Here is a 72,089-nt window from a genome sequence, read left to right on the forward strand (position 1 = left end):
GCATATACTCATCTTCAGCATTTATGTGGGGAAGGTGATCACACAATGATGATTTTGTTCGTTGGTGTCTGCTACCTGATCCCTTCATCACCTTGTGATCACACGGGCTTGTGTGCTTCTTCTCTGTGGGCTTTGTTGCTTCCGAGCTAGATGGCCACTTGTTTGCCTCCAAGCCTTTAAGACCCCAGACACTATATCTTTTGATAGCTGGGCCCAGCTATCAATAAAGAGAGTTTTACTGCTTAGCCTGGAATCAGCTGTTGTTCTTAGGTACTGACAAGACAGCTCCCTCTCAGCCACGCATGCATGAAAGCACCCTGTGCTGCACCCACCTCATCGTCATTGCTTTGTTTGAGGCCAGTGTTGCAGCTGTCTCACTGGGGGTTTTCCCTTGACTTTCCCAAAGATGACGCGCTTCCCCGGGAATGGGTCGTACAGGATCCTGGTCCCTCCTGATACTATGTCTAAAGTGCATGAGTCAAAAGGTCCCCATTCTCACCTCTAAGAATCAATCTGGCCGTAATTTTTCCCAGGCCATGGTTTATGCAGTCCTGTCTGCCATAACTCCTACACATGGATTCTTTTTTCAGCTTCCTTATTTATTGAGCAGCTTTAGCATGCACCGGAGGTGATTGAAAAATACTATGAGTTGCATCTTGTGCACACACCTTGTCCTTATAGCATTTTCTATTTTTTATATGTTCAAAATGTGTTTTGTAGCAAAATGCTACAATGCAAGACCTTATTTTTTAAAAACTACTTCTAGGATTGTTGACAGTAGCTCCAAGTGAACCAAATCCTTGACAACTTCAAACTTGGTCACAGCGTTGTTATCCTGTTTTTATACGCTTGGATACAGTTGACTAAAACTCTGTTTACAACATTTGCATCTCGTTTCCTTTTTCACTTTCTTACATTTCCTGCTGTGCTTCCCATTGTCGTTCCTCCTACTCTCCGAGACTTTCTGAATTTTGTGCTTGGGTAAATACCATCCTTTTGATTTCAAATGGCTGACTATGATGACGCGTATCTGTCTACCTCAGTACTGTCTTTTGTTCCCACTGCACTGTCTATTGTTTGGCTGAATATTGAGCCACCCTTCTCTTTTCTGAAAGGATTGTGTTCTAGAGTTTAGTTTTCTTCTAATGGCTATCTTGTTTGGATAGTACCAAAGTCATAAAGGAGTCCTGGTGATGTAGGTATTTCCCAATGGACTATGTGCTGCAAGATCCACAGTTGGAAACCACTAGTCGCTCCTTGGGAGGAAGAGACGGCTTTCTACTCCTGTAAAGAGTTACAGTCTCTCTGGGGGGATGGACAACAGAAAAGTGGATGAAGGGAGACATTGGACAGTGTAAGACATGACAAAATAACAATAATTTATAAATGATCAAGGGTTCATGAGGGGAGGAGATGGGAAGGGAGGGAAAAATGAGGAGCTGATACCAAGGGTTCAAGTAGAAAGCAAATGTTTTGAGAATGATGATGGCAACAAATGTACAAATGTGCTTGACGCAATGGATGGATGTATGGAATGTGATGAGTTGTATGAGCCCCCAATAAAATGATTTAAAAAAAACAACAGAGTGACTGTCTCAGAAACTCAGTAAGACAGTCCTACCCTTTCCTATAAGGTCACTATGAGTCTGCATTGACTCGATGGCAGTGAGTTTTTGATGTCATAGAATGAGTTAGACACATTTCCTTCTCTTCAATTTTCTGGAACGGTGTGTATGTAATTTATATTATTACTTCCTTAAGTGCTAGGGAGAATTTACTAATGAAGTAAGTTGGGTCTGGAGCTTTTTTTGTGTGAAGGGTTTTAGCTTAACCCTCAGTTTATTCTAACTACATATATTGTTTAAAGGTATATGGTGATTTGCCTAAGCTGTCAATTTTCTTGCCATTTTAAAAAGTAATGGTTTCTGACTATTATTTAATGCCTGTAGAATCTGCAGCAACATTCCTCCTCTCATTTCTGGCATTGGTAATTTTTGTATTTTTCATGTATCCTGAACAATCTGATGAGCATTAATTTCTTTGTACACACACACAATGAACAAATAACAAAACATCTTTTGGTTTTAATTATTTTTTCGATTGTGTCTGTTTTCCATTTCTTTGATTTCTAGTTTGTGCTTTATTATTTGTGTCATCTGCTTGTGTTGGATTTATTTGCTTTTTTTTTTAAGAAAAATACACTTTTGAAAAGGGTTAGTTTGAAAGTTGTACTGCTTATTTACACATTTTAAAAAATGACACATTTTTAAAGGATTCTGTGCCACATCTTCTATGACTCCAGGTTAAATGGGGTAGGTTTTATTGAACCAGCTGTTTGGAGGAAGTTTCCATGATGGGTTGGATTGATGATACAAAGAAAGGAAGAAGAAAAAAGATTTTGCCACTTGAGATTTCTGACATCTGATGACAGAAAAATACATGTTTATTCAGTGGATGACAATTCTGTGTGCGTCAGTACACTGGCAAACCTCTTTCAAAATCAACTTGATCTGGGAAATGTTTTGCCATTAGTCCAGACATGAAAATGGCTGTTTCCAATAGACCTGTATCAGGGGAATTTTAGAAAATATTTTATCTCTTCTTCCATTGCTAGCCCCACTTCCCCTTGAGTCATAAAAGATGTTGCACAGAATCCAAGATGCTCACCTTCCTGACATGATCGCTGAAGACAAATGGGTGCATAAGCAAATGTGGTGAAGAAAGCTCATGGTCTCTGGCTATCAAAAGATGTAGCATCTTGGCTCTTAAAGGCTTGAAGGTAAACAAACGGCCATTTAGCTTAGAAACAACAAAGCCCACATGGAAGAAGCACACCAGCCTGTGTGATCATGAGGTGTTGATGGGATCAGGTATCAGCCATCAATGAACAAAAATCAAATCATTGTGAATGAGGGGGAGTGTGGAGTGTGGACCCAAAGCCCATGTGTAGGCAACTGGACACCCCCTTACAGAAACGTTGTGGATAGGAGATGAGCCAGTCAGGGTGCAGTGTAGCAACGATGAAACATACAAGTTTCCTCTAGTTCTTAAATGCTTCTTACCCCGTCATGATTATGATCCCAGTTCTACCTTACACATCTGGCTAGAGCAGAGGATGTACACTGGTACAGATAGGAACTGGAAACACAGGGAATCCAGGACAGATGAGCCCTTCAGGACCAGTGGTGAGAGTGGCAATACCTGGAGGATGGAGGGAAGGTGGGGTATAAAGGGGGAACTGATTACAAGAATCTCATATAACTACCTCTCTGGGGGACAGCTAACAGAAATGTGGGTAAAGGGAGATATCAGTGTAAGACATGACAAAATAATAATAATTTATAAATTTTCAAGGGTTCACGAGGGAGGGGGGCTCGGGAGGGAGAGGAAAAATAAGGAGCTGATACCAAGGGCTCAAGTAGAAAGCAAATGTTTTGCGAATGATGAGGGCAATAAATATACAAATTATTTTTTATTTTTGCCTGCCATTCATGACACACACCTTTATCTTGCTACCATCTTCATGTGAATGGTAGTCTTATCACTTCACTTTGATAACTGAGGACCCTTACAGTAAAATATTGTCATTTCTGCCCTCTGACTTTCAGACACTTGTCTTACAGATGTTCTAAACCCTATAATACATTGCTGTTGCTCTTGCTTTACAAAATCACCATTTAGACATTTAATATTTTTTTTAAAATCACATGTTATCCTCATTTTGATCACTTACATGATCTTCATTATGGATTTTGTAGATCCATAGTTTCATATTTTCATTCAGTTTCCTTATCCCTTTACCCGAAGGGCATCCTTTAGCATTTTCTGTGCATCCACTGGTGATTAAATCTCTTAGTTTCTGTTTTAGTATCTAAGAATGTCTTAATTTCATCTTTGTTTTTAAGAAATATTTTCACTGTGTACAGAATTCTAGGTGACCATCTTTTTCCCCTTTTAGTGCTATAAAGACCGCTCCTTTGTATTTTCACATGCAAGAATTATGCTCTCCTCCTTCTATTTTTCTTTTAGACTCATCTTTTTGCTCTTGCTTATTTATTTTCCAGCTGATTTGAAGAACCATCACTTATTTTAAGCAATGAGTACAAAGTCTCTTAGTGTAGTTTTCTTGTGCTTGGGTTTCATGGAATTTCTTGGATCTGATGTTGGAGCCATTGAGTCAACTTCTACTCATAGAGAGACTCTATGCATGCCAGAATGAAACACGGCCCAGGTTTACACCATCTTCACAATTGTTGCAATCACTTTCTCAATCCTTCTCCTTGACTGTCTTCTTTTTTCACATGGACACACCCCCGCCCCCACTCTGTTTTCGCTAAGCATAATGTTCTTTACCAGCAACTAGTCTCTTCTGACAATGTGTCCAGAAAGTGAGACGAAGTCTCACCATCCTAGCTTGTAAGGAGCATTCTGGCTATCCTTTTTCCAAGACAGATTTGTTTGTTCTTTAGGAAGCTCACTGTAAACATTCTTCACCAACATCAAAATTCAAATGCATCCAATGTATTGGCTTAGGTTTTATAAAATTTGCCACCATTTTCTAATCATTACATTTGTTTCTGTTCTTGGGTTTCCACCCCTTATTTAGAGGTTGTGGTAGTCACCTAATCTGGTGTCAATTTAAGGATTAAGAGTGTAGAGGTGGAGTCTAGGCTGTCAATCTAGAGATAGCCAATGAGACTTCTGTGTGGGCGTGGCCTTCTCCTGAGAATTCTGGGAAATCTAGTATTTCCTCCTTGGAGGCAGAAGACACTTCTCTCTCTCTCTCTCTGCTACTCCCTGGGAGACATTGCACAAGACAAGTCACATGTCCGCAACCAGACCTTGGAAGCCAGAGAAGCCACAGAGACCCCTCCCACCACTGAGATGTTTACAATGCCACTGGACCCAAAGACTTTCTACCCACTGGCTTGTGCTCATCCTGCATCTGGCTTCATTGCACGTGTTTCGTGAGTCTGAAGAGGACTTTATAGATTGGTATCAGACCTATTGGCTAATATCAGACTTATGGCCTTGGGCTGGACTGGGTTGGGGTGTTTTCTCAATGTTCAATTGGTCTTGTATATAAATCTCTTTCTTATACACATATGTGCGTCCATGGATTTGTTTCTCTAGTCTACCTGGACTAACACAGGGATCTTCAGGTATATACTGAAAAAATCCACTGACATTGAACCAGTTCAGATTCATAGTAACCTTATACAGAGTTTTGAGCCTAAATCTTTACACCTGCAGCCTTATATTTCAATTGTGGAGTGGTTGGTGATTATGAAAAACCAAACTGGCACTTAGTAGTCCATTGCCTAACACACACATACTCCCCACCATTAAGGTTTCTGTACACATAGTAAGCAATGTAAATTTTCTTGATAGTCAATAACACATTTTAAATGTCCCCTCTGTTTTCTATTTTGTAAATTTCTATTTCTATGTCATCAAATTCACTAATCCTTTTAGTGTCTAACCTGACATTAATTTCATCCAGCTTAATTTTCATCCCAGAAATTATGTTTTTTATCTTTACACGTCTGAGTATTTTAAACAATCACTTCCACCTTTCTACTTATTAAATTGGACCTTATTGCTAGCTTTGTGGATGATGGACTATAGAATGATAAGTTTTACTAATCTTGTCCCTAATTCTACAATTTGTCACAGTTCTCAATGGATGCTTTTTTGGTTCACATTGTGGATCATATTTTTATAGTTCTTTTCTGCATGACTGCAATTTGTTTAATGGATACCAATCAATGTACATCTACATGGTTGGGTGCTGGATCATTTTTTTCCTAGCCTTATTCTGGGCTATGGTTTTTTAGAAACAAGCTAATCCTTTCAGGTTTTGCTTCCAAGTTGTGTTCTCTGGGACCAAGGTAATATTCATGTGACAGGTCATCTTTTGTAACCACCAGCTGCTCCTTTAATCTTGTAGAATTACAGGCCTGTTCCGTCCTTTGTGAATTAGCAGCAGCTCGATGGCAGTGTTTTGAGTTGAAGCAGGATTTGCGTATTTTATCGGAGAATTCATTTTTGCTAGGTGCCATCGAGTAATTTCCAACTCATACTGACCTGCATACAACAAATGAAACACTAAAGGATTTATAATTTATGAGTTAGAGACAGACACTATTTCAGTCCTGTGTAAGCTGGGGGTGCTGTTCCTTCTCTATTTTCTAACCTTGGGTCTTGTGGTAGTCATATGATCTATTGTTAATTTGAGACTTAAGAGTGAATGGGGTGGACTATAGCTTGTCAACCAGGTCACAATTTGATGACCCCATTTGGAAGCACTAGGAAGATAAATAGCTCACTGGATGTAGGACACATACTCACTCCCTGTGAAACATTACTGATGATGAGTCTGATGGAGCTATGCTGATGCATCCCGAGCCCTGGGAGCTGGGGGAGCCATGTGGGGACTCCTGCCAGCACTGAGATGCTTCTACCACCACTGGATCCATAAGACCTCCCAACCACTGGCCTGTGATCTTCCTGCATCTGGCATCATTTCATGTGTTGCATGAGTCTGAAAAGGAATTTATAGGTTGGTATAGCACATATGGACTAATATCTGACATATGGACTTGATCTGGACTGAGTATTCTCAATATTCAATTGTTCTTGAATATAAGGCTCTTTCTTATACACATATGAGTCTCTCTGGATTTGTTTCTATAGTCTACCCAGACTAACATAGGTAATATTTTCTCCAACACAGCTACATGCTCAGCCTAGTGCACTAGGGGTACCCTATCCAGAACTCCAGAGTGCTCTCTCTCTCCACTTCAGGACTCTGCTTGGCAAGCTCTGTCTACCTGAGCACATCCAGATTCTCAACTGCCTCCTCAACTCCAGGAGTTTGCTGAGCTCCATCCAAGTCATATCTCCTACATCAAGACCTCAAAACTCTTTCTACACAGTATTGTTGTTGGTAGGTGCTATGGAGTAAGTTCCGGCCTATAGTGACCCTATGCAACAACAGAACGAAACACTGCTCTGTCCTGTGCCATGCTGTGTATAAGGTTGTCAGTGGGTATAGCCCCCAGAGTGGGCAGCTGATTTCTTCTTCATAGTCTGTCCTTAGTCTGGAAGCTCTGCTGAAACCCGTTCACTTTGGGGAACCCAAGTAACAGTGGCAGAGCTTCCTAAATCAGAGCAACGCACAAGCCACCATAATATGACAAACTGATAGGCAAGGGGTGGCATTATAGAGTAAACATGGATAACTGCAGTGCTTATCCTTTATTTCTCTCTCTCAAGGATCACTGACCTTTCTTGCTTAATACCCAATGTCTTGAAAGCTGCGATTTCATAGATTTTCCCTCTTCTTTTTAAAGTTATTTCATTTGAAAAGTCAGTCCTATCCCTGTTACTTCATCCTGGTTGAAAGTGGAAATCTGTGAATGGTTAAAAACCTTGCTAATTGATCCCTACTCTGATACAGGTTGGGCCTGATTTGGTTTTTAATATTTTAATATTTGGTTTTTAATATTGTCTTGAATTTTTGTTATATATATTTCTGTGTCTCCGTATGTCAAACCCAAGATTGATGAATCAATAGAGACAGAGAGTAGAATAAGAGTTTCTGGGAGGTACAGGGAGTGAGGTAAAGGGGAGTTGATGTCAAGGAGTTCAAGAAAGAAGAGAATGTGTTGAAACTGGTTGTGGTAGCAATTGCATGATACTGCTTGCTGTGAGTGAACTATGGGATGATATGATAACTATATTAGCTCCCAATAAAGTGGTTTTGAAAAAAAAGAATGTATTATACTGAGAAAAAACAAAAAAGAAAGCGATAATCTGTAGAAAGTTCCATGGCTCAAATTTCGTTAATAAATATCTACCAATCAGTTACAGTAGAACCCCGGAGCTCAGTGCTAATCCCTTCTAGAAGGAGCGTCGAGATGCGATGCAGCCGAGTTCCAAATCAATTTTTCCCCTAAGAAATAACTGAAAGCAGATTAATCAGTTCTTGACCACCAATTTTTTACCCCAACCTTACCTTCTTATACAAAACATTACACAGAAATTTCGAAGTAAATAAGTTCAGAGTTAAATAATATAATTTAAATAAGAAACACAGCATTTAAAAAGTTTTAACAGCTATACTGTGGCCCACACCTTGCGACTGATGAGGATCTTGATCTGTGGATACGGATGTGGAGAAGAGGCATGGAGAGAGAGTCAATATTTGGAAGGGGAGTCCCTTTTCCATAAAACCAACTGGTAGCTCTTTCTCAGGAGGTTTTTTTCCTCCCTTCTTTGCCTTTTTTCACTAGGACTGGCTGGTTTTCGCAAAAAAAAAAAAAATCTGTCAAATGTGGTCTGCTATTGGTGTTTCCTTAATTGTTTTCTAAAAGGGTTTACTAAATTGTCATCAACAATGTTGATAACATGGTTAACCAGTGCCTTATCATGATGATTTTTTTTAAAAAAAAACCTCTTTCTTAGGACCTGTTTTTATTTTTTAATCTAAAAGCAGTAAAAAAAAATCACAAACAAAACTAAGAAAATTACAGCAAAATGCTTGGAACACAGCCGCAAAAGTTTTAAACAATGCGCACTAATAACGCCAACTAACGGTGAGTGGGTGAAACACCAAAAAAAAAAAAAAGAAAGAAACACCAACTGCGTTTGTTTACAAAAATCACACGTGTCGGGTCAGCTTCCGATGTTTTGTTCAAGCTTCGATGCAAAATTTTCTGGGCATTTTGCGTTGAAATCCTATTATTTTGAGTAGTGATGCAGTACAGGAGTCCTGGAGTCTCCTGTACTTAGAGTAAGATGTTTGCTCTGTCTCCACAGCACCCTTTGCTTTTATAGCTCCGTCTCCCATAGCACACATTACTTTTCTTCTAGGTGCCACCCAGAACTAATAGACAATGTCATCATTTTGGAGTTTATTATGGTAGGTAACTGGTTACAATTAGGTGAGGCATACTCCGGATACAGTTATTCATCAGGACATGTTATAAAATATAAAACTCTCCCAGGGCTGCTAATAAATTCACAAAGGGCATACCACTCTGCTGTAAGCTAGCCCAAAGGCATTCATTCCCAGGTCCATGGGTGACAAACCCACTTCCCCCAATGAAGAGTCCAGCAGCACCCCAATCCACAAGCCGGGCTCCTGCACAAAAGCACTCGGCTTTACTGATTCTGTGGGCTGGGGAACCCCCTTCTCAGACTCAGGCTCTGGATCCTACTTCTACTGCTGCTCTTCTGCCACTCCTCTGGTGTCAAAGTGCACATGCCCTACTTCCGGCTCTTGCTGGTACCAAGACCCCCTTCCAGCTTCCAAGACAACTCACTTTATATACATAGCAAGATGGTCATCACAATGAATCCTGACAAGCCCTGATGACTGAATCATATCAGCACCCTCCTCCATCTCCTGTTACCCACACCCAGCTGGAACAGGTTGGTGGGTGGGTGTTTCAGAGATGATGGCTGGAAGAGCCACACGAACCAATTTGCTGACCTGCAATGTTGTACACGAACCACAGTGGTCTTTGTGGGTCATTCTCTTTGTCTCTCAATTCATGGATGAGGAACCTGAAGCAGAGGGATTAATTGCCCAACAATATGGAAGTAATAAAGGACTGATAATTAATCCAGGTCCAGCTCAGTCTTTTGCGAAAGCCCACCTTCTTTACAACACTTTTTTCCAAAGGGGATACAGTTTAAGCCATCATTGTCTTCGTTATACTCACTACTCCATGATTTTTCTTACCTATAAATGTGAGTTATTCAGACCCAAACTAGTGCCTAAAATGAAATAAGCGAATCTGATATTATAAACTGTAAAGGCCAAAGAGAAAGCGAGTCCTTTAGCCGAGAATAAATTTGAAGTCCACAAGCTGGACCTATGCCTTTGATGCACTGAACTGACACCTATAGTGTCCCTGGTTGGGACGACTGCGAGGATAGAACAAGCCTGAGCATTGTCCTGGTCTGTTGTGCTCAAGGTCACTGTGAGTCAGAACTGACTCAATGCCAACTAATAGCAGCAGCTGTAACAGTAACCCAATGCCTAAAATTTTCACTCTGCCACGAGTGTATGTGTACATATATGCACACATATATACATACGTACATGCATAGACAACATTACTTAAAGTCACCACGAGCTTTCTAGTCCTCAAAGGCAATGGATGAATAAGGGAGATCTGAAGGAATTTGGAGTCTAAGCATCTGGACTGGAGTCATAACATACACCTCTGCTGAGTTACAAAACTATTCCATAGCTATGTCAGGAAGCACAAGTGGGAAGTGGTTACATTTCGTTTCAAGTCAAGGTCAACTAGGGTCTTCAGCTTTATCAGATACAACTGTTTCCAGAGATCGATTTTATACCTAGATAACTCTGTGCAGACGGTTTGCCATTCAAAGGATTATGACAACACATTTTCTGAAGATAAGACTGAAAATACCAGTTAGAAGACACTTTTTTTTGGTGTTGTTGAAGCCTGTTTTCGAGAATATATTATTAGAGAATTGGTCAAATTCCAACATCCCAGGTTAGAATGTATTTGGGTTCCAAAGCAGCAATGAGTGACTTGAAGAGTGGTGCTGCGAATAGCCAGGCATTGCTATTGCATTTCTTAAATTCAGTGAGCATATGTGAATGCTGAGAAAATAGCGTAGAGACCCGGAGAAGCCCAGAAACTCTGATGATAATGGCTTAGGCAATAGTTTGGTTCAGTTATAATCATTATAATTTCCAGAAGATTTTCCTTAATGAACAAAGAGGAGACTGTTTCTAGAACATTAGTAACTAAACCAAACCAACTGCCATTGAGTCAATTCTCACTTTGGGTGACTCTCTAGGACAGACTCGAACTGTCCCTTGGGATGCCCAACACTGTAATCTTTCCTGGAAGCAGAAAGACTCATGTTTTCTCCTTTAAAGGTGCTTGCAGTCTCCAACTTCTCAGCGTGTGGTTAGCAGCCAACTGTGTAGCCCACTATGCCAGGAGCGTATCTAAATTTCTTTCTTTTAACATTTTATTGAGGGCCCTTACAGCTTTTGTGACAATCCACTAAATTTCTTAAGAGGTCATTATAATAAATTTCAACTTAAGATAACTAGGAGAAGAAAATATATGACGCATAACACTTTAAATGACGAAGGTACAGACAAAGGAAACATAACCAACAATAAGCTATTTTTAATCCAAAGACATAAACCCCTGGTCTGGAAATTGGTTCAGAAGTCAGTCCACTCTCCCATGCTTGGCAAGGAGGCACATGTCATGACTTTTTAGTGTCACGAGGTCAAAGCATGAGTGACTCATGTAGAGGCATATACAGGGGCACGGGGAATGTTCGCCTTGACAGTGCATGAGTTTTTAAGGGAATTTCTTCACTTCTTCTATTGACATAGCAAAATCTTTCAGGTTTCTGCATCACTGTTGGTCAGAGGTCCAGCTCAGCCTCTCTCTGGAGCGAAAGGCCTCTGAAGAAGACAGAGAGATGTGCTACATCTCGAATAGCGCCTGGAACACAGCACTATGGAACAGCAAGCATGGCCCACACGTGTGAGGGAAATAGCGACTGGCTTTCCTGTCCTTTCACTTTGATTTTCTCAGTGAGAAGTGCTCAGTATACTACTTGAGAACTAAAGAGTGGATCAGCACAATTGACCCTCAAACCACAGCCAGTGTTGCGGAGTTTGTTCTGATTCATGGGCACCCATGTGAGTCTGAGTAGGGCTGTGCTCCGCAAGGGGGGCAGTGGCCCATTTTCCAGACACTGATTGCCGGGTCTTCAGAGGAACCTTTGAGTAGACTTTCACCTCCAGTACGTCAGTGAGTAGGGAGCACGGTAGCCATCTGCACCGCTCGGAAACTCTCTGGTCGACATTGTCCCAGAATTAGGGATGAAAGGGTTTCTAAGGCCTCGTAGTCATGCTACTGAAGGGTTTGCTCTGACCAGACAAAAGTCAGTTCACACGCAAGGACTTTCTAGACCACGGGATTCTCAAGTGATTTTGATGTGAACCCAGTTTTCAGATTGTAATACTATGGGCTAAAAAGAGTTTTAGTTTGCAAATTGACTGACTGTTCTTAGTTCTGATTTTCCTGGGCTAATAGCAATGACTCTTTGTAATTATGCTCTGTGTTATTTGCAAAATTAACAAAAAGAACAAAAGTGAAAACTAAGAAGTAAACAATCCATTCGTCATACCTTCTAAAAGGCGATGTGAGGAAAGTAGAACAGAGCCTTCACCTTTCTTGGTTCTTTTAAAATACGGGATTCTACATATTTAATTTATGAGAAGCTATTCAAGTCTCATCTTTCAACTTAAGTATTTATTTTTTGCTCTGTAGTCAGTTCTACAGATCAAGAACCTAAGGGTGATTTAGTTGGCCAGTCATGTTGACTCTGAGGCTTGATTGGTTTTGGCAATTCCACCCCCACACTCATGAATGTGCCTATTGATAGGGGGTCTCCTCAGACCTGCATACCACATGGCTTCTCCAGAGCAAATGACCAACCAAGAGATGGCACCCGACATCAGCCCCAATGAAGGCTGTCCTCCATGAAGAGAACTGAAGGTGATCACAAAGCTCATTTTACAGGTGATTTAATCATGGGGGAGGGGGGGCGGGTGTTCTGGTTGTGGTAATGATTGTATAATTCTTGATATAATTGAACTATTGAATTGTGTGATATGTGAATTCAGTGCCAATAAAAGCTTTCTTTTTTTAAGGAAGCTAATCCTGGAAGTGACATGCCATCTTCATTTCTGTCACGTGCTACCGGTCACACAGATCGATGAGAGGGGACTGACTATACAAGGATACGAAGACCAGGAAACGGGCATCGTGAGAGCTCACACGAAGGCTAGTTGCCTCCCAATTCCCATAGTCCTACATACATGCTGGCCAAGCAGACATCGGTCTGGAACACAATAAAGTCAATATATAAGGTGTGCAGGATTAGATAGCATCCACGATGCAGAATGAAGCTTCTGGAAAACCTTACAGTCACCTATTGTGTGTAGTTCCTAGCGATAGCTCTTTGTACTGTAATGGCTAGTGTGATGGCTTCTGTACTATAACAGACCCTGTGACTCCTGGAAGCGATGCTATTTACTGAGGAGGAAAGAAGAGTGCACATATTTGAGTTATAATATTAGTGAAGAATATTGAATATACCACGGGCTGCCAGAAGTGTAAACAAATCTGTTTTGAAAGAAGTTACAGTCAGAATGCTTCTTAGAGAGGATGCTGAGATTTCATCTCAAATCCTGTGGACATACTGTCCAGAGGGCTCAGTACCTGGAGAAAGGCATCCTGTTTGGTAAAGTGGAAGACCGGCCCAAAAGAAGACCCGCAACAAGATGGGCTGACAATGGGCTCAAACATGGCAACGGTTGTAGGCACGGTGCATGGCTGAATAATGTTTAGTTGTGTTGCACACGGGGGACCTGTGAGTCAGAACATGCTAGATCAATCACCCCTAACAACAGCATGTTCTTTTCTAAATATGGTGGTGATTCGGTAAATGTTTGCTGAAGGGTTGTGCCCTGGGAGCAAAAGGGGTATGGCAGGATTCATCAAAGTTCATTTGTCTTAATAGAAGACCAGAATGCGTATCCTCTAATGCAATCCACTGGGGTAAGTTTGCACAGGGCACAAGCGCGCAATTAAACAAGTAGTTTGTAAGTGTTAGGGAGGCAGGACACTGTCAATAGAGGAGACACTGAGCTATATAGATCAGTCGGTGTCCATTCATGTTTCCTATCTGTTTAACTAGCTGGGTAACTGTGAGAAAGTCACTTAACCTCTCTGACTCTACTATCTCAACTTCACAATGAGGTTGTAGTCCTAGATGATGTATAATAAGATCTGCTTCTTCTAAAAGTGGTTAGTTGAGGATATTTAAATTATAACACAAGAGTCTGTATCAGATTCATTCCAGAGGACAGTTATCTGTATTCTGCCCTTTCTGCAGTAAGAGAAATACATCATGAATAGGCACACAATATAACTGAATTGGGACTAGGATAAGCTATTTTAAATACAACAGTGTTCAACAGTATTCGTTTGTGACAAACGATAATGTTCTGGGCCCATGGGATAGATAAAGTTTATGTGAGAGGAACAGAACCCCAATAGCACAGTGGTTAGTGTTTAAACCACTAATAGAAAGAATGGTGGTTGGAACCCACCAGGTACTCTGTGGGAGAAAACCGTGGTCATGAGCATCCTGAAAGAGTTACAGTTTTGGAAGCGCTACAGGGCAATTCCACTTTGTCTCACAGGCCTGCTGTGCGTCAGAATTGACTTAGCAGCAGTGGTTTTGAAGGTTGGGTTCGGGGCTGGTAGACAAACACTGCAGAAATTCCTGCAGAGAGAATACGTTTTCACAGATCACGCCTGCAATTTGTGACTATACTTATCTGCAAATGTACATACTTTAAGAGCCTTATCGAGTTGCAATCTGCATAACATAAAAGGCAGCTATTCTAAATGTATTAGTCTATGAGTTTTTGTAAATGCAGGTAATTGTTCAACCATCATCATAATCTAATATCTATTGCATTAAACAAACCCTTCATGGCAGTTAATCCACCCTCTAGTCCTAGGCAACTCTTAATCTAGTTTCTGTCTGCAAGTTTGCCATTTGCTATACATTTCACATAAATGGACTCATACAACAGTGGGCTCATTTCTATCTGGCTTCTCTCACATAGCATAAGATCTTCTATGTCCATCCATGTTATAACATGCACCAGCAGTTTTAGCTTTATTTTTGAATATTGAATTATATGACTACCATATGTTGTTTATCTCGTTGTTAGGTGATAGACATTTGGGCTGTTTCTAGTTTTGAGCTGTCGTGAATGATGTTGCTACAAGCGTTTGGGTGCAAGTATTTTTTTTGTCAAACATTTTAATTTCCCCTGGAGTCCTGGTATCCCAGTGGCTCAGCACCTGACGGGCAGCTGAAAGGTTGCCAGTTGGAGGCTAGCAGGCACTAGGGGGGAGAACACTGGGGAGCCGTCTGCTTCTGTGAACATTACAGCTTTGGACACCCCATAGGCCCATCAGCGGCAGCGGACAAGCATCTAGAAGGAGAATTGTCGAGTCATATAGTGACGCTACACTTAGCTTTTCAAGAAGCTGAAAACATTACATCAGGGATGGCACTATGTTGTAGGGTTACACCGGGGCTGCTAACCATAAGGTCAGCAGTTCCAAACCACCTGCCCCTCTGTGGGAGACAGACAAGGCTTTCTATTCTTGTAGAGTTAGTCTCAGAAACCCACAGGGACAGTGTTACCCTGCCCTGTCAGAATCAACTGATAGCAGTGAATTTGATTTTGTTGTTGTTGTTAACTACGTCTACAGGTTCGTGTTTCTTCACATCCTCACCAACACTTGCTAGTGTCTTTTTGATTTTTCCAGTCGACCTAAGTATTCCAGCGAAGGGGCAAATGTAAAAGGAAAAGTCCTCCCTTCCCAGATGGGGTTCCTGCCAGACCTGCAATCTAGGTTTGCACCTGTGGCCACTGAGACCATTGTTTCCTGGACTAAATTCTTCCTAGATGCACCGAGAGCAATCTCTGTTTCACTAAGCTGTTCTCGGTCATTATCAGGACAGCTCAGAGTTTGTAAAAACATCCTCTTCGGAGATGGGTTAATTAGGGTGCGAGGTAGTACCGATGAAGAACACAGCTTTCCCCTAGATCCTGGATGCTTCCTCCCCCCAACTACCATGATCCGAATTCTACCTTGCAGGGCTGGATAGGACAGAGGCTGTACACTGGTACATATGAGGGCTGGAGGTACAGGGAATCCAGGGTGGATGATACCTTCAGGACCAAGGGTGTGAGGGACGATGCTGGGAGAGTGGAGGGTGAGTGGGTTGGAAAGGGGGAACTGATTACAAGGATCCACATGTGACCTCTTCCCTGGGAGAGGGACAGCAGAGAAGGGGGGAAGGGAGACTCCGGATAGGGCAAGATATGACAAAATAACGATGTATAAATTACCAAGGGCACATGAGGGAGGGGGGGAAAGGGGAGGGAGGGGGAAAAAAAGAGGACCTGATGCAAGGGGCTTAAGTGGAGAGCAAATGCCTTGAGAATGATTGGGGCAGGGAATGTATGGATGTGCTTTATACAATTGATGTATGTATATGTATGGATTGTGATAAGAGTTGTATGAGTCCCTAATAAAATGTAAAAAAAGAAAAGAGGAGAAAAAAATGATTAGGGCAAAGACTGTACAGATGTGCTTTATACAATTTATGTATGTATATGTATGAACTGTGATAAGAATTGTATGAGCCCCAATAAATTGTTTAAAAAAAAATCCTCTTCATCCCAAATAGTTTTGAACTTGAATAGATGCCACTCTTTTAGTAGCTATTAGATCTCAGAAACTCCAGATGGTCACAGAGACAGGTTATGCTTTGGGCTGCGAATCAAAAGGTCAGCAGTTCAGAACCACCAGCTGCTCCATAGGAGAGAGACATACCTTTTGACTCCAGTAGAGATTTACAGTCTTGGAAACCCACAGTGGCGGTTCGACCCTGTTTGATAGGGTCACTATGAATTGGAATCAATTGAATGACGAGAGAATGTTGAGTTGTGAAAAAGCATGCTGCAGGTAAGGCATGTCCTGGGCATTTTATTCAGAGATAATTCTGCATCATTCTCTTTAGTAGTTTGTCTGAAGAACAGAAGATTTTGCCTAGGCTATATAAAGACATCAGACTTGACCAAAGGCTTGGTAACTGAATGGGCTCTGTGGTTTTCAGACGCCACCTTATTTACTCACGGTGGTGGCCATTCAGGAACTATCTGCTGAGTCTGCCACAGGGGAACATTTATTTTGGGGGGGACTATAATAATGCAAAAAGTTGACTTCGCATTTTGATTAAACTATGTTGATTTTATTAACAGTAGGCTCCATTTCTTCACACAGGCAAGACATTTTCTCTCCTCTTTCAAATGGTGCCCATTTCATTGATATTTCATGCGAGCGAAACGGACTCGGTGAGATTCTTACTGACGAAGACATGTTCAAAGTTCGCTCCCCGCTTCTGTACACGTGGATAGCCACAAGCACCTTCCAAATATGTACAGATTCCCTTTATATGCACACACATATACACTCACAGCTAATAAATAACATCTTAGCCAAAGCATATAATCTATATGTATATCTTTATAGTGAAGTCTTTAGAAGCCAGAGGTCCCAGAGAAGCTGATGAATCTTTTCTTAAGTTTATCCACCTTTCATCAAAATCCCCCCGCCCAAATAAATGAATTAACAGTCAAGAGGGGTGCCACCAACAGATGGCACATCATTTTATTGTCAGAGAATGGGTCCCGAGCCCGCTGATACCCTCGCCCATGTAGGCACAGCCATGTTTCGCAGGTAAGGCGCCGAGGGCCCGCCATCTGTGGGGCTTGTTGAGCTCTGACGTGTTGCGATACGTCCCGTGCTGGTCTGCCTTCCAAATCGTGCTGCATGGCAAGCATGGCAGACACTTCTTATATGAATGTGGGCTCAGGAACCCACACACTTTCACAGTTTGGGTTCTCCGTGAAAGCCTCTGAGCTAATTGACTCCTTTCTAATTCTGTGTTAATAGAAAAACATTTTGAAAGTATGAAATATGGTTTATAAATAAGTGATCACTCACTCTTTATTAGTTGTTAACAACAACAACACCCTTCTTGGCCCTTTCATGGCTGCAGCAATCGAGCGCTCCTTCCATTGCACATAATGGCTGGCACACACTGTGCTGAGGAATAGCAGCACCCAGTGACCTGTCCGTCTTTTTGTTTCGCAAAAATGGTCCTGGTGGGAAATTTGTCAGAATCCAGATGAGGCAAAAATTGGGAATCAAACACATATTTTCTAGCTAAAATCCACAAAGGAAAGAGGCGGGTTGAAGTTAAGACTGGAGTAAATCTCATGGAAGAATAATGATGGAATCTCTCAGGCCTTCACGTTGATGAATTTAATTTTAAAAACCTGATCATAGAGGCATGGTCTCATTTCCTTGCTCCACAGCCCAGATGATGTATCCTTGGAGGGTTACAGGCGTATTTTAAAGACCTCTCAGGCAACAAGGCTAAAGTGTTAAAGTACAATCTTGAGACAAAAGAATAAAATGGGAGTGCAGCGAGATTAAGGACTAATTGATCACAATATGAAAGGGTCAGTGCTTTATCCTTGCCACTCCCCCAATCACCAGGTCCTGGGTAACTCTTGGCTACATGCCAGTGGCAGGAAGGGAACCACCCTCCAAACCCCCCAAAACAAAACAAAACAAAACTTACTGCTAAGTCCATGACTAGTCTCCTGGTCACTTCTGACTCACGCCACAGAAAATCATTTGAGAAAACGCTGGGAAGACATCAGTTCAGAAAACCCACAACTCCAATTGAAATAGGAAATTTGACTACATTTTAGGCTCTGCCTAAATGTCCTACCTGAAGGAGCCTTAGTCTACCCTTGGCCTGAACAATTCCTCACTTCCTTCTCAAAGGTCAAAAGTGTTGCATTTATATATTCCTATCTGCCGTCGTTGAACATGGAAGGTGTGCTGTTTGGCCACCCTAGTCCTCAAATTAAATTAGCTACATTTTTTGTTGTTCAAAGCATTTGCGATTGTGTCCTAAAAGAACTAATAAAGATATAGCTGGGGTTAATACTCAGGAAAATCCACTTTTAAAAAACACCAGAACCCTGGGCATCTTTTGTAAAAGTTACTTCTTCCACTTCCTTCCTCACAGAATCCATGTGCCGTTCTTTGCTCAGGAGATGTGCCCGGTTTCTAAGAAAAAGCAGAGGAAGAAGGGTGATTGATCTCCTGTTTAAAGTCATACCACCTCTCCAGCTCCCCCAGCATGCTTAGGACAAACAGGTCTTCCCTTAGAAGTCCAGAACAAAGCCTGTGAGGATAGACGCAGGGAAATCTGGGTAGTGGACCAGAGAAAGTGACAATCCCAAGAAATGAAACATTGACACTGCCAAGTCCCAGGATGGAATATCATTTTCACAGGATGAACCCACCTGGTTCTTATTTCTGATCTTGTAAAAAATAAAAGCCCCAAATCTTTTCTCAGGGCAGAAAGCTACAGTTAAGGAGATAAGATGAGGAGAAACTTATCTGATCAATTTACTTTTGTCATACGGACGAGAAGCTTTGTATTATCAATCTGATTCACAATGGCCTCCTACACTATATTCTGATATGTGAAATTGAAAAAGGCTTCCCTGCATATTTGTTGACTCAGAAATCCTACCATCAGACCAAGAATGTGCTGTTAGACTTTGCCAGATGAATTCTAAAAGCACACAAATAATGTGCCCAGAAATACTGAATAGCTGGGATTTTTCCTCATTGAGAGTTAGGGTTTTGTCTTCATGACCATTTGCAGATCTAAAGCTGTGGGGTGACTATGGGAGACCATCTGCCTGTGTGTCTCTGCGTGGCTGTGTGTGACAGGAAGGCATGATCTGAAACTTCCTTTTCTACGAACTGAAGGAAACACAATCCAATGACTCTCTTAGTAGGGCAGTCTCCACTTGAAAAAGAGTTGAGTTACTGGATTAACCCCCGGACCGATGGCCCTTTTCAAGTTTATCGTGATGGCTCATGTGTTGTTTGGGGGTCTAGAAGGTCTAATCTTGTCCTTCAAAGTAGATCTATGCCTTCATTCCATTTGTAGGAAACACGGAAAAGTTGTGAATATTATGGAAGCATAGATCAAATCTGGATGGCGATCACTGCTACTTGTGGACGTCCCTGGGAAAACAGCATCACGGTGCCTTCACTTCCTCTTAGCCTGGCTATCTCTCCCAATCTATGCATTATGAGCACACAGCAAACGTTTCGTAAATAGAGATGAAAAACAATTAAGGTAGTCCACATCCACACACGGTCTTTCACACACTTTCCTGGATATGCATGCTTATAAATATATCTAGGAGAGGAACACAGGCCTAAAGCAATTACCTTTTCTATTTCCAGATGATGATGTGACCAGTTTTCTCATTGTTTCGTGTGTCACTGGCTTGTCTTACATGCCCTAGGCTTTCTCCCCTTCGTAGCTGACACCCATTAGCACTTGGCATTTGGCAGGGGTGCCCGGGTAGAGGAATGACACTGGCATATCCAGGGAATTCAGCTGGGGAGTGGGGACGGTCACATGCTTAGTTTCCACTTAGTACTGACGCTCTGGAAAGATTCAGCTGACAGCTGCAGTGTGGATTAGCCTTAAAGGTCAGGTAGGAAAGAGCCAGGGAGCTGTTTAGAGATGGGGAAGAGACTAGCTTTCCTAGATGCTAACCCCTCTTGCTGCCGTCTTTGGCAGTTTTTGAGATGGGTGTTTGGTGGATGCACCTTTGGCTTTCTTCCCTGAGACCTACTGGCTCTCGGAGCCTCAAGAACAAATGCTGCGGCCGCTGGAGACATTAGATGTTCTCATCCTAGGCTCTCCCTCGGCAGGGCCCCATGGCGACTACTACACTTGTGTCATGGCACGGAGGCGGTACAGAGTCAAAGAGAAATGAAGACCTAGTGGTAGTTCAAATAAGGAAATGTTCAAGGGGGGCTGGGATGGAAGTGAGTGGGTTGAGAGAAAGGCCCGGACACAAGAAATGCATAAGATGCCGGCAAAAAGGAAATGAAGCTTGGGACGAGGCCTGTGTGGAAAGACCCCGGGGAGGATGTGATCCCAAGGCATGGCGCAGGGCTGAGGTTGGATCCCCTCCGAGGGCTGACTCGCGGTGCCAGAGGGGTTGGCCCACAGTGCTTACCAGCCAGACTTCTTAGTCACAGACTTGTCATGGCACTTCACAAACACCACCGGTTCCTTTCCTTTCGTCAAATAAGACGCTTTGTTCCGGGAGCAGAAGAGCACCCTGTCAAAGGAAATGGATGTGAGCAGGCCTTCCACATGGAAGCACAGCAGTGGCTTCCTGACAAGAGGCTGCCTGCTCCCACACCGATTTGCAATCTGGGCAACTCTCTATCGGCTCACTAGGCATTGGAATTGACTCCGTGGCACTGGGGTGATGGAGGGTGGTCTGAAAGGGGATGCTATTTCTGCCTAGTCTTCTTGATACACTCCCACTTAGAACCTAGCCACTGTGCCATGAGGAATCCCAGGACACAAGAAGAAGCCACGTGTGAGTGACTCTGCCACAGTCACGGCCACAGCCACAGCCACAGCCACAGCGAGGGTTCCAGTGAACAATCAGGCCCAAACCAAGAGTCAGGTGAGCTAGCCACTAGGAAGTGGACCCACCAACCCCACGTTAGACCACTGGACTGAGGTGATGTGGACTGATAGACAGCATGTGCACTGAGTTTTGTCAAATAGTAGACACGCAAAAATAAATAAATGTGTGTGCTCATTTGTTCCACTAACAACAACAAAAAGACCCCAAAGCTGTGGTGGTTGGCTCAAGTGCGTTTAAATCCTGCATGATGGTGCTAGTTAGTTTTTGGTATTTCCAATAATTAATGGTTAGTTTTCAGGTTGTTTGGGGCAGTGACACTTCCGTAGGGCTATTAGAGAGTCTGGTCTGTTCCTTAGCAATTGGTTAACTCGCATCTCTTATCTTAAGATGCAGGGTCTTCACCAATCCTCACTGCCATTGAGCTGATGCTGCCTCATCATGACCCTCTCGGGCAGGGTAGAACTGCTCCTGTGGGTTCTGAGACTATCACTGTTTCGGGAATAGAGAGCCCAGCTTTCTCCCATGGAGCGCGCGGTGGGGGTTCAAATGGACACATAGTGACTATGCCATCAGGGCTCCCATGGTGTATGTTACCTCCAGAAGCAGAGTAACTACAGGGACAGTTGTGTCCTACTGTGTATCTTACAGCCGCCGCCGAGGATTAACCAATCTAAGCAGGAAGCTACAGACAGCTCGGAGCAGCCTGAACGTCATAAGTTGTGTTATGAAATCCCAGATGCTCGCTCTCAGCACCTGCATTAAGGAGTTAGTGCAGTTCTCAACCTGGGGGTCAGGACCCCTTTGGGGGTCGAACAACCCTTCCACAGGGGTTGCCCGATTCATAACAGTAGCAAAATGACAGTTATAAAGTAGCAACAAAAATGTTATGGTTGGGGGGGGTCACCACACATGGGGAAGTGTATGAAAGGGTTGCGGCATCAGGAAGGTTGAGAACCACTGAGTTAAGGGTTCAGTAACTGTTTGCATAGCCTTTATATCGGACAACATGTCTTTTGGGGGTTCTACAAGAAAGTGACTAAATAGGCATACTCTATCAGCACCCATTTAAAGAGTTGCTTTTTATGATCAATGAAACCAAGCTCCAGTTTATAAAACCCACCTCCACCTAGTAGGTTAAAATCCCACAAGGCTCTCGATGCCATTCATTTTCTAGGCAAGGGCAGTGAATTGCAAGGGCAGTGATTTGCAAGGGCAGCTCCAACCCCGGGTTGCTCTGAGGCAGATGGATGGAGCTGTCTGTGGTCCACAAAGACTCAAGCCCAGGACAGTTTGGCTGGGAGTCTGAATCAGCTGCAGGGCACTTCGCTTAGTCAGGTGAGGTGAGGAGAAACAGGAAGGGATTAGCTTGGCATTAGCTTGAAGAGGAAGGTTTGAATATTTGAATGTCCAAGTAACACCTCTGGGGTTTGCTTCTTAATGGTTTTGCGCTGAGTGAGTGCTGACTTTCATTACCCTGTTCTCCCTCTGACTGACGGTGGCCCGGGCCGAGCTTCGGCTGGCCTAACGTGATATGCAGAAATACCGCTCTTTCTCAGAATCAGAATAAAGGAATAGTCTTTAGAGAATCTGGGTGTAATTAATTATCCAGACCAGAGCGTGCTAAAGTTCCCAAGAATGCTAAAGGTTCCTGAGATGCTTTGAGTAATGACATGCGTGTGAGTGAATTTGAAGTGAATTAAGCAAAATATGAGTCTGATTACTTCTTTTGCGTCTCTCCTGCTTTGACTCGGATCTTCTGGATCACAAAGTCAGGGCTGCTCCACCATTCTGACCAGCTGAAGTAAGAATCGCTGTTCCATTTGAGCTTCAGCATGAGCAGTTCGCCAATATCCACTTCGGTATAAAGTAGGAAGGAGTATGTCTTGTTGGTGGAAACTTCAGGCCTGAAAATAACAGATAGCATGCTTGATTAGTTCTGAAAAAAAAATTTTTTTTCTCTCTCTCCCAAGCTGTATGAGTAAATGGCTTTATTGTTTGGAAGCTATTTAAAAAATGCAAACTATGTCCAACAAAAGATTCAAGATGGATGTCAGTGGCATTTAGGGTTTTTTAAAAGACATTCATATCCCATTAATTGATTCCAGCTTATCTTCTAACAATATGAACTATTAAGTACAATCTTAAAAAGCGGGGCATCTACAAGCCATTCAGAATGAATAACATTCAGAGTTTATTTTCATTTTCACAGATTCATTTTCTATCTCTAGCAATATGTGAACGCATGCTTACTTGACTTCATAGAATGCATTCACGTCTCTAGTCTTTCTTTACTCACTTGATAATAATTTATATTGCACATTTTTGCCATGTTTTTTTTAACCCCGGTTTCCATTTAATAAGGGTGCTAGTCAAAAGTGTGGCTTGGAAATCTCTAGCTGGCTGAGAGAAGCGAGAGGCTGGGGACCCTCGGCTGCATTGCTAAGATCCCACCACGGTCGGCCCGAGGACCCAGGGAGCCCCCGCCCACAGGAAGCCCGTCTCTAGAAATCACTAGACGGGCACATGTCAGCGGGTCGATTTCCTTATAGAATCAGGGTGATCATCAATGTTTAAAATGATCAAAAGTAAGGGTGCCACTTTACAGTCATTTTCTTGGGGTTGTTTGTAACTAATCTTCAGTGATTATAGTCTTTAAAGGCCCCACACTGAATTGTGTTGATTCAGTAAACTACAATTAACCCTTACCTTGATAGTGGACACTATGTTCCAAATGAGTGCCGTCATGTGTATTACTGAGAAGGAGTACGTGTTGGACTGCTAACCAACGGTTGTCTGTTCAAACCCACCAGCCGCTCCACGGGAGAATAATAATGAGGGTACCTGCTCCGATAAAGATCTACAGCCTCAGAATCTCTTAAGTGGGGCTGCGATGCGTTGGAATCAGCTTGGTGGTAGTTGGTTTGGGCTAATGCACAGTGCAAGGTGCCCTGTTGGCACAGTGATTACAAACTCGGCTGCTAATTGACAAGTTGGCCATTCAAACGCATCACCTGCTCCCCAGGCGAAAGATGCGCTGTCTGCGTTCATAAGCATGGCAGCCGAGAAACCTTCTGGGGCGGTTCTACTCTGTTCCGTGGGGCCGCCACGTCTCAGAATCGACTCAACGGCAACTGAGGTCAGGTCCACACATTGTGTTTATACTTATAAAGGGATTTCGTTTTTTAAAAAATAATTTTATCAGGGGGCTTTTACACTTCTTTTTCTTATTGTTGGTTGAATTTAAAATTCAGACTTTGGAGAGAATTCAATGTTTTTGCCGAAACACTATACAAAAGAAATAGGCAGGTTGAAAATAACAGGGAAAGACACGTGGATCTCAAATGAAGATAAACTAAAATTTTGAGTGTTTTTCCTTCATATGAAATAGGGCAAGGGGGTTCCCTTCCAATTTCTGGAGCCAGAGGCCTGTTTGCTAGGTGTCCCATTGCCCTGCTGTCCTCAGCCCAGTGACGGGCAGGGGGTGGGACCCCGGAGAGCACACCCACTGGAGGGGATGCTATGGACTCACAGGGTGAAAGCGATGTTCTCACTCTCCGCCACCGTGCCGTACAGCGAGATCTCGAATGCCTGGTTCTTATGCTCACTCATTTCAGTTCCAGAAAAATGTATCTTCACTTGGTAATGGAAGACTGGAGGGGAGAAATTGGAAGAACGGTGGATCAGGTTTTATGAGAACACCACAGACTATCCAATTGGATCATTCAGAGTGAAAGGAACAACCAAACATGACACACACACACACACACACACACACACACACACATGAGCCTAGTACTACTGTGCCTCTTCACTTCTGCACAGTGTCACTTTTAGGTAGTTTGACCTGGAATTCTACCTTTCAAAAAGGGTGGCTGTAGGGATGGAAAGAAAACAACACACACACAGGGGTGTGTGCGAATCGCCAGGGTGTCCTAGGGTGTCCTGGAAAGTAGCTATCCTTCTAGGGGTACAAGCAGAACAGATCAAGAAGCCCAAACACCCAGAATGCTTTCTTCATGAAATCCACCATTTCTTGACCATCTCGTCCCTTAGCATCTGAACCAAGCGTAGCGAACATTTGTTGCTGTGGGTTGTTGTATGCAAACACATTTCATGTTGCCTGACTATATCTGATCTCCCTACATGGCTTGTAACCTCCTTCAGTCCCAAGGCTAACACGTTCTCTCTTTCCCCCCGTCATCTACATAGAGACAGAGTTGGCAGCACGCAGTAAAACTTTGTTCAATTAATCACTGAGGAGACTGGGAGAAAACCTGTCTCAAAGTCTATGGTCTGAGGCGTGCGCTGGAAGCATTGTAGGTTTGGTGGTAGGCTGCCAACCCCAAAGGTCAGTGGTGCTAGCCCATTGACTGCTCCTCTAGAAAAAGATGAGGCTGGCTTCTCTCATGAAATTGACAGTCTCAGAGATGCTAAGGACCAGTTCTACCATGTGCTATATGAGTCGGCATCAACTGGATTGCAGTGGGCATACACTTGGAGTTTGGGAAGCAAGGATGTGAAATTCTACATCCCCTCTCTGCTCTTCCCCTCAGTTCCGCCAGAAACCCTGAGTAATGGGTGGTTGATGGTGAAGGGGACAGCACCCTGTTTAACTAAAGGACAACGGAAATGGGAGCTTGGGGTTAAATGGAGTCTTTGCAGGTATCATCACAAGTCAGCAGAAAGTCCAGAAGTTAGCTCAGTGTCCCCATGCCCCAGTGAACACCGACAGCACTGAGATAATGACTGAGATCCGTGCCGCCTTGGCACCCACGCTGCCTGTGCCTGAGAGCCAGGGATCGGAGGGCCCCTCATTGAACAAGGGTTCTTTGGGTTGCAGGGGACTCAAAAGCCCTCATGTCACCATAAGCACCCCTGCAGATGGACAAGCCACTTTCTAAAGGGGAGCCTAGGTCAGCTATATCCTCCCGGGGAAACTCCTCTTCAATGGTATCCCTTCTTTCAGGCTTCTTTCTACCTGCACGCCACACAAGCTGGCGTCTGTGAATTCCATCCCTCTCAGCAGATTCATTGGATTACCTCTGCTTGTCGTCGCTCCAATTGGTTAGGTCTTATTCTAAGCATGAGGCCAAGTTTGAAATAAAACTAAGAAACAAATGATGACAAAATGAAAATATCATCGATCTCTTTCCCTGGGATAGTTGCGTGTTTAAGTGCAGGTGATTCTTGCTCTCATCTAAAGCTTACTTTGTGATTGTTTTACTTGCTGTGGAGTCAATTTTCAGTCATGGTGGTTGGCAATTTTTTTTTAAGGGCTAGATATATTCGAGATTTTGTGGGCCGCAGAGTCTCTGTTGTAACGACTCAGTTCCGCCAAGCTGGTGGAAAACCAGCCAGACACAAAGGTTTGACTGTGTTCTCATAAAACATTAATTAAAAAAAACAACCAAAATAGGCCATGCACTGGATTTGGCCTGTGGGCTCTAGTTTGCTCATCTCTGACAGAGAGAATTTGCTCCCAATGAACTGACAGAGCAGTGAGATAATGGCTTAGCCTAGGCTGATGGTCACAAGTACAGAGGAGAGCGGCAAGCAGGAATGTAAACTACTGCCGCACAGCCTGGGTACCGTGGCGGTGGTGCTATGGTAAGAAGGAGCTAGGACAGCGAATAGACCTGTGGGGCTCCCCATCCCCAGAACCACGGGGTTAGTAACATCATTTCATTATCTCAGCTTCAAGGACAGACAGCATCCGCACATGTGACATGACGTACTTGATGAAAGGGTGACTACATCGGTTTTCCTTATTGGCAGGAACCTCTAACCTACCTTTGTAGGGCATCTGAGAGCGAGTCTTCAGGTACATTTTGCTGTTTCTCTTGGCCCGGACTTTATTGATCTCGTAGCCCATATTGTTACAGCGGTTCTTCCTGCAGCTCAGGCAGAGCCCCTTCTCAAAGGCTTCCTTTGAGTTGCAGCGGTAGGCCTTACTTGGGTTTTCTTCATTCAGCAGGGAGTCAATAAAGAGATGAATGGAACGTTCGTGGGAGCATTTCACTAGCTGGTCCACGTCTGGAGAAAAACAGACACAAGTAAGATCCTGCTCAGGTCCACAATGAGTGTCTGATTGCGCACGTCCAAAGAAATTTAGGTTTTGTTTCAGAATAAACTGACCTCGGGGTTACTGCTGGGAAGCCATGAATGCAGGCCCTATGTAAGCAGGTGACCGCTTGCTTAGTTACTTTCAAGAATGTCAAAACTACAAGCTCAGAGGAAACATCTGAGTTTTCTTGTACTTAGAAATATATTTGGTGTCTTTTATTTATGAATATGTTTATGATAGAGTAGCATAGAACGTCCAGGGTCGAAGATAAAGGTTTCTCCAAGTTTCTCTCATCCTTCTGTTGTAAAAGCACCCAAATGCTTCAGGAAATGCACTGGTAGAAACCACACCATAAAGGGTGTGTGCTTATTAAATGAATAATAGCGTGGTATTGTCCATACTATGTGTAATGGAGCAAGTTACTCTACTACATAAATCATAGAGGTAATCAACGGTGGCATAAGAATCGACCTATTATCATGAGATATTATAACAATTGAAAATAGTAACATTATCCTGTAAGATCTATGACACAAACATAGCACAAAAGTAGGTAGGTGCTACATACACAGTATGCAAAAAGCCCTTGAAATCAAAATGAATTAAACACAAGCTAACATGTTTGCTAAAATAAATATTAAGCTAATTTCTTTTTTAAATTTTGGGAAACTAATGGTTAGAAACGGGTTTTTTTTTCTTAATGGTTTGTTAGACTCTTAAGAAGAGTAACTAATAAAAAAATGACTAATTGATTGACATTACTTTACTCTCACTAAGGAGCTCTGGTAGTATATTGGTTACCAGTTAGGCTGCTAATTGCCAGGTCAGCAGTTTGAAACTACCAGTCCCCTCATAGGACAAATATGAGGCTTTCTGCTCCTGTAAAGGTTTATAATTTTGGAAACCCACAGGGGCATTTCTACTCTGGCCAATTGGGTCACCATGAATCTAGTTTGACTCAATGGCAATGAATTTGGTTTGGGGAGTTTGGGTTTTACTCAACAATGGAGCCCTTGTGACTCTGTGGGTGAAATATTGGTCAATTAACTGCAGGGTTGGTAGTTCAAGCACATGATTCGCTCCAAGGAGAAAGACGCGGCTGTCTGTTCCTGTCAAGATGCTACACTCTTGGTAATCCTATGGAGTTCTACACTGCCCCATGTGGTCAGAGGGAGTCAACAGCAGTGGGCCTGGTTTTTGGTTTCTCTCAATCACAATCACTCCACTGGCTTTGCAATGACATTAAAAAAACAAAACAAAACAAAAAAACACCCTGTGGGCAAGGTAAAAAATGTGACTGCTATTATTCCAGGCAGTGCCATTGTCCTGCCTTTACATTCATCTTGCTTTCACAAGAACAGTACTCAGTGTAATACACCGTTTACCAGCTGCTGAGTTGAATCCAGCTCAGGGTGACATACGTCATGTGTGCCAGAGTGGAACTGTGTTCCCTAGGTTTCGATGGTTGATTTTTCGCAAGTAGATGGCCAGGCCTCTCTTCCGGAGCACCTCTGGGTGACTTGAACCTGCAGCCTTTTGGTTAGTAACTGGGCATGTTCCCCATTTTCCCCACTTGTGGCAAGTTGCTGTCAGCTGCCCTTGAGTTGATTCCAACTTAGAGACCCTGTGTGCAGAGTAGAGCTGCTCTGATGGATTCAAACTGCCAACCTTTCAGCTAGGAATCGGCGAGCACTTAAAAAAAGATAAGGTGGTTGACTATCTGGACACAGAAAAGTATAAAGACTCGGCTCATACTGAATGGTGGACTCCTTCTGAAACAGATCTTGGTCAAATTGTATGTTAGCAGAACCTCCTCTGTAGGTGACCAATAGGGTAAGGAGGAGTGTCAATAAACGTCAAGAATAAAATTCACATTTAATTCCATTCAGGCCATATTTACCTCCAAGGCCTTTCTCTGCAATCACACGAATAGCTTCTCCAACATTACAGCCTGGCTGAAATGTGCCTCCATTCGGGTAAATGTCAACATGCCCCACTGGTTTCTGGATTCCAATACTTCGGCCAGGTGACCCTCGGGTGAATGTGTGTAACACGTCTACAAAATCCGCATCATCTGGAGAAAGGCGACTTGGAGCTTCAGCATACTCAAAGTTAGGTCCAGCTGGATCTAGGCCTTATGGAAAAAGACAGACAAACAAACAAGGCCACAAGTTTTAAACCTGTTGAGTTCCCCTTGTTATTTTTACTTTAGCACTCTATGGCTCTTCATGGGAATGAAACGGGCAGACACTTGGATGCTATTCATTCTACTCTGCACTAATTGGATCTTTTAATTACTAAGCCTATCACAAAAGGAGACTGGCATTCTTCTAAAAGGGATTTTTCCCTCATTAAACTAGCCATTGTATAACAATATTCACCTAGGATGGCTTGATTTCCCTTTGAAATGATTTCTGAATCTGGTGTGAAGATATTTAAACAGGAGTGGCTTCTTTGTCTCTCTCTACACATGCCAAAGTATCTGTCTACAGCAGTCGGCATAGATGTTGGTGCTGGGCTTGTTCACTGCGCCCAGGATCCAGGTGTAGAGCAATAGACAGGTGATACACTACCAAAGCACAGTGAAGGGGAAGGAGGAAACCAGGGTTCTTCTCAGAGAAATCAGTTTCCTTACTTCTAAGATATATTGAACCCAGAAGAGCAAGAGCCTGCATTTTAGCTTATTCCTGGAAAGCAGCCCTATCCTGAGAGAATCAAGAGATCAAACATATCACCGTATACACGCGAGCATTTAACAAACCTACTGCATCTCTCTGGGAAAGGCCGCCATCTGTACTGTTTGCTGAGAAAGTGAGGGGCAGTGTTTCTTACCAGTGATCCTGTTGACTTTGTTCTTGGTCAGACTTCCTGCAATACCAGCAGCATGGGCTCCAAGGCTATAGCCCAAGAGGTGAACATTGTCCACAGCATAGTTAAATTCCTCCTGTGGAACAGAGGGGCAAAATGATCCTAACAGTTCTATGCAAAATATCAAAGCTAAAGAAAATAGAATGATTACAAATATGGTTTTTAAAGTATAAAGAACACCCCAAATTAATGATGTGTATTTTCATGTTGTGCTACCCATAAGAGAGAAAATCATATGCTCTGGTGTTGAAAAGTTTTCCTTTTTTCACAATGGATTTAAATGAGAAGCGTATCTATATATCTGAAATTATATAATGTGCCTATAAAACTCATACCCAATGGTTAATAATCAGAAAATGTTAGAGTGAGAAGAGGCCCCACACCTATGGTCTGGTCAGCTCATTTTATGATTGTGCAAGGAGGTGATTTATTTGATTTATCTAAACACACTTGCCCGCTTACACAAAGATCCAGGAAAAGAACTGTTGTTTCCTGATGAGAAATCCCATCTGCCCAGGTTATCTTCTATCTCTATCTTGCTTATGCAATTTGCCCCCGTCAGAGTACATGCTTTCTTTCAACCCTATGTTTGTTTTCAGAGGCAATTTTCTCCAGGATGATCTCACAATGCCACATGGGAGCACCAGGTCCTCCATCCACTCCTCTCCTGTACACTGTCTCCTTTCTTCCTACCTATTTCCATCCACCTCCCAACCCTCAACAAGAAATCTGGATCCTTGAATTCAGATCCTCTGTCTCCTGCAGTTAGAGCTTGGTGATGGCTCTGCCTGATCCTGTTTGTGTGTCGCAAACCTGGCATTCTATATATGAGTGGCCAAGACCCCAAGTTCCTCTAATCTTGGGCTCAGTGGAGCCTGCTCCCCAGCCACTCCCTTTCTATCCCAAGCTGGGACAAGCGCCTTGGAGCAGACAGAAATCGGTGAACCAATTGCCCTCCTTTTCTGGTGGGTTTCTTTGGTTGGATTGCCCCCTACACGGTCCCCGGGAATCCAACACCCAGAAGAAGCCAGAGGCAATGCCGAGTCACCTGACAGGACATGGGTGCTCTCACCCTGTGAGCTGTCAGCGAGATGCCAGGTTTCTGCCAACACTGGAGTCATAAGACTTTGCATCCAAAGGCCTGGCACTTTCTTCTGGACACCTGGCTGCTTCCTTCCGTGTCATCTGCCTAAAGTTTTGTGAGTTTGAAGAGGGCTCAGGCTAGGATCTCGCTTATGGACTTAGTTAGTTTTAAAGGGTAGTTTTAAACAAGGGATGCTTTCTAATCTTAATGAAATTTTTAAAAATTACAGCTCTTTCATAGATAGATATGAATGTGGATCCTTAATCCACACTCAGGAGTAAATACTGTTAACTTCTTTGTCACAGGAGGCCTGAGGGTACCGATGGTTATGCACTTAGCCGATGACAAAAGGTCAGCAGGTCCAGCCTGCCAGCTGGACCACAAGAGAAAAGAGCCAAAGATTTTAGATCCTGTTCTAGTAAGGGTTTCCACCTAGTAAACTATCTCAGGGAGTTCTGCTCTGTCCTGGAGGGTCACCATGAGCTTAATGGGCACCATGGAATACAACAGCAATAGCAATGCTTATCATCAGAGAGCTCCGTATTCTAACAGGGGTTAAAGACTGGATGAAACTTCCATGCGGCAGACAAAGGGTAATGAAGGACTTGGCTGAACATGACATCTTCTTTCAGGCCTGAAGTGACAAGCTTTTGTCTGTTGTGCCCACTTGGTTGTTAGACTCAACAGATTTATTCACTATGGACAGATCACAGGACAGGCGGGGCAAGACTATGCCTTGGCATGACCATCACAATAACGCTCTTGGCCAAAAAATAACATCCATACTGACCTTCTGAAGATTTGACTTGGCATGGAAGATAGCTTTGGTTAAATGAAAAGGGGAAAAGACCAGCTGCCCATCTAGCTCTAGCCAAGAGATGTGTTTTGGACACTGCGGCAGTTGCATAATCTCCTGTCAACCTGTGAAGGGGTCGAGTCTAGCCTGTCCATCAGGCCATAGCCAAAGCCATCTCCTGAGGATTCTGGGAACTCCTCTTCTTCCCTGGAGGTGTCACACACAGAGACTTCCTCTGCTTTGCGTGCCTGATGACAAGCCACACGGAGACACGCTGATGGAGCCCGAGCCGTGGGGCTGGAGGAGCCACCTGGAGACCCATGCCAGCGCTGAGGTCCTTCCATCCCCACTGGATCCACAAAACTTTCCACCCACTGGCCTACGATCTTCCAGCATTCGGCATTATTGCACGGCTGTATGAGCCTAAAGATAAATTTATGAATTAATATTGGACATATGGGCTAATATTGGACTTATGGACTGGGCTGGGATGTTTCTTAATGTACAATTGCTCTTGGATAGAAAGCTTTTCTTATACACATAGGAGTATCTGTGAATTTATTTCTCTAGTCACCCTAGACTAGCACAGACATATCCATCCAGAATTACCTCCATCCAATTGATAAACCTGGCCACGTCATTTCCCACCAGCTTGGTGTAGCCTGCAGACACGGGATAATGCTGCTGCGCCCGCATCAGCCAGTCCACCACGATAACGTTGGAGTCCGGTTCTCTCTTGTACAGGGCCGCCACCAGCTTGGGCACCCAACTCTCATACATCCCTGTCACCTGAGGAAAGACCAAGCAAAATATGCCCTCTATAACTTGTTCAAGATACAATGGCCCCATACAAGGGTGCTCAGTGGGGAAAAGATTCACCAGGAAGCACAATGGCTTAGATGACAAAGGAAACCTGGGAGAATGTCCTGCAACTGGTCCTCGCCCTCTCGAGGCACATCGGAGACAACAGAGGGCTGTGAGGAGCTCAGGAATGGCAGATGGGGGTTAGCACACTGTCAGTTTCAGGAGGATGTTCGATAAATCCAGTAAAGTTTCGTTGATTTGTACTATTAGGAGGGAATTTCAGTCGTGATGTGTTAGACATTTGCAGCAGAATGAGAGCCTGTATTTTAAAAGAATTTCAGTTTAATTTCTTTCAGTGACGCTAATGGATGCTTCTCAAGAGAACTGTTTTGGGGTCTGTGGCTATTTTTTCCTTTCTTCCTCTTTTAATAGGGCCTTTTGCATGCAACACTTCATGTGCTCAGGCAAGAAAACTCGTTTTGAACATATTCATCAATCCTAGCAGAAAGTAAGTTTGCTTAGCAGTCGCTCTCTCAGCTGATAGGAAAGTGGTTAGTTAGCTTTAGCTCACACCTCATCATTCTTTGGCTAGATGGCGGGAGCAAGCCTGAGACCCAGAAGAGCTTCGTTCCGGTGCCAACTTTCCCACCACTTTTATCTATGAGCCGGCTTTCACCTTATCAGGCCACCTAAAGCACAGTGGCCAGATTCCAGTGGCAGCGCTGTTTCCATCTAGCTCGTAAATCTGCTGACGGTGACGCAATGCACCTCTGCAGCGATTCCGAACATACAGAGAAAACAAAGGGGAAGGGTACCAAGGTGACGTGAGCCCAATTAGGCGCTTATGTAAGTCTCCTTTGGGCCTACCTTAGCAGGCTGCTTCCTATCTGGGGGTAAAGGGTAATTTTTTCAGGTGGCAAGTCCGCCCTTGAGCAAAACCCAGGGGAATTGGCCCTGGCCCCTTCTCCACTCTTTGTGGTTGGTGTGCAGCCTACCCCTTGCGGTTGCCTTTCAGGACAGTGTGGTGCCGTTCCTCCAGAAGGCAGTTTCCTTTGCTCTGCCTCTCAGCCATGGGGAGGGCCTCCTACCAGGAGAAGCCTGCCCTCAAAGCGTGGGCTGTGACCCCCAAGCAGGAGGCACAGCTTCCACCAGCTGGGTCTCCACTGCTGGCTGGCCTCCGCCCATGCACCTTACGAGTGAAGCAAGGGACGCTCTCCTCATTCCCCCTAGCCTTTCCTCTTGGTTCAGAGGAATGGCGCACCTTGACGATGGCGGGGAGGCTTTCTTGCTCTGGGCCCCACTGATGAATTGCTTCTGTCTTATCAGTGTTTCCTAATTAGGCAATCTGTAAAAGGGCAAGTCACCGAATTTCCTTCTTGACTGATTGTTACTTCTGCCAGGTGCCTAACAGCAAGGTGAATCCTTTCTTTTATAACTCAGCACGGAGTACCAGTGTCCAGAACCCCAGAGAAAACCCTTCAAAGTTTTTGTTTCCTGAGGTTTTTTTCTTTCTTTTTCTGTGCTCCCCTCAAACAGAACCATTTTTAAATATCTTGAGATTGGCAAGCACACGGCTGAACTGACCCAACCCAGTTCATCCCACCCCATGTGCCCGTGATCCAGCTGATTCCGCCCCAGTGAAAAGGCGGAGATCTGCATGACTAGACGAACCAGCCTCGGACAATGAAAACTCAGTCCCCCAGCCAGTGACCTGGCCTCTGAGGTCAGGCTGCCAAAACCCCAGAGCAAGCAGTATAAAGGATCCAATTGGGTTGAGGAGGGTAGTGGGTCCAATGACTGAAAATGGCACGATCTACTCACATTGGATTCAGCATGAGAAGGAGACATCCATTTTTTTTTAACTTTCTAAATTGTATAATTCTCTCAGATAAGATTCTGATGCTGGAGTATTTAATTTATTATGATAAAAACGTGTTTAGTAAGCTCAGACCTTACAAAAAATGTTAAAAGCTAAGTTTTCTCCCTTTAAAGTTTCCAAAGATTTCTTTTTCATCCTGGTTAGCCCTATCAAAATGTACATTAAGAAATATGTTTAGGAATTTTGTATTTTAAGATGTGTCATTTACTGGAATGTTGCCAATTCTAGTAAACAGATGTATTTTATTAAAATAAACATCTGTGTATCAAGTGTTAGGAGTTGCTTAGCCACCACAAATAAACATAGTAATTGAGCTTCACTGTCAATAGCAAGGACACTTCAGAAATCAGGAGGAGATTGGTATTCTTCTGTAGCTACTTCATGGTATTCGACGTTAGGACCTATCATCAGATTCACATGCTTTGGAATACTATTCAATACATATTATTTATATATTGATAGATTGTATATAACTTTCCAGCCAGAGTGTGTGTGTGTGTGTGTGAAATTTCAAGTAGTTGAACTGCTGCTAAAAAAAACCCTCAATTAACCTAATCTTCTCTTAAGAGATAAATGTGATTTGTTTCAGATTATGTTGAATAAACAATAAAGCCTTCAGACTAGGGTTTAACAGTCTTAGAAATAAAGTAATGAAAACAAGAACTGCATTATGTAAAATAATCATATGGAATATTTAAAGGGAAGCCTTTTAAAAAAATTTTTTAAAGTGACTTTTGGCCCAATTTTTACCTTTTCTAATCATCTTGCATGACAAGAAAACCTTCATCTCTAATGTAGCTCCTGATGCTTACAATCTGAAAACACGGGAAGTAAGTGCAGGAATTATAGGGGTGTCTAGTTAAAGCTCTCTATTTTGCAGGCACATGAACTGAGGCCCAGAGGCGGGAAGTCACTTGACCCACAGCACAGAGCTGCTACGTGGCAAAGCTGGGATCCGCCTCCTCGCCCTTTCCTTCAACTCCAGTCCTCTCCTCAGATTCAAGACTGTCTTCCTTAGACACGGACAAAGGGCTGGATGGATCTGGACCATTCCAGGTTCCTGTCAGTGCCCACAGCGACAACCCAAGCTCTGTTCTGTAGTTGATCACAGCCCCTCTTCAAAGGAATGCCACCAGCCAGGTACCATGTTATCATGTAGGTGGGTGTCCAGGGGAAGTACTCAGGAAGCTGTGATTTAGATTCCTCCATTCCAAGCTAGACCTGCCTTTATGTAAGTTCAAAGAGTAAGCCAGAGAGACAAAAAGATAGGAACCCATCAACACACTCCTTATATCCAGGACCACATCTCTTGGGATGGCTGGTCTACCCCAACCATCTCCTTCTGAAAATGCCTCTTACCGTCCAGCCATGGATCACCACGAAGGTTTTGCTGCTGTGGTTGAAGTGGCAGTTAGCCACAGACTCGGTCACGCCTGGGATGAGGTGACAAGTGTCATCCACTGTGTTCTCAGGGGTCCTTAGGGCAAATTTACTTTCGATGTCTCCAAAATCTCTCTGTCCTGGAATTTCTGAAAAGGGAAAATCGGATAGGAGGTTAACTAGAGAACTGCTTTCTTACAGTTTTTGGAAGAGTATGTTTTAGATTCACAACCAATCCCCACCAGTGGTTTGTATTTTTAACTTGTTGTTGTTGATAATATACACAATAATACAGCGATTCGGCTGATTACATACTTCCAGTTGTGAGACCACTCTCATGCTCCTTTGCTGATATTTTCGTGAGCCACTAACATAATCTCCCCATTCCCTAAGGTCCCCCGCTAATTGTTCAAGGTGTTGTCGTCAGTAGATCTTAAGAGAATACAGTGCTCAAGGCAGGTATGCTAGAAAGTTCAGTTAAACCATTGTTTGGTTTAAAGGAGCCAGGGGAGATTACCAATGCTCTTTTTGTTCCTGAAGAGCTTAAGAAAATATGAATGCGGATGGACAAAGAAGAGCTGATCCTCCAGTGGTGACCAGAGTCGGCAGAGATGATCTGAAAGACAACGGCGTGAAGCAACAGCAGGGTCCCCTCAGCCTCTTCTGCTTTGCTCAGGAGGCATGCTTGACTAAGCACATACACACACACAGCTTCAATATGCAAATTGCTAAGCGAAGAGTCGTGACTCAACTTTTTTTTTCAACTTAACTTTAGCTGAAGGCATGTAAACACATGCCTTGGGCCCAGGTTCTGTTGCTAATAGTGGGAAAGAATGTGAGGAACAAAAACCAAATTTCAGTCCAAAGTTCTTTCTCTTGGAGCACATTGGCTCGCATCTCTTGTGCACATCTCTAGATGCATTTATTTTATTTATCATTTTGCATTTCTTAGCTTTCTAACTATATCAGAAGAATGTGTTCTCACAATACTAATATTATCCAATTAGACTTGTTTAGGGGAAAGCGCTTTGCTTTTCATGTTTGTAATGAAAAACATACACATAGAGAAAAGTTAGACGTATGAGATTATTGTATGGAATTCTCACTCCATGACAAGATGTATGAGATTTAAATGATATTTCAAAAAATGATTTAGAAATACCAGCCCTGATAGTGAAGAAGCCCTGGTAGAATAGTGGGCTACAAATTGAGCTACTAACAACAAGGTCAGTGGTTCAAACCCCCAGTGTGGCTCTGAGGGAAGAAACTTGAGACTGTCTACTCCAGCAAAGACTTGAAGTCTGAGAAATCCCGGCGGGCAGGGCTACTCTGACCTCTGGAATTGGTAGGAGTCAGATCGAGTCGATGGCAATGAACATGTTTTCTTTCTTTCTTTCATTCGTTCTTTCTTTTTCGGGTCCTGGTGGCACTGTGAGGTGAACATCCGCATGCTACCTACAAGGTCAGTGGTTTGAACCCACCAGCCACTCCAGGGGAGAAAGGGGAGGCTACGTGCTCTGGTAAAGATCAACCAGCCTCAGAAACCTTATACGGGGTCACTGGGAGTCATACCTGACTTGCCTACAGTGGATTTGGGGGCTGTGTACAAGTTACGGTGAATTCTCCCTCTCCAAACCTTTCTTTTCTCTTTTATGTCATTACAATCTTTCACATAAAAGCAAATAACAACAACAACGACAAACTCCAGGACCTAAAATGTAGGATGCAATTGGTTAGTGACAGGGTCTGGTATGATATAGATTTTGTTACAATAACTCAAGTCTAAGATCATTGATTCACGTGAGGGTCTGTGCAAAACTACTGAGCACAAAAGCCCCCTTCCTTTCTGCAGGGCCACACGGCACAGAACCAAACAAACCCCGCCAAACTCCAAGCTCATGACCACTGAGTCAAGTGTTCCTCCTAGCAATGCTGCTAGGATGGGGGAGATCTTCCCAGTGGGCTTGTTTCTGAGACGAACTTTTCACAGGGGGAACAGGAAGCCTCCTCTCAGGGAGTGGTCAGTAATTTCAAAAGGCTGCCCTTGTGGTGAGCAGCCAAACGCATGCCCCACTCCGACACCAGGGATCCTTAAGAAAGTGGTATAGAAAGGTTAAAACTAAATTAGTTTCACCCTCTCCCACATCTCCCAACCTCACATAACTCACATCTCATCTCCTCCCTCACAACCTTTTTTTTTTTTAATATATTCGATTGCCAGCCTGTTTAAAACAGAAATAATCTGAAAAGCCAGCAAATAGATTTCGCCCACAACCTATCTGCTCAACTAATGTTTAGGACAATTATGCTGCAGATCTGCAAATGGTCCCCATTCATGTTTCCTCTAGAATTATGCAATGTGTAGCATGAGTATTACAGGTGGTTTTGAAATTACTTTGAAATTAATTTCAAAGAATATTCTTTGAAATTACTAAGGCTTGTTTTATAGTTCCATGGGGGAAAAAATTCTATTTAACTCATAGACCCCACATCAAATTATATGTATGGTTCACTGAGAACTCTAGTTTCCCTCAGCCAATATTTTATGCTGGGTCCATCTCTTGTAAAGAAAACAAAAACCACAGGATATTTGTATGTGGAGTTTTGTTTTGAAAATTTGACTTCTAAAGGAAATTGTGTTCTCCTTTTAAGCTATGGGGAGTGTCATGAAGCCCTTTGACAGAGAAGTGGGGTCACTCTCTGAGCTGCCAGCACAATGACTTGACTGCTAAACAAAAGGGTGATTGTTCAAACCCACCAAGCAGCTCTGCAGTAGAAAGACCTGGAGATCTGGTTCTGTTACGATAACAGCCAAGAAAACCCTCTAGGCAGTTCTTTTGTCATACAGGGTGGCTGTGAGTTGGAACTCGCTTTATGGGCACCCAACCACAACCTGTGCTAGGTAATGCTAGGTGGAAGTTTTCATTCCAGGCCAGTTTTAGTTAGGATATCATAAATTGTGTTTGTGTTTAGTCAATCTTGCTTTCCCTTTGGGGTTCTGATAGGACATTTAACACTGGCCATATTGCAGCACCCCAAGGATGCTTCCGTGTCCTCAAGATGAAGTTCTTCTAACGAAGGCTCTGTTTAGTCAGTTTGCTTACTTATCTTCATACACCAAAATATCGCTCCAAGGTGAGTTTCCCTTGGTAACAGATGAACTCATTTGAACGATTTGTTACTAAAGACAAAATGAATTTATAAAGGGGACATCCTTTCTGCTAGAAAAGAAGGTGCACCGAGCATCACAGGAAATGTAAAGGCGATATTCTAAAGAGAGTTTGGAGTTATGAAATGGACAATATAATTATGGATCATATGAACCATATCCTGGGGTCCTGGTGGTGCTGTGGGTTAGGGGTGGGCCTGCTCACTGCAAAATCACCAGTTTCTCCCAGGGAGAAAAGGGAGGCGGTCTGCTCCAGGAAAGGTCTGTGGTCCCAGAAACCCTGAGGTCAGTTCTTGTTCCTAAAGGGGACCAACTCATAGTTGGAATCGACAATGAGTTATGGATAGGAGGCATACATTAAAAAAAAAACACATACAAAATCACTGCCCTTGAGTGGATCCAGACTCATAATGACCCTACAGTGCAGGGTAAAACTGCGCCTGTGGGTTTCTGAGACTCTATTTCTTTCCGGAGTGGAGAGCCTCACCTCTCTCCTAAAGAGTGGCTGGTAATCACAGATTGCTGACCGTGTGGTTTGTAGCCCTCTGCCTAACCACCAGGTCATTGCATAACTTCATTATATAACTGACAAACTACTGAGAATCATGACCCCGCCAATTCGACCCAAGACCGTAACCATCAGAGCCAGCACCTCAGTGTTCATTACCACTGGAGAGATGTCATGAGTGTACATCATCGTCAGGTAGAAGATTTTTTTATTTGTGCTGTCACTGTGAAATGTTGGATAATGAAATTGACCATAAGTGAGGAATAGGTTATCTGACTGAAATGACTGGTCTATTCAGACATGCCAGTGCAGTCAAGGGGCTAGTACTCTCTAAGTACTTAAACAAATTTAACTTTTTTTGTTGTTTTCGTCTTAAGAAAAAAAATTGTCTGATTAATTGAATATAAAAACAATCGCTGTACTTATCACTCAAATTAACTTTATGCTTAATGCTGTCTAATAGTAAGGCTGGCTTTCTACCCTCCTGAAAAGAAGGGTTAAAGATTGGGCGATGTCTGTTAAAAGTGCCCAGTTGAATTAGATCAAGGCTCAAGCGGATCCCATGATAGTCAACGCTCGTCTTGTTGACAAGGGTTTTATTTGTGGGAAGGATGGATAAACATGAGGATTCTGTTTGGGCTGTGACTTTAAGTGTTCTGCAAAAATATCTCATTTTTTAACACAACGGAATGCAACTTTTGTGATAAGAATAAGAATTCTGACTCATGGTGTTGCGTTGAGTCAGACTTGAGTCAGTGACAAGGAGTTTGGTTTTAAGTTAAAATGGTGCTCTCCTGCTGTTTTTCACCCTAGTAACTCTGAATACCACTTTTCCCTCAAAAGTACAAAACTTATTTCAAGATTGTATGCATACATATGTGTGTGCATAGATATTTATGTCCACACACACAACTCACTGTTGTCAAGTCAATTCACACTCCTCGTGATCCTAAAGGACAGAGCAGAACTGCCCCTGTGACTCTCTGAGATTGTAAATTTTCCTGGAGCAAAATGCCTGACAGATAACCCACTGTAGAACCAGGACTAAGCTATAGCTGCCTTCGAGTGCATCCATTTCTCCTTTCCCAGCAGGTATTTATTTCCCTCCCTAGTAGCAGCTAACACTTGTTGGGTGGCCAGATGATGTGGTTGCACTCAAACATTCTTAAGATGGCCCGAAAAAACAACCAACCCGGATGTTCCACTCTAGAGTCAGGGAACAATATTTGGAATGATCTCCATCTCTGCCTCTGAGTAAGGTGGACCCCCCAACCACACTGTATCTTTAGAAATGACCAGTCTTCGACTTTTTAAAGAGGAAATGTGATTACCGACTTGTGACACAGATTCTTTCCTAGGTTCACATGTCTCTGATGAAGAAAAAGGGACATAATTCATACAAGTTGTTGTTAGGTGTTGTTAAGTGGATTCTGACTTATAGTGACCCTATTGGACAGAGTGGGAAAGTCCTTTGTGATCTTGCTGAGAGCAAGACCCACTGAGTAACTAAGGGAGTATAAACCACCAGCCTCTGGGCTAGCAGCATTTAAATGCAGTGATTCCAGGATTCATGGTTCCTCCAGTTAAACCCACAATTAGTGAAGACAACTATCAAGAAAGTCTCACTAACAAATTTTCCAAAAGGTTTATGCGGGGATTATTGGCTGCCTTAAAAACAAAACAAAACCACAGCCACCTTTCTGTTTACCGGTTTCCCATGAGCATAAGTCAGTGTTCTGGAATTCTCATTTTTCAAGATGCTATCTATAGTTTGTTATTACCTAAATAGTTCAACGTTTTTACATAGTCAGTAAAACACAAGTAAACATTTTTTCTGCAAAATAAAAGTTGAAAAGACATTACTATAAAGTGAATCCTGGTATTTCTCTGTAGATCTGAAACATGATACTTCTGTCCTGAGTACATTTTGTACGCTCTGTGGTCCAGTCATCATCCACCATATCCTGACGGCAAGAACACATTCATTTTTACTGCAATGCAATGCGGCTTTTGCAACAAGAATGTGGGAGCAGGTGGTAGAGAGGGAACGGACAGGCAAGAGATGTGTGTGTCAAGGCCTTCTCAAGTGAGTCAATTGAATAACCCTATTTCTCCTCAGGAACAAAGTCAAAAAGAGAGCTAAAAATATAGTTTGAGAGAAAGTGAACATTTTCCATGGCGACTCTTCCCCCGTACCTGACACCTACCTCTCCATACAGCTATTAATCCATCACTCCCTTCGTGAGCTCTGTTAGAAAGTGACATCTGCTATTTTGCTCTCGTCACCCACCATTCTTCCCTGTGATGTTACCCTGCAAATTGACTGCGCCCTCTCCCAGAGAACTGCTGCCACCGCGCACTGACCCTTCTGCTCCAGGCCCCGCTCTTGCCACTTCCTCACTGGAGCCCTGCCCAGAGAGTTCGGTGGCTCTTGAGCAAAGAGCCCGGGGGCAGGGTCCCATATCCTCATATTTTTCTTGGAAAGAAAATAGAAAATGAATACATAAAGTAGGAGCCCCGAGGAAATGATGTCTATTTTTGACCCACGCATATGCCCTTCTCACTGAAATTCTTGAACTCATTTAGAGGAGCAAAGGGGAAGGGAGCCACTGTGATGGGAGAGGCAGCTAGAAAGGGGAGAGGGAAGTGAGAGAGAAGGGATGCCTCCCTAGTACATGTTCAGCCAGGGAACGCGCCTGCTAGCTAAGATGCCATTTGATTAATTAATTAATTAAATTTTGCGCCAAAGATGAAACATTAGAGGGGCCTCAGGGACCTTCCAATCCAGTTCATGCACCTGATCGGACAGGAGAGGAGAAAAAATATGGCAGGCAACAATATAGGATCATGAACCCATAACACACTTAAACCAAACTCAGGGGCTCTGAGTCGATTCTGAGCCCTGGTGGCTCAGTGGGCTATGAATGAAACTGCTAACTGCAGAATCAGCTGTTCTAAGCCCACCTGTGGCTCAGAAGGAGAAAGCTGAGGCTGTCTACTCCTGTAAAGACTTAAAGTCTTAGAAACCTAGAGGGGCAGTACTATTCTGTCCCGCGTGGTCTCACTGAGTGGGAACCCTAACCTCTAACGCAGGATGGTAAAGCAAAATGTAGATGATGCATTATTTGCATGGGTTTTACACTGTGGTAAAACAGACAAAGAAATACTTGTACCATTGAATGAATACTGACTCCTAGTGATTCCTGCCCCCCACCCCTCTGCCTGCCCTGGGTTCTCAAGGAACCTGAAGGGAGTAGAAAGTTCACTCTTTCTCCTGAGTTGCTGATGCTTTTGAACTACCGACCATGCAGATCGCAGCCCAATGCATGTCCACTAAGCCACTGGCATTCCTTTTACACTGCAGGATACGTTTTGAAAGGAGAATTTAGGGCGAATTCCTTCCACCACCACACACAGACGTTTAGGACTTTCTCACTGAATGCCCCTAGTTCTCAATATGATCTGCCAGAAAGAAATTGTAAGTCTTTCCGCCAAAGTTTAGCTTTCATGAAAACTTCTTGAAAGACAAACCTAACAATTGTACTTCCCATCTCAGGGCCCAAAGAAAACCCCCTGCAGTGGTGGGTAAACTTGAGTTTTATGTGAATATGCCCTCTGAATACCCCTCCAGGGGACACCATGGAAATTGAAATTCCACCAAGGTTAAAAAAGGGAAATGTTGCCTCTTTAATGACTTGTTTAGGTTGTGGCTATATTCCAGATGAACCAGGGTTCAAGTTACCCACTCCGCCTGTCTCTGCTGTAGGCTAGGCTCTCAGGCCGGACACTGCCTTACATTGAAGAAATTCACATCTCTCTGAAAGTGCCTTAACTTTTGAGAGGCTGCAGTGGGGTAAGGAGCTTTGGTGAGGGAAGCCCGAGCCTGCCAGCCTTGGCCTGAAAACCCAGGAGTTCGCAGCTACCTCGCCACATTGGGCGCCTGGAATTGAATTCCGCTTGGACAGGAAGAGACCCCAGTGCAGACGCGCGCACGAGGGTCGGCGCTGCTCAAGCCTTTGCTCAGCGCTATTATCAAGCGTGGGTGCAAGGAAGCTGGAGAGCTTCCCGGGCGCCAGAACCAGAACGTTTGCAAGACTCAATGTCCCCGGGACACCGGGACACGTGTTCTCTCGCCTCTCACGCACCCTGGAGCTCATGGGCGTCTTGGGCCCTTTAGACACTGACAAAGCGTTCCTCCTTGCCCACCCAGATCGACTTGGCCCAAAGAAGGGACCACTTGCTGCTCCCCTGCTTCCATGGCCCCGCTGAGCAGCCCCCGTTCCTTTCATTCCAAAGGCCCCAGAGCGAGGAAGTAATTGCGGGTCACCCCATCAGGGCCTCCCCTTCCCTGGTCCCGCCTCTCAGATTCGCCGGGGGTCTGCGCGCGCGCGCGCGCGCGCGCGCTCCTGGGAACGCGGTGGCTCCTGTCGCCTGAGTGGCAGGGACAGCGCGGGAACACAGGGCAGAGGGAAAGCGGGAACTGAGAGCGCCGGCGAAATGCCCCCTCCGCCCCGCCGGGCCCCTCCCAGTACCCCCCGACCCCGCCAGGCACCTCGGGGGCCAGGACTGGGGGGTGAGGGAGAATGTGGGGGAACTCTGCGTTCAGCCGCTGCCCCTTCCAACTTCCGCGCGCCGGGCTCCGAGCGTGTGCAGTGGCCGCGGCAGGGGCTGCAGGTGGAGCGGAGCCGCGCGCGAACTTACCCGCGGTGGCGGCCACCCCTCCGCGGGAGGCGGTCAGACTCTGGAGCCACACTCCCAGGGCCACCAGGAGCAGCGCTTGGCTCTTCATCTCCGGGAGCGTCCCTCTGTAGCGGCTGCACTGTGCCCGCGAGCGCGCGGACCACGGACTGGGCGAATGGGAGGCAGGAGAGGGCCTGGAGTCTCGGGCTGGCGCCGGGCAAGCTTCCCTTTCAACGGAGGGGCTCCGCAGATGAATGGAAGGGGCAGATCTCCTCTGCGCAGTAGGAGGAGGAATTGAGTCTGACACTGTCTTCACGCCGGGGCCTCTTAAGTGACTGGAAATATGCAAATAAACCTCATCACCTATTGGCTATAAAATCATAAGTTGGGGGGAGGGCCCTAAATCCACTTCCAAATATATCAGCAAACTGTAATGCGCACCGTGCCTGCCAGCAAGAAGAGGGGGAAAGGGCAGAAGGGAATATTTTTTTCTGAGGAGGTTCCTATTTGCTTTTCCTCAGGGTCCCTTGTGGACAGCCCATCACTCACTGGTTTTCCAAAGAGGGGAAGTTAAACTTTTAAACAACGTCTGCCATTAATTCCATGATTTTCTTTTTCAATTCTGGGGCAGATGAACAGGCGTTTCTTCTTAGGTTGTGTGGGGCTCTTAACATTGGCAAGTTAGGCGAGTTAGGCAAGTTCACCCAGTTTATCAGTTTTGCCTCATACCAATTACAGCCAATTTTCGAACTCTTCTAGAAGGCACGGATAGTATCTTATCGTCAAAGGCAGATGACTGAGGTCAAATGAAAGTTTCCAGGGTTGCGCTAGGAGAAAGAAGTAGTCGTGAAACGGAATGATTCCATTTATATGAAATTCCCAAAGTAGACCGATCCCTTGAGACAGAAAATAGAGCAGTGGTTTCCTGGGGTTGAGAGAAAGAGCCCAGGTGCCGTAGTGATGCCTCATTGGGCTGCTGACCTCCAGGCTGGCAGTTCAGAACCACCAGCCCCTCATCAGGCGCAAGATGGGCCTTTCTACTCCCTTAAAGGGCTGCCTTTCAGAAACCCGCGGGGGACAGGTCTGCTCCATAGGGCTCATGCTGTAAGTCGGAACTGACTGGACTGAGCGAGAGGCTTAGGAGAGAAATGGGAAATGAAGGCTACTGAGCACAAGGGAGCTGGGAAGAAGAAAATGTCCTAAAATTAGATTATAGTCATGTTTACATACTAAAACCAAATATGCCATATGATTCAAACTGGTGAGCTATATGGTAGGTAAATGACAGCCCAGTAAGGCTTTTTTGGAAAAAGAACAAGTAGTATCTTGGAAAAGGAGGTACGGTAAGAATGTTCCTGAGAAGCAAAGATGGCAAGACTTGGTCTCAAGTACTCGAATATGTTACCAGAAAGGACCAGTCCACTGGAAAAGGACGATCGGTAAAGCAGAGGGTCATTGAAAAAATAAAAAAGAAGAATCATCTTATTTAGACAAATGGACACAGTGGCTGTACAAGGAGCTCCAACAAAGCAACAATGGTGAGGATGGCACAGGCCTGGGCAGAGATTCATTCTGTTGTCCACAGAGTTGCCGTGAGTTGGAGTCAATTCAACAACACCTTACAACAATGATAACAATAAAGAAAAAATTTAAAGTGTTTGGAAGTATGCATGAAAAATAGTAAGACCATATTGGACATCATGCTTTTCTGCCTACAGGCTCAGAATACTTTCAGTCATCTTTCTGAATGTAAAGGGTTTGCATTAGTCAGGAAAGACACTCAACTCTATTCCTCTCTTTATGACCCAGTTGAGAAATTGGATGGGATCTACATTCGTAGCTGAACAGAATGAAAGGGCCTACAATTTTAATTAGGTTCACATTCTAAGTGTTTCTTAAGAAATAAAACAGAACCTGGTTGTTGCTGTTGTTGTGAGGTGCCATCCAGTGGATTTACACCTGGAAAGATCCCACGTACAGAAAAGGATGGAATATTTCAGGGTCCTGCCCCAGCTTCACAATCTCATGTTTGAGCCCATCACTGCAGCCACTGTGTCGATCCATCTAGCTGAAGATCTTCTTAATTTTTACTGACTCTCTACTTTACCAAGCATGATGACCTTCTCCAGGGAAGACCTTCTTATCCTTCCTGGTCCTTTCCACTAAACATGTCTACAGTGCAAGAGATGAAGACTCACCATCCTTGTTTCTAAGGAGCCCTCTAGCTGTGCTTTATCATTGCCAACATAACCTGAAGGTATCAACTCTTCCTTCATCTTCCTTTCTTGTTATTCAGATTTGCTGTGCACACAAGGTAGCTTGCTACTCTGTAGAACAGAGTTCATTTTCCTTTTTGAAAGTTGATTTCTTTTTAAAGTTGATTTATTAAATTCCACAACATAATAGATTGCCTTATACTGCAATTCTCACACAATGTATTGTACACACTCATTCAGTCTTACAAGGTATGTAGAGGAATCCTGAAACTTGTGAAGAATCAACCCCCTCTGAAGAGCTTTAGAAACGGCAGAAGAGACCAGATCCTGCAGAGGAAGAGTACCTATGGTAAAGCAATTTTTCAAAAGTGTCTTATAGTAAACTCTAGCGTATTGAATATGCTCAGGTTACACATGACACAGTCATTGCACTGTGGACATGCCTACCATTTTATATGGAGTACTCTTGTTCTCAAAAAACCTTCTAAATACGCAATGCCCTGTGCTAGTTGTGCGTTGGACGACGAACCACAAGTTCGACCCCACCAGCTGCTGCCCGGGAGAAAGCTGAGGCTTTCTATTCTCATAAGGAGTTAAAATCTCAGAAATGCTACAGGGGCAGTTCAACTTTGGTCGGAATCTACTTAATACCAGTGAGAACAGTGCTAAGCAATCTACATCTTTCTGTGCCTTTCAGAGAAATGCAAGATTTTATACAATTGCTGAAAGAAAATATGAGGATATATATATATATAAATTATTTTCCATTTATCGCTAAAAGGAAATATGAGGCTTAAATATATATGAATGATTACCATATAACAAATTAAATCAGAAGGCACTACGTTGGAGTGACTTTTTTTTAAAAATGTGAACCTGGTTTTGGAATGGCTTGTGCTGTTACTAAGCATATCCGTTAGCGTTAGATATTTCCAGGAAGAATTAACTCATACCATTTAGCCTAGTAGAAAAGCAGACCGGCTGGCTCTGCTCCTAGTGCAAGGGGTGGGCAGGTGGGTGTGGTGGCAACTCCCTCTCCTGATTGGCTGCTCTCGCTGGCAGTCAGGTGACTGCGTTCTCACGCTGAGGCTCACGTGCTCTCAGAGTCTGGACTGCTGGGAGAGAGGCTAAGCTTCCGATTTCAGCAAGGTTATTTGGTCACGAATAGCTTGAGGGCTTGACTTTTTCTAATACGGACACTTTGTTAAAAATCGAAAAAACTTAAGCTTAAAAGAAGCTGAGCGTTTTATAAACGTTTAACCAAAGAGTTCCCTTAAAGCAGGACACTTCCTCCTGATACAAGATAAAAACCAGCTAAGTAAAAAAAATTAAAGTACCTACCTCTTGGAACAACTGCTATCTACAGATTCAAGCAAGCTTTATTTCCTTTACTCTTTTCTTTCTCTCGCCTTTCCTTTCTCTCCTTCCCTCTCTACATTATCTGGTGTAGTAGCTATGTGTTGGGCTGTGATCTGCAGGGTAGGCAGTTCAAGCCACCAGCAGGCAGTTCAGTCTCAAACTCAGAGGGAGGACGTTAGGAGTCAGCATTGACTCCATAGCAGTGAGTTAGGTTTTTCTCCATATATCTACCCCTCAGCACATCCATTGAGCGATAGTTATTTGCTTACATGTCCCATCCCTTTCTCTGCCAAATCATTTTTTAAAAAAACCCAAAAAACCCTGCCCCTCATAAATAGCATCCCTGCTGTACAGATGAGGAAGGATTAACCAACAGGAACCACAAAACCTAGTGTTTGTTTTTGGTGATCCCGGGGAAAAGGAACATATATTTGATGCACTGTGCTTTAATATTGCTGGAATTTGCACATTTGTGGGGAAGCCGATGTTCTGCTTATACATGTGTGTTTTAGAACTGATTTTATTCTGTGTCCTCTTTGCTAAACTCTAATATGATGTATTGTCTAAACGAGCACCAAAGAATTAACAGTGCTGAAATGATAGGCCTGTCACCGAAATGCTATCGAATCTAGGGGGAAAGTTTAAAATTTACAAGTAAAACCCCCCCAAAATTTAAAGTATTAAAAAATCACTCAATAAGCAAACAGAAAACCCTCGACTTCAAACGACAAGTTATGATAAAGGACTTTCTACCATCTCCACCACAGATGGACAAGAAGGGACACGAGTGGCGAGTGGCACCAGAACAGAGAAGGTGGCCTGCCTAGGACCACGCAGCTCAGATTGTCTGCAGAATGACCGGGTGCCTGGACTGGCTTGGCCTCCCTGGCTGGATGATACGCAGAGCTACTGACCCTACAGACCTTGGCTTTCATCCTGACAAAGTGAAGTGGGAGAAATCCAAAGTATCTCAGTTCAGGGAAGATTAAATACAGACAGGAGACAGTTCTCCCTGGGCAAAGTAAGACACTGTAGTTGGGAAAAGGGAATGACTATTGAATTCCACCAAATGTTCTAGTTCCTCTCTACCACCACCACTAGGAAGGAAATGATAAAGTTCACTTTGTAAGCACTTGGAAGGGTGGGTGGATGTGGGGAGAAAACTGCTTCAAATGAAAAAAAATGAGGCGGGGGTAGTTGTAAAGTAATCCAGACCTATGTTAAAGATTTTAGGTGTCCTGAACTGGGACGATCCATCCTCTTCTCTGATCATCTTTCAGACACAAAGGAAAACAAGCAACAAAGAAGACATTTTGTTGTTGTTATATTAGCATTAAAATATTTGTCTCATTAAAGTTAAAAAAGAAATAAAGATAAATGTTAATATAAGAGAAATAAAAAAACCTTCAATGTATCGCAATGGCACATCCTAGAAAAAGCTACACTAAAACCTTCAACAGCCATAATCTCTGAAAGATGGAAACCTATTGGAGCAGGAAAACACTAATATTTTTCCAAAATTGAGCCATAGAAAGGGGTTAGACTGCACCCCGTGAAAAGGCAGAAAACTTTCATGACACTGAAAAGCAAGACAGTTTGGGCTATGGCAGGTTTCCCTGTGTATAATCATGGGGAAAGATGGACTCACCAGCCAGACAGTGACAGATAGGCATTTTGGAGAGGAGCTGCAATAAGGTCTTTGGTGGAGGTCTTTTAGTAAAGGGCGGTTCATGAAAAAAGAAAAGAAAAGAATGATTTACCACCAATTCATTGGTTTAAAACCCACGGCAGTCTATTAGGTCTTTCCCCCTTTTCTAAAGCCAAACTAAAACAAAACAACAAGCTTAAATCCCTGCAGGAAATGAAAATAACCTTGCCATGAACCCTAGTGAGTGAATTGAATCGGGAAGGGCAGGAATGTTTTGGGGTGCTGACCTTGCATTCCCAGAGAAACTGAGATCCTCACTCCCAGGCCTAAGGGAGCCTCCCCTCACAAAGCACGTGCTTGAGGTGCCCCCTGCTGACTTTCTGGTGATATTGTAACATTTCCAAAAAGATGTACTATATGAAGCCTGAAACGGAATTGACTAGATTTATTGTTAAAGTCTTGAAGACGAAATGCAGATTGTTTTATATTTATTAATTATTTTGTTGATTATAATTTAATGGAAGGAAGAACCACCCCACGCCCCAATGGATCCCCCCACCTTGTAGGATTCCCTGCAGCATCTAAACGTGCTGGGAAAGGAGTTGACAATAGTGGCCAGATGAATTAAAACAGCGAGTAAAGTAGGACTCTGTGAAAAATGAGAAAGGGCTGAGTTATTTGACTCTTCATTTTAAGTCTTTCATAGATTTATTCGTTATAAAATGTCAGCCCCCCAAAATGCGCACATACATGTTCTTATGATTGTGAGCTAGTCTATTCAGTGTAGATTTGAGAGTAGGGAAATGGAGGATGAATTTCATTTGATTGGAATATGTGTGCTGGCCTGACATCATTCTCTTTGTGTTTCTATTTACCTCTTTAGTTAAAAAGTAATATTCTTATGACAGACAAACAAACAAATGTGAGCAGTACATAAGTGCTTCTTCCAACCTCAGAATTCGAATCTCCAATTCCCTCTCCACAAGCACCTGCTATTTCCTTACAAAAAAACTCTTTGCATATACGAGCAGGAATTTGTGTCCATAAATGTGCATATATAAATGCATGTAGAGTTATCCACACACATTTATTTTTATAGTATGTCATATAATTTAAGTATTGGTTCATAATTCTTTTCTCACCTAACAATGTTTCTTAGAGAGTTCATGTAGAGTAGAAAAACTCTTTTTGTTCCCTGTGTGATGCAAATGTTTTTGCCCCACAGTTAGGATGTGATGCAAATGACCAGCAGTTCGAAACCACCAGCAGCTCCACAGGACAAAGAGTTGGCTTTCTACTCCCATAAAAAAACCAGAGTCTTGGGAACCCACAGGAGGTTACTGTGAGTCAACACTGACTCGATGGGAGTGAGTTTTGCCTTTTGGTTTTCAGAGTAAACTAAAAAGAGCCCTGGTGTAGTCATTATGAATTGAGTTTCTCACCACCAGTCGCTCTACTGTGGAAGGACGAGGCTTTCTACTCCTGTAAAGAGGTTCAGTCTCCAACCAGACAACAAAACAACAACAACAAACCACTGACAAAGAACAAAACAAAACACATCAAGAAAGAAGAGCTTGTAGTTAGTTCAAGGATCGTTTTTTGGCCCTTAGGAGTGTTTTCCAGTCCAGTCTGTTGGGGCACTACGCCCTGGCCCCAAAGTCCACTTTCAGCATTCCCTGGGGACCTTGCCACTCCATTTCCTTGCTGTTCCGCTGCACCCCACCACACTTTGCCTCGGTGTGGTGGGATCAGGTCAGGTGCAATGCACACACTGTGTCTCCGGTGCTGTATCCTGTATCACCCTTGGTCACTGAGGGGCATCATGTCTCATACAAGCTCTTCTTTCTTGATGTGTTTTGTTTTGTTCTTTGTCAGTGGTTTGTTGTTGTTGTTTTGTTGTCTAGTTGTATACTGTTGCTTTGTTTTCCTCTGTCTTGTTTTCGTGCATGTTATTGTCTCCACAGGTCTGTCTAAATAAGACAGGCTGGAAGAACTATCTGGAGGGAAAACAACGGGACCGACAGTTCCGGGGGGATTTGGGATAGGGGGAGGTGGGGGGGGGTAAGGAAGTGGTGTTAACAAACACAGGGACAAAGGAACAACATGGGACCCAAAATGATAGTGAGGGGGGAGTAGCAGGCCTGGTAGGGAATGATCAAGGGTAAGGTTAGGTAAAGAAGAGGTATAGCTGTAACCCAGGTGAGGACAGAGCATGGCAGTAGGACAGGAGGAAAGTCAAGGGAGATGGAGGAAAGAACTAGGAGTCAAAGGGCATTTATAGAGGTCTAGACGAAGACATGTACATGCAAATATATATATGAGGATGGGGAAATAGATCTGGGTGGCTATATTTATAGGTTTAGTATTAAGGTGGCAGAAGGACCTTAGGCCTCTACTCAAACACTCCCTCAATGCATGAATACCTTCTTTTATTAAATTGGTACTCTACAATGCTCACCCTCCCGACACAACTGCTGAAGCCAAAGTGGGTGAACAAGTAAATGTGGTGAAGAAAGCTGATGGTGCCCGGCTATCAAAAGAGATAGTGACTGGGGTCTTAAAGGCTTGAAGATAAACAAGCGGCCATGTAGCTCAGAAGCAACAAAGCCCACATGGAAGAATACACCAGCCTGTGTGATCACGAGGTCCCGAAGGGATCAGTTATCAGGCATCAAAGAACAAAAATTCATATCATTGGCTGCACACCTCCATGATACGATCACTGAAGACAAACAGGTGCATAAGCAAATGTGGCGAAGAAAGCTGATGGTGCCCGGCTCTCAAAAGAGATAGTGTCTGGGGTCTTAAAGGCTTGAAGGTGAACAAGCGGCCATGTAGCTCAGAAGCAACAAAGCCCACATGGAAGAAGCACACCAGCCTGTGCGATCACGAGGTGCCAAAGGGATCAGGTATAAGGCATCACCCCCCCCCAAAAAAAATACCATAGTGAATGAAGAGGGAAGTGCAGAGTGGAGACCCAAAGCCCATTTGTCGGCCACTGGAGATCCCCTCACAGAGGGGTCTAGGGGAGGAGATGAGTCTGTCAGGGTGCAATGTAGCACCGATGAAGAATACAGCTTTCACCCAGATCCTGGATGCTTCCTCCCCACCAACTACCATGATCCAAATTCTACCTTGCAGGACTGGATAGGGCAGAGGTTGTACACTGGTGCATATGGGAGCTAGAGGCACAGGGAATCCAGGGTGAATGATATCTTCAGGACCAGGGTTATGAGGGGCGATACTGGGAGAGTAGAGGGTGAGTGGATTGGAAAGGGGAACCGATTACAAGGATCCACATGTAACCTCCTCCCTGGGAGATGGATGGCAGAGAAGGGGGGGAGGGAGACTCCGGATAGGGCAAGATATGACAAAAGAACAATCTATAAATTATCAAGGGCTCATGAGGGAGGGGGAGTGGGGAGGGAGGGGAAGAAAAGAGGAACCGATGCAAAGGGCTTAAGTGGAAAGCAAATGCTTTGAAAATGATTAGGGCAAAGAATGTATGGATGTGCTTTATACAATTGATGTATGTATATGTATGGACTGTGATAAGAGTTGTATGAGCCCCTAATAAATTGTTTTAAAAAAAAAACCATTGCAGTCTGTGAAACATACAGGGACAGTTCTATCCTGACCTACAGGCTCACCACAAGTCAGAATTGACTCGATGGCAGTGAGTTTAGTTTTCTGGTTTAGTAACCAATAACCATTTTGAACCCCACCATCAACAGAATCCACCACTTGTCTGTCAGTTCGTCATTCTGTGGTGGCTCGCATGTTGCTGTGGTGCTGGGACCTGTGGCACTGGTATTTCAAATACCATCAGGGACACTCAGCCAAGTGAACAGGTTTCAAGAGAGCCTCCAGACTAACAGCCACGGAAGAAAATGCATTGGCTATCCATTCCTGAGGAATTAGCCATTGGAAACCTTTTGAATAACAATGAAACATTGTCAGATACGGAAAACTCAATACATGGCAGCAGAACCTGGTCAGATTCAGTGTTGATGGCCATAACAATGTGCTCAAACATCACCATGGTGCAGATGGCACCAGGCTGAGTACTGTTCCCTTCTGTTGTGTGTGTCAGAACCGACACAAACGCCCCTAACAACAGCAGCACCAACGCAATCGACAACAAGCCTGGTCATTTGCTTCCTTACAGACTACCGCTAATAGAATGCTGGGGAGTCCTTTCCTCTAACACATGGAATCCACTTGACAGTATTGGGCTTAACATCGCCTTGCATGATTTCACCATCATTTATTTAACCAGAACCCTATTAATTGTTATTTATTCCCTCCATAATATAAACCATGCTACAGTGAACAAGAATGTGGCATCAGGATTGAAGGAAGACTTGCTAACAACCCACAACATGCACATGACACAAATTTGCTGGCTGAAAGTGAGGAAGACTTGAAGCACTTGCTGATGAAGATCAGGGATTGCAGCCTTCGGTGTGGATTACAATTTAGTGTGGTAATCCACAATCCTCACAACTGGCCCAATAGGTAGCATCATGACAAATGGAGGAAAGACTAAAGTTGTCAAGAGTTTCTTCTTACTTAGATCCACAATTAATGTTCATGGAAGTAGTCAGGAGATTGAATGAGTTATTGCACTGTGTAAATCTGCTATACAAAACCACTCTAATGTGTTGAAAAGCAAGGATGTTACTTTGATGACTAAGGTATGGTCATCCAAGCAATGATATTTTCATATGCATGTTGGACATTGACGAAGAAGGACGAAAGAAAAATCGATGAATTTGAACTGTGCTGTTGGTGAAAAATATTGAAAGTACAATTGGCTGCCAAGAGAACAAATATATCAGCTGTGGAAGAAGTGAAACCAGAATGCTCCTTAGGGGCAAGGATGGAGAGACTTCATCTCACATATTTGGACATGTTATCAGGAGGTAAAAGTCCATAGAGAAGGACATCATGCTTGATAAATTGGAAGGGCGGGCAGTGAAAAAGAGGAAGGCCCTCAACGAGATGGACTGACACAGTGGCTACAACAATGGCCTCAATCGTAAGAACAGCGGTGAGGATGGTGCAGGACAGGGTCGTGTTTGTGCATAGGCTGGCTGTCCATCAGAACTCTCTCAATAGCACCTAGCAACCAACAACGACATAGTGATCAAAGATACCATATATACATGAATATAAGCCGACCCGAGTATAAGCCGAGGTACCTAATTATTATCTGGGAAACCAGAAAAACTGATTGATTTGAGTATAAGCCTAGGGTGGAAAATGCAGAAACTATTGGCGAGTTTCAATAATCAAAACAAATGAAAATAAAATCACTAAAAATAGAGCCATCAGTGGGGTAATGTATTTAAATATTTATTTTAAATAAATAAAAGGACGAGTCATTTAACATTAGTAAACCAGCACAGTAAGTGGGAAATAGGTGCAACAAAAACAATAAGGTATCAACAATGATACCTTAAGAGTACTATTCCCTGAGCTCAATCAGCAACCAAGCTAAAATGTAGAGTTAAAATCCTTCAAAACTGGATTCCTCATCATCATCCGTATTCCAATGCAGAGCTTCAGCTGGTGTGAGGTCATCATAGACACTGTCCTCACTGAGATCGCCGTCATCGCCATCGCTGCTGTCATTTTCATACAAAGCGCAGTCTTCACTGCCATCCATAGCATTACTAATACTACATTTCTGGAAGGCACGTCGCACCATGTCTTCTGGAATGTCTTCCCATGCATCTTGAACCCACTTTGCTATAAACTATGTCAGGCTTCATGAAATTTCCTCCTTTTGTTAGTCGGGCTTGACCAGATGACATCCATTCATGCCACATCCTTCACACATGGTCTTTAAAAGGCTTATTCAAAGATACATCCAGAGGCTGCAGTACAGATGTAAGCCCACCTGGAATAATAGCTAAAGTAACTTTACTAGATTTTGCCAATTTTTTTTATGTCATCTGATAGGTGGACTCTGAACATACCGCAAACAAGTAACGATGGCTTTTTCTTTAAGGCTGCTCCTGGTTGTCAGTTCCAAATTTCTTCCAGCCATTTTTTGGTTCCGTTTTCACCCATCCAGCCTTTAACATGTGCACACACAGTAATTCTTGATGGAAAATTGATCATTTTAGGCAAGGTCTTTCTTTTAAAAATAATGACAGGACGCAGCTTAGTTCCATTAGCTAAACATGATAGAACAACTGTAAAGTGTTTGTTTTCATTTCCTGTGGGTTGAGAAAAATGTTTTTTCTCCTAAACTTCCCACAGTTCTGTTGCTTGGAAGATCAAGTCATGGCAGTTTCATCCATCTTCCCAATATCTGCCAGGTCATAATTATAAATCCTTCTTTGTTTTATAATAAATGACTGGAATGACATAATTTTTCTTCAAGGTCTTTTGGCAATTTCTGGGAAATCTTTGTTCTTTGTTTCAAACATAGTAGGCCAACCTATTCACGAAGTGGGTACACCATCCTGCTGATGCAGCAAATTTTTCAATGCCTGGTGCTTTATATTTGTCATCTTTAGCCATTTGTAGAGCATGTATGTGGATTCCCATGCGTGTTACGCAGTATCCATTTTGATGACACTCCATAACCGATTTATGCAATTCACTCTCTAGATCCCTATAAAAAGACATTAAACCACAACGAGCTTTTTTAGCTTTTGGAATCTGTTCCATTCAGCCTTCATTTTCCGCCACTCCCTCACTTGCTTTTCATCAACACAGAATTCTGTACTTGCAATACTGTTATTGCTCTCTTCTGCTCTTGACACAACCTTCATTTTGAAACCAGCCTCATATGACCAGCGTTTTTGTTTTGGTTCAAGAGTATCCATTTCTAATAGGATAAAAAAACAAGACTTTGAAAAAGAACTTTCATGGTAATGCCCCTCCCCCGCCCCAGCGACAGTTACCTGGGAGGAGGGGGCGGGGAGTCCATGCGGGTGGGGGATTCAGGATGTGAATTAACACAGAGACCAGAGGGGAGAGACGGAGCGCAGCCACAAACACATCCTTACCAGTTCACCTGCCGGTGTAAGAGAATCACGAAGGGTGCTTCTGCGAATTGGAGCCATCCACATCATAGGACAGCTCTGATTGGTTAGGTGTGAGTAAACAAACATTCAAAGCCCTGCAGTGTCAGCGGGGCTTTGAATGAACAGCGGAGAAACAGCAATCACCCGCGAGATGTCACACCTCGCTGGGGTACCACTGACCATGTGTAAGCTGAACCCCAGTTTTCAGCACATTTTTTGTGATGAAAAACTCGGCTTATACACAAGTATATACAGTAAGTTGTTTGAAACTGTTGAGTTAAAAAATAAGAACGTTCATCTTTTAACAATTCAAAACTAACTTACCCTTCAAAGAAAGTCCTCAGCTTTCCATTCCCACCTACAGTATATGAGAGTGAATGAGTTTTGATATCCTGGGCATAACTGTGTATTTCAGAATTTTAAAATCTTGACCAGTCTAGCAAGTGAAAACTTGTCTCTTGCACTTTCAAATTTATTTTAAGATTGTTAAGTAATAACTAACTCCAGATAGTGCTTTCTATGTTCCAGGCATTGTTCTAAAAGCTTTAAGCATATTAAATCATTTAACAAAAAGTTTCCCTAGGATGTGCTTTGCATACCAGACAGTATCTTCTTTAACGTGTCCAGCCATCATTGATTTGATCTCTCTAATAGAAACTGCACATTAGCTGTCACTCCCTTTTCCCCTCCCAGCCTCAGTTCTAGGCAGCCATTAATCTATTTTCTATTTCTGTACATTTGTCTACTCTGGATATTTTACATAAATATCTTACAATGGCTTTTGTGACTGATTTATTCCATTAAGTATAATGTTTGCAAGTTATAGTATTTATTAGTATTTCATTAGTATGTATTAGTATTCATTTTTATTTCCAAATAATACTATATTATATGGCTGTATCATATTTTCTCTAGCCATTCATCAGCTGACACACTTCCAGGTTGTTATCACTTATTGACCATCACAAATAAAACTGTTATGAACTTGTATACACCTCTTTTTTGTTGTTGTTGTTGTTAGGGGCATATGCTTCCAACTCCCTTGGATATATTCCTAGGCATGCAGTTTCTGGGTCACATGGTAACCAGGATCAGAAGGAACTTCGGTGGGGAAATGGTTAAACCATTGACCAGTGAAGAGACTCTGAAACTTGCTCTTCAAAATTGGGTTGGGAAGGATCCTGTTATGTGATCACTTTGTGAGTTGGTGCCATCAAATAGACACCCAACAACAAGAGCAGCTCTGTGAGAAAAACAACAACAACATAAAGATTAAAGCCTAGAAAAATCTTATGAGGTATTGTTATTCTACTCCATGGGTTCTTTCGAGTTAAAATAGACTCAAAGCAGCAACAAAGATAACTATATTCAACTGTGTAAAGAACCAAGCCTCTTTCTCCATGCATAATGTGTAAAGTAGTGTCCATTCTTTGATGACCATATGTATAATGTTGTCTTAGTTACATTCTGTCTACTGAATGATATTGTGACCTCCCAAATTGGGGTTGAAATCTTGTTCATTGCTTCTGTATCTTTAGCACAAGCCTAGAGGGCTAGTGAAGGTACTCACAGTTTTATGTGAATAGATAGACAATTGAATGATGGAAGGCAGGCTGGAAGGAAAGCAGGAAGAAAAGAGGGAAGGAAGGGGAGAAGGAACATAGGAGTGAGAAGGTGAAACTCCGTGTATAATAATAAGGTGTTTGTATCTATTTTATTGGTAAATGCAAGAAGTCAGAACCAAATCAAGAGGAATCAAAAATGACCTTGTGCTGTCATAAATATTTGAAATGATATGGTAGGGCCTTTTACTTGTATTATATAACTTAGCCATGTTAATTCAACTGATATAATATCATAGATGATATTCCTATTACAATTGATATATGATAGTAAGATTCATAGTGAATGTTATAAGCTATCTATTAATTTTATCCCCAATAATGAAGTTAGAATACTATTTTATGAAAAAACTATTTAATATGTGTTACAGTTGCTATAATACACTTAAGTCACATAACACAATTTTCATTCATAATATTTAAATATATTATGAGAAACAGTCTAATGATAATGCAATGTGTCATTTGTGAACAACGTGCACAGGTTTAAAGGCAATCAGAGAATTAAGAATTTCCCTAGGTCTGGTTTTGATTCAAGGAGCCCTGGAGGCATAGTGGTTTATAGGTTGAACTGTTAACTATCCAGTGAGCATTTTGAACCCATCAGCCATCCATGAGTAAAAGATGAAGCTTTCTATCTAAAAGCTTACAGTCTTGGAAACACACAAGGGCAATTCTACCCAAAGGGTAAGAACGTACTGGATGGCATTGAGAGGTGGCTCAATGGTTAAGACCTTGACTACTAATCCAAAGGCAGGTGGTTCAAACTCATCAGCTGCTTTCTGGGAGAAAGATGTAGTAGTCTGCTTCCGTAAGGGCTTACCCCTTAGGAATACTCTCAGGTCTGTTTGAAAGGGTGGATAGGAGCCAGAACTGACTGAGTGGTAATGGGTTTGATTTGGTTTGAAACTCTGATTCTCAAAGAACCACCTAGGAAAATCAGCATAGAAATTGAACTGCACACATATGTCTGAAAACTTATCTCTGCTTCCTCACCTTGATCCTCATACTTCTTTTCAGTGCAAAAGATTTGAGTGATATTTGTTCACATTCTGCACTGCCATCTCAAGTCTGCTGTGCCTTCTCTACCCCAGAGGCACTCTTTGGATCATTTCACATCACAAAGGTCAACCCAGTTGACTCATTACCTAATAGCATTGTAAGAGGGGCAAAAACCTTCCAGGACCTTAAGCCTAAATTATTAAAAGTTCTCTCTGAAGGCCTTGAATGAAATTTATCTGTTTGTCTGGACAAGACTAATATGTAGTCTCATTAGTTCAGTGCTGCCCGAATGAGGGAGGCTTTTACATCTGTGGTGGCTTCATTGAAAAACTGCAAGATATGCAAATCTCATTAGAAGAACTTGATCAGGAAGATGCAGGCCTGTAGGTGGCAAGGATCACAACACAAGAATGGGGAGTACATTTATTCCAGCCCTGGGCCTATTCCTCCGCATCAGAATTGACTTGATGGCATTGAGTGAGGGATCATTCTGGAACACTCCCATCAGCAGCGGCAGATACCCTGAGGAATGTCCTTTTCACACAAGCACTGTACATCCCTAGCAGTCCTATGCTAGAGCTGACTTATACAAGGCTGTTACGTGATGGCGGTTAAATCTTTAGGAATTTTGCAACCAGGCTGACAGCATTAAGAGCTTGAACTAAGTAACTGAGAGAGCATTTATAAGACGGAAACTGGCAACATCACCCCCAATCAAAGAGTTCTCTCATCCCTACCCTATAATAAACCCTACATATAAACCAAGGGTCCACAACAAAGACTGATTTTGAATGTAGGAAATGTTTGAGCTATTTTCGTGTTGTCATACAGGAGGGGGGAGCATTTGCTATTGGCACACAGTGGGTAGAATCTAAGGATCCTGTTTAACATACTCAATCCACAGGAGAGCCCCACACAACAAATCACCTGGCCCTTAATGTCAGTAGTACTAAGGTGGGAAACACTGGCATAAACCTTGAAAAACCAGAGCTTTTCAAGCGGCCATGTTCATTAAAACAAAGCCAGGCCTGTCAGTCTTGCCTTGACGGCCTTGGACCAACCTTGTGAGCCCTTTTATTTAAAAATGTACTGTATATACTTGTGTATAAGCTGAGTTTTTCAGCATATATCTTATGCCGTTTTGTGATAAAATTAGGTGCCTCAGCTGATAGTTGACTTGGCTTATACTCGAGTATATACAGTATGTGTCCCAATCATGGTCTTATTCCTGCTTCTGTAGTCTCACCTGAAACTGTGATGTATTGATCTGCCACCAATCATGAATTTGGGACAGTTGCATTTGTTCCATGCCCTGTTTATCTGGCTTCCCAACTCTTAATCTTAGGATGCCGTTTTGACCTTGTGCTAATGGCCTCCCTGTGTCTTTGCATTTTCTTTATTTCTTTTAAGATTCTATAAATTTTCGTAAATTAAAAAAACAAAAAACACTAAAGTAAGATATATTCTTCAAAAGTGGACTGGCCTAGGATATACCTCTTGTTGTGCTCTGCTTCCATACTACAAGGCCCATTTGACCACTAGACACAATGGCAAAAGCGCATCTCAATGACCACACCATTGCTTCAGACCGAATCGTGCTACTTCTTAGCATCATCCATTGTCACTCAGATTTGAAGTCCTGCTCATCCCTCAATGCATTTTCTCTCAAATAGCCTTCTTTCTACCAGCCCTAGTTATGCGCCATACTACTAAATCAACTCTTACTAACATATCCAAGCATTTATTTAAAATAGACTTCTTGGAATATAATTTTAACATTGTATCAATTACCAATGTAAAGTGCACAATGGAATGGATTTTGGTATATTCAGAATGGTCTGATTCTCACCACTATTACTTCTGTACTATTTCATCACATCAAAAAGACTCGTCACTCCCCATTTCTCTCACTCTCCCATTTCTAGGCAACCATTAATCTGCTTATTTCTCTATGGGTATTTGTTCTGGAGATTACATGAGGTAAAATCATACTAATGTGGTCCTTTGCAGATGACCACTTTAATCGAGCATAATTTTTAAAGGTTCAGTTACTGAAACACATATTAGCATTTCATTCCTTTTAATGGTTAAATGGTATTCCACCTTATGGACACACCACATTTTATTTATCCATGTATCAGTTAGTGAACATTTGGGTTGTTTCCACTTTGGGCTATTATTCTGGATTCTGTAGAGAAGCAAGATCAGCAAGGCACATATATAAAGGTACATAGATGATTACTTCAAGGTAATGACTCACACCATTGTGCGGGCTCCTAAGACCCAAGGCCACAGGTCAATGGTAGATGGGAGACCTGTGCAAGCTTATGTCCCTCAAACCAGAGGCCAGACAAAGAGAAGAGTATAGGGCTGAGAGAAAGAAAGAGAGAGAGAGAACATGCATTTTTTCCCCACAGGGTGTCTGCTAAAGCACTATAACTCATAGCTCAGCCAAGTGGACACATACACTAACCATCACACCCATCATCTGAAAATAAATACAACTCTGATAAGCTGATGTTATCAAAGATAACCTTTCAACTCCCAAACCAAGCACACTGCCATTGAGTTGATTCTGACTCTAAGTGACCCTATAACTCAGAGTCAAAATTCCCCATTGGGTGTTTCAAGGCTTGTGTTAATCTGGGTACTTTAGAGAAACAAATCCACAGAAATTCATGTATAAGAGAGATTTTATATAAAGCTTAAGTGAACATCAAGAAAACATCCCAACCCAGTGCTTCCCAAGCCCACACTTCCAACATTAACACACATGTCCAACACTAGTCTACAAAGTCCTCCTCTATCTCACAAAACAGATGCAATGATGCTGACTGCAGGAGGAAAGCTGAATCAGTGAACGTGTAATCATCTCAGCACTTGCAGGGGTCTCCACACAGGTTCTCCAGCACCCAGGGCTGCATCGGGGTAGGTCCATGTGGTTTCTCCTCAGGGATGTCTTGCAGGAAGTCAGTCTTGCAAGCTGAAGCGGGGAACTGCTAAGGCAGCTGCACCCTGGTCCAACCATCACAAAGCAAGACACCCAAGAACTCAAAAGGCAAGGCTCACCGAGCCATTTATCCCTCTGCCCTTCAATTAACCCCACATGTGTTTATTCACCACGTTGGCACAATAAACTAACTCCCTCAAGGATGTAATCATTATAGAAGCATACAACCACATTTTTCTTCCATGGTGCATCTGGTGGGTTTGAATGGATTACTTATCAGTTAGCAGCAAAAACTTACCACTGAGCCACCAGGATTCCTAAGGTAAACTTGCAAATAGCCCCATTTCAAATTCCTATCGTTAGTTATTGGGCTTTTGTCTACCATCTTACATACAATTATCTGCATATACAGTTTGATTACTGAGATTATAGTGAGATGGTAAGGGGGAGATAGCTTTAAACTGCATATCAAAACAGATTATGAACATCATTATGCTTAAGAGTTGAAAGAGAAAGGGTAATGATGACTTTTTCTGATTCTCTCTTCATCAAAAGAAGATTGATATGAAAGAGATGATTTTTCCCAACCAGGGCTGGGGTTGTAACCAATACCTCAACGTCCACTTCCCTAGTGTGCTTACCACATTCGTATTCTGCGTCTTCTACATCTTGGAATGAATCTTTTACCTTTCTAGAACTAAATTTGGTTAATAAGACCTCATGTTCCAGTTCAAGGTGAAAGAAGATATTTAATAAAACCAGAAACAATGATATTTATTAAAATTCTTTGTTACCAGCAATTATTTCGTTTCTATTGTGGGCACTAAGTTAAATTGTGGAATGCTTACTATGTATCAGCCGTTGATAGGGGCATGATGTTGACTTCATTAACTGTCGTCAGCTGGCCCCTGCTTCATGGTGACCCACAGAGAACATGGTTATGATCCATCGGGTTTCAGAGGCTGATTTTCAGAAGACAATCACCAGGTATTTCTTCCTATTCTGTCTAAGCCCAGAAGTGCCCAAGAAACCTGCTCAACATCTCAGCACCATGCAGCCCTCCACTGATGGTGCATGGTGCCTCATGTGGGGTGCGTTGGCTGCTCATCCAAGCCAGTCCTTCTCATGGAAGGTGAGAATTCTGCCATTGGACCATCGATGCTCTCAGGTGTATTACCTGTTATCATATTTCCCACACTAATCACATGTGATGGGGATATTATTGGCCTGGCTTTCACAGATGAGGAGAATGAGCATTATGGGAATAGGCCTGGTACCATTCTAGAGCTCATAAAGTAGCATAGCTGGGGTGCCGACCCTCGGGCTCCCTCCTGACCGGGGTCCCGTCCTATTGCACAGCTACAGTGATCTCACTGATGGAGCTCTCTAGTGAAGCTTCAACTTCTTTCAAAAGAGCAAGACTCACGAGGAAGCCCGGGTGGTGGAATTACAGGTTTGGCTGTGACCTGTAAGGTAAGCGCTTCACAACGACCAAACACTCCGCAGGAGAAAGATGGGGCTTTCCACTCTCATAAAGAGTTACAGGCTCAGCAGCTCACAGGGGCAGTTTTGCCCCATCCTATAGGGTTGCTATGAGTCGGCCTTGACTCAGTGGCAGTGAGTTTAGTTTTTGTTTTAATGAGGAAGTGTTGCAAATGGAAGCTCACATGACATGATTGGAAATATTCAAGTTATACATCAAGCTTCAAAGGGTTAAATAGAATGTGTTCTAGTCTCCTATGAAACTTCTTCATAATTATGACATGGGAACCCTGGTGGAGTAGTGGTTAAAGCTTTGGCCGCTTAACTGCACGGTCAGCTGCTAGAAATTGCCAGCCTCTCCGTGGGAGAAAGATGGGGCTATCTATCCCCATAAAGAGTCACAGTCTTGGGAACACACAGGGGCGGTTCTACCCTGTCCTATAGGGTTTCTAGGAGTCTACATCAACTCCATGGCAGAGAGTGAGTTTAATGATGGCGTTGAAAGCTTTCAGTTTTTATAGACCAAGAAGTCAGCAAAGCATAACATTCTACTAAATATGTTATTGTGTAGGGCAACATGTCCTTTTGAAGTGCCACTGGTGTTTGGATAAGGTAATGAGATGAAGGCATACATAATTTAGAAATCTTTTAATATTTATTCCATGGAATTTATTTTTCTTACCTTCATTTCAGAAAAATCATTAATTTTTGTGATGACAATCAAGACCGATTAAATAAAGATCTAGTTTCTATTGACCATCAAGCCACATTCGGCAACTTTTCTCGAGCCACGTTAATTCTTAGCTTTAAAAAGTTTAAACAGAATATTTCATTTTGCTGAGGCAGCAGTATTTGAAATTGTCAGTAGAAATCTTGAAGCCATACTGAGATTAGGAAATGAATCAGGAATTAAAAGTGCTATGTTCGAACATTGTGATAAAGTCTCATATAAATTATTAGTGCAGAAAATATTTTAATTTCATGGTGATTTATTGGGCTGCAAGTCCACAAGGTCTGCAGACTCCATGGTGGTGAGTTCGGTGTTTGGTTTAATGTATTATCACTTAACTTGTTGTTTTCTTTGTTAACACAATATCTAGAATGACAGAGGTTAAAAAAATCAGTATTATGTTTCTCAGATGTTCTCACTGCCATCAAGTCATCTGTCACATCTACAAACACAAAAACAACAAAACAATTTGCCATCAAGTTGACTCTGATTCCTAGCAACCCCATGTGTGTGTGTGTGTGTGTGTGTGAGAGAGAGAGAGAGAGAGAGAGAGAGAGAGAGAGAGAGAGAGAGAGAGAGAGAGAGAGAGAGAGAGAGAGAGAGAGAGAGAGAGAGAGAGAGAGAGAGAGAGAGAGAGAGAGAGAGAGAGAGAGAGAGAGAGAGAGAGAGACAGAAGAATTATGCTCAGAGTTTTCAGTTGATCAGTCTCCTGATCGTTCAGAAATAGATCACTGGATCTTTTTTCCATGGCACATGAGTGGACTTAGGTTAAGCCCTGTGCTCATTAACTGCTTGAAACCCCCAGGGACTCTGGGTCCACATCCATTCTAGAACTTCGGAGCAGTTCACACAAAGAGAAGCAAGACAGTGAGCACACAGGATGCTCAGTATTTCGTTACTGAAGAGCACTGTTGAATGGCAGGGCTGGTGTTTACTTTTATGTAAGTGCTTCTCCCAATTCAGATTCTGATATTAGCATCTATTCTGTATTTATCAGCATTTATCTCAAGGACAAGAGAAGTGAAATCTCTCTCTGGACCAGGGAGTTCCCAAACCGGATGTTAAGTATTGTATGTGTGGTGTGTGAGCACTGAGGGTTAGATCCTGCATGTCAGCCATGCTCAAGTGCTCCTTAATACATTTATTGTTGTGATTGTGACATGCAGAACCCTCTAAGACATGGTGCACAGGGCAGGGTTCCCTCTTAACTGATCTGAGGCTGACATGAAAATATAACTTATTCTGATCTCAGATCCGAAACTCTATAAACCTGGGAGCCAAAAGCAAATCTTAAATTATAATATGAAATCCACATGGCTTATTCTCTTCCCTTGATAAAATTTTTGTCACAAATAATAATTTAGTTTCCTTCAGGTGCAAGGAACTGTGCTGGATGCTATTGACAAGTAAAAATTAAAAAAAAAATCTCTGGCTTCACTCAAGGACTTTTCTGATAAATCGAAGGAGGCAAAAACAACATAAACACCAACCAACCCAACAAACACAAAATAACTGAACAAAATAGGAGTCATTCAGGTGTATGCAAACCTCATTGTTGGTTTCATTGTTCATTGATGAGTATGGCATTTCATTGCCAAAAATCAGCAAGAAGATAGGAAAAAAACACCACATGAGACCCTACAGCAATCTCTCTCTTCCAGAAAGGAGCTTTTTATTTTTTTAGGTGTAGTATTTCCTTTATTATTATTATTAAATAATTTTATTGGGAGCTCTTGCATGTCATATCACAATCCATACATTCATCCATGTGTCAAGCATATTTGCACATATGCTGCCATCATCATTTTAAAAACATTTTCTTTCTATTTGAGCCCTTGATATCAGTTCCTCATTTTCCCCTCTCCATTCTCCCCATGAACTCTTTATAAGTTATAGATTATTATTTTCATATCTTACATTGTCCTCTGTTGCCCTTCACTCACTTTTCCATTGTTCACTCCCTGGGAGGGGGTTATAAGTTGATCCTTGTTGACCCTTTCTCCCCCCATCCTCCTCTAATCCTCCTGGTATCCCTATTCTCCTTGTTGGCCATGAGGGGTTTATCTATCCTGGATTCCCTGTGTTGCAGGCTCTTATCAGTAGCAGTGTGCATGCTCTGGTCTAATCTGATTTATAAGGTAGAATTGAGGTCATGATAGGGGGAGAAGGAAGCATTAAGGAACTTGAAGAAAGTTGTGTGTTTCATCAGTGCTATAATGTACCCTGACTGTCTCTTCTCTTCCTTGTGACCCTTCTGTGAGAGGATGTCCAATTGTCTACCAATGGGCTTTGGGTCTCCACTCCACACTCTCCCCTACCCCTGACCCCCATTTACATTGGGTATGATTTTGTTCTGGGTCCTAGATGCGTGATCCCTGATCCCATCGACACATCATGATCACACAGCGTGGTGTGCTTCTTCCATGTGGGCATTGTTGCTTCTGAGCTAGATGGCTGCTTGTTTATCTTCAAGCTTTTAAGACCCCAGACACTATATTTTTTGATAGCCAGGCACCATCAGCAGAAAGGAGAAATATTGCCCATTGCATATACCTTTGGAGCAACACCATGGCAGAGGGATTTTGTTTGTTTGTATTACTCTTTTCAAGAATTATATCAGACAAAAGATCTCTGAAACTGTTGCTTTGAAAACTAAGAGGTGATAAACCATAGTATTTTCACTTGCTTGGATAATAAGTAAGGAATTTATCTCTTTGAATTATGGCACTGGCTAAAAACACTGAATATACCATGGACTTGAATATACTTAGCTTTAAGAAATCTGTCTTGGAAGAAATATATGTTGGATGGCTCCTTAGAAGTGTGGGTGGGGAACACATCACCTCACAGACTTTGGGCATGTTCTCAGGAGAGACCAGTTCCTAGAGAAGGACATTGCATCATGTTTGGGAAAGTTAAGAATCAGGAAAAAATCGAGGAAAATTTCAATAGATGGATTGACAAAGTGGCTGCAACAGTGGTGAGGATGGCAATGGTAATAATTGTGAGGGTGGCACAGGACCGGGCCATGTTTCTCTCTGTGGTACATGGGGTCCTTCTTCTCTGGAACCAACTAGACAGCACTTAACAACAACAGCATTTTATTTTCTCCTTTGACTTAAACAAAAATTGACAATACCATATTGGTTACTTACATGTTTGGGAAGTAAATTATACCAAGCCTTGGACATGAAATTCCTAACCATTGACTCAAAGATTTCTTCTTTGAAATGAGAGTAGAGCGAGTGAAGCGTGAGGAGCCTGAAGAGATGAGTGGGCTGTGCAGAGGGCCCTGTGAAGATCTGTCGGGGTTCCCTGGGCTCCGTGTCTATTACTTTTGCAAATGGACCGTGAGCCTTCTGGGTCTCAGGCCAGGAGCCAAGGAGAGTTCAACCAGGAAGAGAGTTTGCATTTGTCCTTGAGCGGAGGGAGAAGTTGAGGAAGGCCAGATCCCAGATGGCTCTAGACAAATGATCCAGAAGCCAACTGGCTGAAGGAACAGGAAACAAATGAAGGAAGAAACCCAGGCAAAGTGCCTATAAATTGCTGTTTATGCACCTGTAACTCGGAGTTTGTTTGTTTTTTAATCTCGGAATGAGTGAAGTTTTCAATGGAAAAAGTCATACAAAACAAATAGGCAAACAAACACAAAATCTCACTTCAAATGAAATGGTTTGGATCCGACACTGTCTTTGTTTTACCTTTGTGACTGTTTTCAGACATCAACTTGTTTTCTTTATGATTCTTTGAATGGATGTTTTATTATCAATCCCATTGATTAAAGTATCCCTTAATTTTCAATTCAGAGTTTAAAATTCAGATAGTTTATAAGACAAAATGCACATCATTGAAGTATACTGCTTCATGAGGGATGTGCACCATAAAACTGGCCAACACACATTTGAGCGCCTCAAATGGTAGACTTGTTTCTGCAAATATTTGACCTGCTGATTCCAAGAATGGCACCAATTTCCCTCTGTAAGCTCTAAGTTTTGAGATACAGAGAATATGCCACATACTACCCTTCCTTCTGCTCACCCATAAAAAACATCAGGATGTTGTAACCAAGTCTTAGCTAGCCTGAGACAGAGGAAACACACACCGGTTTTATTTAAAATAGTGTGTTTTGAACTAAATATTTAGGTCAAATTATACTTAACCTAGTGTTCTTTGATCCAAAACTATATTTGAACAGTGAAAATTACATGAACTTGAAATTTTCCTCACGTATCATTTCTCCTTTTTAGGAATTGAATCGCAGACTCTTCCAATTTGTTACTTTAGAAAGTGGCCATAAATGAGTTACTGTTTAATAAACAAGGAGCCCTGGTGGCTTAGTGGTTACGCGTTGGGCTACCAACCACAAGGTCAACAACTCTAAACCACCGACGAGACTTTCTATTACCATCAACAGTTACAGCCTAAGAAACCCACAGGGGCAGTTCAATCCTGTCCTATACAGTTATAAATAAATGCTATTTATTGCCATTAACTCAATGGCAGTGAGTCGTATTATTATTATTTTTGTACAATAAATAAGGAACCCTGATGGCATGGCAGGGGATGTGTTTAGCTGCTATTCCAAGGACAGCTATTCCAGCCCACCAGTCCCTCTGCAAGAGAAAGATGATCCTTTCTCTCCCATCAGCGTGACAGTCACAGAAACCCACAGGGGCAGTTCCACCCTGTTCTATAGGGTTGCTGAGTCAGAATCAATTAGATTGCATGTGGGCTTTTTTGTTGTTTATGTAATTGAAAAATCATTGATATTAAACTTTTCTTCTTTTAAAATATAAGTATCAAAGCAACAAACTTATATGGGATATAATGTTATTGTTGTTATTGTTAAGTGCCATCAACTTAGCTCCAACTACACAACAGAACAAAGCACTACACCCTCCATCCTCACAATTGTCCCTGTGCTTGAGTCCAAACCAAAACACTGCAAAAACCCTAACAAAAACCAACCAAACCAACAGTCAACAAAGAGCCCCAGATATGTTTCCCTGATTGTGATTCTGATTCATGTTACACAGAACAACTGCTTCCTACGATTTTTGTGGCTGTCATCTGTACAGAAGTCGATTGCCAGAACTTTCTGCTACTGAGCTGCTAGGTGGGTTCAAAGCCCAACTTTTAGGTTAGCTGTTGTTGTTATTAGGTGCTATCGAGTCAGTAGCAACCCATAGGGACCTTATGCACAACAGGATGATCAAAACCTGGTCCTGCACAATCCTCAGGATTGTTGCTTTGCTGGAGAACATTGACACAGTCACTGTGTTAATCCCTTTTGATGAAAGCCTTCATCCTTTTCACCATCCTTCCACTTCAGAGAGCATAATGTCCATCCCCAGGGCGTGGTCTCTCTGTCTTGCCATCCTTGCCTCTCAGGAGCACTCTGGCCTTACTTCTTCTGATACAGATCAGTTTGTCCTTTTAGCGGTCCATGGTACTTCCAGTATTCTTCTTTAGCCCCACAAGTCAAATGAATTGATTTTTCTTCGGTTTTCCTTATTGAACATCCAACTTTCACATCCATATGAGGCAATGGAGAATGGAGAATATGATGCACATTAATCCTCAAAGAAGCATTCTTGCTCTTCAATACCCTAATGAGGTCTTGTGCAGCAGATTTACTTAATGGAATATATATATATGTATAATGATGTCTTGATAGATGCTTCCATGAGCATTGAAGGTGGATCAAGCAAGACAAAATCTGTGACAAATTCAACCCTTTCTCCATTTCTCATAGTGCTATTTATTGGTCCAGTTTTGAGGATTTGGTCTTCCTTACATTAAGTGTAATACATACTAAAGGCTACAATTCTTGATCTTCATCAGCAAGTGCTTCAATTTCACCTCACTTTCAGCAAGCAATGTTGTACCATCTGCATATCATAGGTTGTTAATACGCCTTCCTCTGATCCTGATGCCCCACTCTTCTTTGTAAAACCCAGCTTCTTTTGTGATTTGTTAAACTTATAGATTAAACAAGTATAGTAAGAGCACACAACTCTGATGCACACCTTTACTTATTTTAAACCATACAGTCTTCCCTTGTTCTGTTTGCACAACTCACTCTTAATCCATGTACAAATTCGGAGTGAGCACGATGAAGTTCTCCAGAATTCCTATTCTTCTCAAAGTTATCCATAGTTCGTTATGGTCTGCATAGTTAAAAACCTTTGCATAGTCAATAAAACACAAGTAAAGATCTTTCTAGTATTTTCTATCTGACATCAGCAATGATATCTTATTCCATGTCCTCTACTGAATCTGGCCTTAACTTGTGGTAGTTACCTGCCAATCTGCTGCTGTAATGTGATATTGTTATATATGATATTACATCATATTATATTATACATTATAATAGCGTGTTCTAATATATAGTATAATAGAAAGTGATTAGTGAATTGGACACTCAATTCAATGCCATCAAGTTGGTTGATTCCTACTCATAGTAATCCTATAGGACAGGGTAGAACTGCCCATGTGGGTCTCTAACACGGGAACTCTTGATGGGACAGGAAAGCCTCATCTAATTTCAAACTGATGACTTTTAGTCAGCAGCTCAATGTGTAATCATTATGCCACTAAGGTTCAGTGCTTACTCTTTGAAATATCACACTAGAGCAGCACATTGACAGTGAACTATACCAATAGTTAGTAATGCCGCTCAGCTAGATCGCTGTCGCTCCATCACTCCCTAGTTTTTCCCCTGTCTGTGGTGTCGTTTGCTCACCACTCCCTTCCCCCAACTCCTCCTTCCCCACAATCCCCTCCAGAACTGTCATTGCTTTCTCCTGGGCCTTGCTTCCCATGCCTATCTTATATAGCTAGGCAAACCAACAATAACGGAAACAAAGCAAAAAGAAAGCAGATTAAACAAAAAGAGGAAAAAATAACTAGGGGAAAAAAACCCCAAAGCATATGTAATTCCAGGTCTCTCTGCTGACCTTTATGATTTTTTTCCCCATTTCTCCTGGGGGAATTCTGGGAACTGCCACTCCTAGCCTGAAGGCTATTTTTGGGCCACCTCAGGGGTTTTGTGGCTTGGCTTTGTTCCCATTGCTGATCTGTTATGTTCCCTTCTTGGTTATCCCCACTGTGGGAGGTTTAGATCCGACTAACTCCCTGCCATGTGTCCACAGTATTGTCCTCTGTCAGCGTATGCTCCAGGGAGAGGACATCATGTCTCAAGCTGTTGTGGGTCCTAAAGTCCTCTGTGTGCCTTAGCAGCTCTCTGCTAATTCTGGGCTTCTTTCCTCTCCATATGAAGTTGATGGTCAATTTTGCCAATTCTTTGAAGAAGGTTGTTGGTATTTGATTAGGGATAGCATTAAATTTGGGTAAGAGTGATATCTGTACTATATTGAGTCTTGGAGTTCACGAGTATGGGATATTCTCCCATTGTGGAGGTCACTGTAGTTTTCCTTGTATTAGTCTTTTGGCTTTTTGGTTAAATATATCCCTAAATATTTCAATTTGTTCTTGACTATTGTGAAGGGTACCAACTTCATGATTTCCTCTTCCAAGGTCTTGTCTGATGTAGATAGCAAACCAG

The 72,089-nt window shown here is 42.8% G+C and overlaps 1 protein-coding gene across 1 annotated transcript; it reads right to left on the bottom strand.

The window, feature by feature from the left end:
* Positions 1-17,315: 17,315 nt before the first annotated feature.
* LPL (lipoprotein lipase) lies at positions 17,316-44,785 on the bottom strand. Its single transcript, XM_075556561.1, has 10 exons — positions 44,492-44,785; positions 36,093-36,262; positions 32,660-32,839; positions 30,135-30,246; positions 29,203-29,436; positions 27,029-27,271; positions 24,768-24,888; positions 22,960-23,142; positions 20,813-20,917; positions 17,316-18,824 (listed from the first exon to the last, which is right to left on the bottom strand). Coding segments are annotated over exons 1-10 (1,437 nt in total). The 5' UTR covers positions 44,580-44,785; the 3' UTR covers positions 17,316-18,823.
* Positions 44,786-72,089: the final 27,304 nt, after the last annotated feature.

Source organism: Tenrec ecaudatus, chromosome 8, assembly GCF_050624435.1.
Source record: "Tenrec ecaudatus isolate mTenEca1 chromosome 8, mTenEca1.hap1, whole genome shotgun sequence".
Taxonomy (NCBI): Eukaryota; Metazoa; Chordata; class Mammalia; order Afrosoricida; family Tenrecidae; genus Tenrec; species Tenrec ecaudatus.

Coding starts and splice junctions, on each gene's coding strand:
- LPL (XM_075556561.1), bottom strand. CDS start 44,579: ATGAAGAGCCAAGCGCTGCTCCTGGTGGCCCTGGGAGTGTGGCTCCAG. Junction 24,889..27,028: donor CTCTCAGATGCCCTACAAAG/GTAGGTTAGAGG, acceptor TCTCCCCTCCAG/TCTTCCATTACCAAGTGAAG. Junction 20,918..22,959: donor GCAGGAGAGACGCAAAAGAA/GTAATCAGACTC, acceptor TTCCTTTGACAG/GGTGCTCTTCTGCTCCCGGA.